A 72,089-nucleotide genomic window follows, 5' to 3' on the forward strand; every position below is an offset into this window, starting at 1 on the left:
CATCTGGACAGTAAGAGAGAGGCTACGGATCAATTATATTTTGCACTATTTATACTGGTTGATTTTTTCGCAAATGAGTACGAATAGTGCGTGAGGAAAACCGCGTGTCTTTCTGAAGTTCTGCCGCTGCAGTCACGATGCATGCACTGAGCTCAAAGTAGCGTGGAAAGTGTCAGATAGAGCAAATGGGTTTTCACACTGACTTAAAGAACAATACTGATATGTTACTATATCCCAAACTGAGCCTCATCCAGTTTCAACTCTCTTGACCTAGTTTCATCACTTTACCAGCTTGTCTAGGCATCTATTTGGGAGGTCGGCTTGTTGTGCGGTTGCTCTTAATTTGTGCATTAAGAGCGGCCTATTTTAGCTCTGAGCCAACGCGTGGAAGTTTTGGGTCTATGATAATGACAGTCTTAAATCGCAGAGTATGTAGATGTCACTGGAAATCTATAAACACATTTGATGCTGGTGCCCCCCCTGCCTCCCCACTTCTGGTTGCATGCTGACCACAGTCTTCAGTGGTTTTGGCTCAAGAAAAGCACCAGCTCCATTTCCAGTAAATGTCATTTCATAGTTACTGCATTTCCACAGGGCTGAGAAACAACATTTAATGTGTAAGAAAGACTGCAATTAGACAGTGTTTCTCGCAGACAGCCTGTCGACAGGGATAAGAGACGGGGGGAAAAAAAGCCCACTTTTGAATCTCCTCTGGCCATGTCTGATGCAATGGATCAGCCAGGGGAATGACAGCATTTGAGAAAAATCGTACTACAGCAGACACAGTAATGTCAGACATTGTTTGAAAACTTGAACAAAGAGCAACTGTTCATTTGAGCTTCAATCAAACTTTACATCACACCGAGGTTTTATGAGAAATAATTTGTGCAAAGTTCATGAACCGTTTTCACACCGTGAACATTTCAATATCAGATTTTCAAAATCAAAAGAGAGATTTGCATAGAATATTCTTTTTCTTGCCTTTGTTTCTGGTGCATGTCTTTGCATGGAGGCGATACACGTCTCTTTACACTGAATACTTCTTAGTGAACCTAATCCACTGTCCTGAACTTACGCGGACAGTGAAAAACGGCTCGTGACTCAGGCCATGCTTGAATTAATAATCTTCAACCACTTTCAAGTGTAACTCGACTCCACTTTCTTTCTGCTTTGCATTGCAGAAAATATTTGTCTTTTTCCCCCTCACTCATAAATTTCTTTCTTCCTTTCCTTGCAGGGACTGAAATGGCTACCAGATGTGGTTCCAATCTGTTCCTGTTGCCATAGAGACACAGGGACTGGAATAGGTTTTTTGAGTCCAGGGCTTTTGGCTGACTCATAGGCCTGAGTTTTAAAGCCTCGCTGTTTCTATAGACATGGCACATTGAGGGCGCCCCAGCTCCAAGTTATGTTTAGACTGGCAGCCGAAATGTCACTGAACCCCCTTCCCACACGCCTACCCCTGACTTTTTGACCAAGCTTGGCATTATCCAGTGTAGTAGCTCCTTTTTGTGCATTTATGTTGCAGTGCTACACGTAACCTTCAATGCCAAGTCAATAAATGAGTAAAAAATTACTTTAAGTTGATATGAAACAGGACAAGTTCTGTAATTGTAAACCTGTTCTATTCACGAGCAGCAGGCACAGAAATCCATCAAAAGTTGTACACATGCTTAATCAACACGGTTGATCCTGAGATTCTGTGCAATGGTGACATGCAATGCTCATTTCCAATCTGTGACTTTCCCACAACATGTCAAGGATGAAAAGACAGAGAACATGTTTTGGTATCCTCAGCTGAGAATCTTTTCCATCTGTGAGTTGCGGATGGGCAGATGGAGGCAGTTGTGTTAACATTCTTCTCTATTCTAACAGTAAATCTGACTTCAGGCCGTTGTCACATGAAAGATGGTATGACTTTTTTTTTTTGGGGGGGGTGCTCATCGTGAGAGTGTACATTTCAGTATGGTCAGCAGCTCTGTGAAGCTCTACACAGGGGTTCTTTAAGCCTAATGCCAATATCAGCAGTCTAACATCTGCTAATTAGCATTAATTAGGCGGATATTTGGTTATGAACCAAAAAACTAAAGTACTGAATTAATTTTGTTTTTAATTTGAATGGCTTTGCCAAATGAATGATCCAAATGGCTATTAAAACTCCACATGCATGCACCATATATGTCAACACCAAATGTCACTGGGTTTCATTCAATGCACAAAAATAAAGTAATACAAATAGAATAAAATAAAAGTATTTAATCTTCATCGTGACTAAAGTAGCATAATGTCTGAAAATACTGATGCAACAGAATCATCAAGGTTCATCCTCTTTGGACCATGAATTTAACTCGTTCATGGTTTAATTTGTTACAATTCATTCAAGTCCAAAGCAAAGTGGTGGCGTGACTGGCACTTTGCCACTTGTATGACAAATAAGGAAACCATCACCACAATGATTAAATTGTTTGCTCTGCTCTACAAAAGACATCTTTTTAGAGTGCTTTGCAAAGGTCACATCAACATTATTGCTGTCAGTGTCAGTAAAAAGCTTTATCACACTGCTATCTCCATAAAAAAGTATTGGAAACCAGGCTTATGTTTTATAGCTCTGAAAATGTAGCATACAACTTCTGTATGCATAACACATATGTACAGCTGTAAGTAGAACATCATGTCAAAAGAGCAGAAACCTAAACAAAGCCACTTCATCTTCTGGTTCCAATTACCCATCACATGACCTATCCATCCATCCTCATATACAACCATTCATCCTCCTTCATTGCCTTGTGGCCCAGTTTTGGCTATATCCCCTTTTCTCCCTTCCAAAAGACGACACATATGCAGCGCGTGATTAACTCCTTAACACAGAGTTTCCACTGTTTTTCCTTCATGAAAGAAGCGCTTGTCCCCCCTTCCTGAAGGAGCCAAACTGACAGTCCCCTGGTTCCCTCAGGGTCTTTGAAGAGCCGCTATGACCGAATGACTGTGAGAACATCCGCAGTACTGTGTAGCCTAACAGCTGAGACTTAAAAGAATGGATAAAATAAAAGTGGATCTGTTAAGGAGAATACAATACATGATGTATTACAAAATGTATACTTCTTTACCTTGTTGTTTTTCTAGTGGACTGTACACTGGAATCAGGCAATAGAAAAAGAAGCCAATAGGAGGTCATGATCCCATTAAAATGTCCAGGAGATGCAAAACGGTATACAATGATTGTCACAGGAAACTGATTCAATGAGGACTGTTTTTAAAGCTCTCTATAGCTACATGTATTGCTTTTTTATTCCAAAGAAGTAAATGAGGAAAAACCAACCAAATAACCATACACAAATGAAAAACAAATCAAAACTGCTATGAAAGAACCACAAAAGACAAAATACACCTTACAGTCAGTAATGTTTTCTGCAGCTTTTCAGGCCCTTTTCTACAAAAATGTTCTGTAAGCCAAAGAAAAAAAGCACAGACCAGTCAGATAAAAATGGTCATTTCCTAATTACACAACATTATGGTCAAAAGTATATGGAATTGCTTCAGGAGTGGTATTATAGTACGACTGTACAACCCTTTTTGTATGAGTTAGTTTTTTGCAGGCAATAATAACAAATGGAAGGAGCACAAAGGTTACAAGGTTCTTCTGCAGCTATCAATGCCATATAATTACACTCTGCGTCATGCAGTTAAGTTTCACATAAACATAACATCAACAGAGAACAATTACAAAGCCAATGTAAACTTGACCGGAGGAAAGCACTGATACTCCAAGTTTGGTTCAGAGCCCAAACTAAGCAACAAAAGAAAACAGAGAATGCAACATAAAAGTAAATTCAATGATGTCAAGGAAAACATATAGGCACTGAAAAGGTCATATAAGCACAGCTTACAAAGATAATAAAATTTACACAATGTATACAATGTTGAAAAAACAAATCACCGGAGAAATATGTTGTACCTTGATAAAAACACAAAACAGCAATATTTGGTTCACGAAATTAGCTGAGGGTGCGATGTGGACTTTTCAGACGGAAACACACCATGGCACGTTGGTATAACTTTCTGCTTATTTTAATTCATTATCCATTATTTATAGCTCATATTGTGACAGTTATTTTCACGTGTGTATCTTGAAGAAAAATTGAATTTTTCAAGATGGAGTATTTCACTGCAATACCATTTTTTTTGTGTATGTATTTTAGGATCAGCAGTTAAAATAGAGACTGGCAATAGCATTAGGCAAAAATAGCTTTTTTCACTTAAACCAATCCACAGTTGAGGCAAATTATAAGACCCGAGTACCATCTAGTCTTACAGTCTACACCTTTTTATTTTAGCATGGTTCTGATAGCTTAAGATAATCTGATCCTTTAAGGTAGAAAAGATCTTAGTCAAGATTTAGTTCCAGAAAGTACCCAGGTGGCATAACACAACATAATTTGAAATGAAAATACCTTTGACGCAATATCAACCTCACTTTTTGACTAAACTGAAAGTACACAGAGACACATGGCAGACTTCTTCTGTAGTCTGATCTGCAAAGAATGCCACTAGTGGTGAATATTTCAACAAAACTATATTTTACTTCTGATTAATAGGAGGATACCATATAATGGTATGCTTTTTTTTTTAAATAAAGCATACAAAACTTCATCACACAGAAAGTAAGTGAATTCAAAGTGAATAATAAGCATGAAATAAAATGAGGTGTGCTTTGGGGTTTCATTTTTGGTTTAGTGGTTTAGCTGATTGAATAAAACATACAGTAAGAGCACATTATGTTGGCTTGGGTTAAGCAGAAGCATGGAAAAGCCATGTACGTGAAATAGCTGGACAAAGGAGAGCAAAAGGCTGAAAATCCCTAAATACTTTATTTCCGTATGGAAAAAGAAGCAGTAATAACGCTCAAAGCGGAATTAAATCTGTCTCATAAGTACGGATAATTTCGTTAGATGATTCTAAATGTAGTATTTCACGTGTACCTGTATGTCAAAATTTCAAATTTAGATGTGAAGAATAACATCGTTAAAAGCTTGGAGAGTAAGATTTTTAAGATTTAAGATAAACTTTCTTTTGCTAGAGATGCTGTTCTGCAGCAAATACAGCATAAATTAAAGTGTTTCTTTTAAGAATCAACATCAAATAGACCCTTATCTAAAATACATAAAAGAGATGAGGATTATATCCTAAACTAATCCAGGTCAGATCTGTATTCCTGTGTGCTGGTACATCTAATTGGGGGGGAGTGGCTTGGTATACTCTGAGGACCAGTTTTTGGTTATTTTTAGTACCTTTAGTACCTGTGGAGAGCATATATAGAATAGCTATTTTTCTGACACCTGGATGGCAAATTAGTTTTCTAACCTCAACAGCAATTCATATTCAATTCGTGAATATATCTGCAGGCAAATATGAGGCGGTCAAACAGTAAAATAGGCCGGAGACATTATATCAATTTAATCCAATCATGCTAAGTCTGTGGCTGCAAGGTCACGTAGGAAAAATGTGTTTTTGCCTAATTCAGTACCCCAGTCATGAAATTATGCAAATTAAATTTTGGATAACCTGAAGTCCTAACACCAAGTTTTGTGTCACGCTATAGGTGTGTCCAGGTTCAGTGGCCATGTTCTTGGAAGGTTGTAAAACCTTATTTTTGGTTACGTTATGACTTCACTTCCTGTTTGAAAATTCTGATTGACTGCAATAAACAGGCACAGAAAAAATCTCACGACTTTTGGTGTATAGTTATCTCTACGCACTTTGCTGAAGGTAGGAAAAACTGAAAAAATATTAATAAAGCGCAGTTTTTCAAAAGGGGGTCTCAAGTCTATGGAACTTTTTTGGTTTTTAATAAATCAAATGAAAACTTATTGCCCTTAAATAAAAAAAATGCATGTAATAACTCATTTACTACTAAGTAAATTTTTTAGTGTCAATTTTAAAGCCTTTTTTAAAAAAAATACCACATGACAGATAATGATGACACCATGCTCTGAAGACAACCCAATCCCAAAACTTCAACTATACCTTTTTAAGAGAAAAAAATGGGGATGTACTTTAAAGGTTAAATCTTGCAGTTTGACCAGCTGGTGGTCCTAGAGTGTTTATTCACTGAGATGAAACTTTGAATAGGGACAATTCTCTGCCCCTTTGTACAGAATTCAATTTTTCAAAACTTTTTATGATACAGTGTAAGGGTTGCCATACAAGCCAGTGGTAGAACTGAAAGAAAAAAAAATCTAATGGATGTCTAAGCATATAAGCAAAGTATAGTGGTGGACATACTGCAGAGTAAAAGAAATGAATGAACTTTGGATTATGCTTTTGCACCACTGTTCTCACAGTTGTGTCCAGTTTAGGCACAGGTTGTGGTGTGAGGTTGATATATAGTTGTTACTTTAAAAAAAGGACTCCTGAAACGAATACAATGATGTATATAGGTTATTATAATACACCTTACCAATATGACTCAACTGTTCCTCTTGATCTAAAGCACTTCTTATTCTTGACTGGTCCTGGATTCGCCCTAAACTCTAACAGTAAAATTACAATTCCTTGACCGAAAAACTATGTTGTGGTTAAACTTCCAACAAATTTGAGTCTTTTGCAAATCCATCATAAACTTTGTGCAATTTGTAGTTCAAAACACTTATTTCACAACCTGTGGTGGCATAATAGCTGTCTTTTGCTGTGGTGTTTTACTTTCAGATGTATCCAAAGTACCTTCCTTTCCTTTCTTCCTGGGTGGTTTTTTTATGGGAGTCTTCTTTGGTGTAGGATCCAGTGGGTCCCCTGTCCTGGAGCCGTTCAAGTCCTGCTTTTCCGGGCTCTTGGCTTCAGGGGTCCCAAGGTTGGTTTTTACAGGTGCCACCATTTTCTGTAGGCTACTTGAGGTGGGCAGCTGGGGTTTGGTGGAGCCTTGCTCAATCTGGCTCAATCCAGTGGAGCCGGTTCTTTTGGCTTTCTGTGGAGGTGTGGGCTTCTCCCGGTTTGCCCTTGGTGTGGAGAGACCATTGGTCTTTGTCAGCCCTGTTCCCTCATTCCTGTTGATGCTTTGGGTTTTTTCCTTGAGCTGAGCGGCAAGCAGCGTAGCAGCCTCTGAGTTCATATGAGGATGGATGACCTTTGGGCTCTTGGGTGGCTCCTTAGGGGTCTGCTTTGAACTATCAACACTTTTCTTTTCAGGTGAGGAGCAGTGAAAATTACTTATCTTCTTGAGGGCACTCTGAACAACACCATTGATGTGCTCCATGTGACTGGGACTGCCGTGCTCATCCCCAGACTTTTTACCTCGCAGAGGTTTGTGTTTTTTAGGGGAGCCACTGGCATCTGCCTCCTGCCCCTCCTGTATCTTCTGTCGGTCATGATGCTTTTCCTTTATTCTTTGCCACTCTTCACTCTTAGATGAGCCATCACTTGAACTTCTCTTTTTCTCCTTTGACACTGCAAGTGCCTTAATTCCCCCCTGCTGCTCAGGCTGGGGAGACCCTGTGGTATTCCCGTGTATCCACGACACCTTGGGTTTAGTGGATGGGTCTGGTGGCCGGGGTTTGGGCTTGCCAGGTGAAGGCGGTGGCTTTCCATTGCGCTTGGCCTCTAATATAGGAGTGCCATCTCTATCCTTGCCACTGCTCTCATCCTCCTTCGACTGCTTGGAGAGGCGGGCGACCAAGGCATACTGTGGCTCACTACCTTCTGTTTTGGTTACACTTGTGTCTTTCAGGGAGGTGTATTCACCAGCGTCATCTTCATCAGGGACAGATTCTGGCTTCTCTGCTGCAGGGCTGGGGCTCCGCTTGTCGTTCATGGAGTCTGTGGATCATTGGCAGATCAAGAGATGCTACTCAAAAATGGTGTTTGTTTATTTCAATCCTGATTATACGTGCTGTTGCAGCATTACATTACTTGATATGATCACTACGTTTACTGCATGTTTGCTGTTGTTCAATTATACTGAAAATAACTGGGTCAATAACTGGGTCAATTCGGCAACTTGATGATCTTACTCAAAATCCATTTTTGTAAAGAGACTCACATCAAAGAGAAACAGACTAAAACTGGCTAAAGCATCATTTGCAATTTCATAGTTCAAGATTAGAAACTGACGGAATGGGTGTTTTCCACCAAACTTTAAGGATTTAGTCACTGTTTGGATGTGTGCAATATGCTGACTTGACCATTCCATTTCCTGTTTATGCTCTTCTTGTTCTCAAAGGAGAATCTAAATTTAAATGACATAAATGCCAACTATTATGTAGCTATTAGAGAAGTGAGTGAGTCACTGGATAGTCACATTGGGGAATATGATTATCTCGCATGTGTGTCCATACAAGATAGCTGAACTGTTTTTTTTTTTGTTTTTTTTTACATGATTACTCACCTTCATGCGGAACACAGTAAACTGGCCCCTCATCTCCGCTCTCAAAAGAAGAGAAGGACCCCTGGGATGACCAGGAGGAGGGGGAGTGCTGTTCAGCCACAGAGGGGGGCTCAATGAAGCTGCAGTTGAAGGTGTTCTCTGGGTCATGGTGGGCTACTGAGAACAAAAAACAAATGCAAAAGTCAAAAGGTCAGTCAGAGGGTTTTTTTTACTGTGTTACAGGACAAACAGTCTGCTCTTACTCAGTCTCACAGCAAAGTTGTAGAAAGCATTGGTTTAACTAACTCTGTAGAAAAATAGGTTTTACATGTGAGCTAACAAAGGCTCTGACACTATGAGTTTCTAAAAGCAAATGGTGATAGTTTCATACCCATTCATAATTTATTAGCTGGAGCTGAATTCCCACAGCTGACGATATTCAGATTTTCTTTAGAGTTTTCTTGGAAAATCTTAACCAACAAACAACACTCTTTATAATATACAGTATACTAATAAAGAGCTGAATGGTAAGATAAAACATTGCAATGTTATGTGGTTGCTTACTGTCTCTGCTGGGCTTTTCTAGTATTTTGTGGGTTCAGCAAAATGAACCACAAATGGGTTCTTCATCGTCATCTTCCACTGAGTCCTCTCCCTAACAATAAGTAGGTCAAGTCATGTTTCCCTCTCACAATCTCCCTTTCGCTCTCTCATTCTTCTGTCCTCAGACACTACAGCATTCTGCTAACCCTTCAGTCTCAGGACAGCTGCGCTTTCTGAAGGGTACTTAGGCTTAATCTTCCCATCTGGTGTGAACCGGACTAAACCATACTGGGTGTTAACTTGCATGACCGGCCACATCAGATGCTCCTGTTTATATTCCTGATGACACATGGGTCCATGCGTTTGTTTAGACCTTAGATAAACCATCTATGGAAGGAATCCCCTAACTACCAGGACACTGGCCAAGACTGGCCTAAAACGATTTGCTAGTTTAAGAGATCTACAGCTAGATTTTTGCAGCCTGACTTGCAAAATGTATCTCTCTATAGTCTTGCTGCATTTGTATTAGTGTTTGATATGGATGCACTTTTAAAATGTTACAAAAGAAGAAAATCCAGCAGATTATCTGCTTAGACGCTGTTTTTATATTCTCCCATTATAGCAAACAAGTCTGGTTTATCTGTCACCCTAAACCAGTCTGAAGTTTATTCTCTTGCCTCCCATGTGAATCAATGTGGCTCACACCATGTGACTTTCTGTTGAGCCTTTTGTGCTTTGAACTTTTTCTCCAAAAACAACATGATTGAGTCATGTTTTCCCCTTTAGTTTGCTGGGTTTTATCTGAATTTCTAGTTTCTAATTTAATTTTACGTTGCCCCTTTCAATCTGTTTTGAAAGTCAAGGTTTTGCCTTAGATATATGACTCACTTGGTTATTTTTACGTTGATCTAAAATGGTTCCTTAAAAGGTTTCCTTCTTTCATCAAAACAAGAAGTCTAACTCCCTGAACAAAATATTTGATTTTGGGGTTCTATTGTCTTGTTTTATGCACTGAGGGGTGAATGTCAAAACAGTTGCAACATGTCTGTCTCAACTACTTGTATATATAAAGAGGTCACAAGATAGTATTTTTAAACACAGAGGGCTTACATTTCCATTATCATTTTAAGATATCCCCATAACAATCTGCTATCTCTATATTTTATATTAATTTATTTATAAAAATAAATCTGAAGCCAGAATGGAACTTCAATGTAAGATCGAAAACTATTTATGCTTAAGTAAATATTTGAATTATACAGGAAAAAAGCTATTGTATATGTCTTTTCCACCACTTGTGCAGGGTCCTCATAGTGTAGCAAAAGGCAGACAGGCACAGACTGAAGGACAAAGGAATGTAGAACGGCAAAGATTTCAGTCATGTTAGTCAGCGATCTAACACATGGGCATTTTGCAAGTGATGTATGCAGCGATGAACAACTGCTGTCCTTAAAAATTGCTTGGTCCAGACTGTGAGTCTAGTAAGGAAGATCGCTATGCTGACTAGACGCCACTGTGATCCCTCTCTGCATGAAGGCCAACACACAACAGGGTATTATTGACCCATCTCCACAACAGAACTCCACCACCACAGCTGCTCAGTAGGGTGGTGGAAGTCTAGAGGATACAACAAGAAAGTTGATAGATCAAACACCTGGTCCATCTCTAGAAAACTGTGCACTGAATAATAATATGGTTCACCAGTAATAACAGTAAATAAAAATATACTTCAGCCTAAAACAGCATGGACATATGTTGCAACGTTGCATGTAAATTCTCATATACAGAGCCAGCGTACAGCCTACAGCCATTTGGACACTTCTGTTTTAAAAGAATGAATATATATAGCAGTATAACAGTAACTGGGTCATTCTAGTAAAAGCCAAAGTGTGACTTTGAGAAAATATTCTGACTTTTTGATTAGATAACTCCCAACTACACTGTGAGTATTGCAGCAAACACATTTGCAATACCAGCCAAACTTTGCCCGGATAAATAAAGAAGAAAAAAAGCAGCTGGTCTTAGCATCCGTCCATGAGGAAGCGTTTGGATATAGAGGAGGCAAGGAATGCCAGACAGACACGAATGTGCAGGGTGTGGAGTAAATATGCTTAGAAAGGAATGTTAAAATGCAAGCAAACAGCATTAGTTTCACCAAGAGGGAAATAGGTGACAGTGTGTTTATATAGGTTTTTTTTATTGAGTCTAATTTTGCTAGGACTAAATGCTGTCCTTTAATTCATCCCTGACTTCTAAAATGTAGTTCCCATGCTGATAAATATTGCATTTTTCAATTTCAGGAAAATAAAGACAAATTGATTTTCAAAAAGTCTTATATTTAAAAAAAAAAAAAAAGCAGGCATGTGGAGGCATAATGTAAAAGATTTTCATTTAGGGTACTGTGGTTCAACTTCCATGTGTTTCCAGATGTTTATTTAGCTTAATTTTCATTGATTGTTTATTATTGTTTATAAACATACCATTTCAAAACATTGACCACATTAGATATTTCTCCACCATGTTCTGCTTTATCAGACCATTACATTTGACTGATAGGACAGCAAGAACTCAAATGGCAAATATAGGCTGACTATAAACATTTTTAAATACTACAAACAAACTGAAAATTGAATTTAGTTTCATGGGAACTTAATTTTTAGTTGAGAGCCAACACCCCCCAGCCCCCATCTCCCCTACCCCTGTTTTATTATCATTTGGTCTTACCACATCTGTTGCCACTGACCCTGATGTGGATAAATCACACTTCTGACACTAGCTGGGGTAAATTTGACCACTTCCTGTTTCCAGCCCTATGGCCCCCCTCTGGAATGTGTGTGTGTTTGTGTGTTCTGTGTGCAGGACTGTGTGGCTTCAGTCAGAGCTGGAGTTTCTAAACGTTGGCAAACCATGCTTCTGTGAGTAGCACAAATGCAAGCAGGATAGCAAAGATTTATGCAGGACAAACGAAGGAGAAGATGAAGGTTGGTATGAGGGTCTGCCTTCAAGTCTGACTGCAACATTTTTCACATTTACTGTCTAAAACTGTTGAAACTTTAGTTTTTCAAGGCCTAAAAATAGATTTTTCTTTACTTGCATTCTTAAGAAATCCTTTTACCTACATGATTTGCACTTACTCACAAATAAGCATTAATGTCCCATAGGATGACACAGGCCACACAGTCCATGTGTTGTATTTTCAAATGAGGCATAATGTGGACAGATTGTAGCTTAAATAATCAGTTGGAAAAATGAGAAAGCACATGCTGCTCAGACTTGGAAAAGAAACCAGGTCATTATGATTTAACCCCTTATGCACTACACTGACTTCAAAAACACATTTTAAAGCATCTGTCTTTTTCAGAAAACACAAGTCAAAGTAAGGTTGGGAACATCTGTGTCACTGACCAGCCATATATGCTTTTAGTCTGCAAAATGTTACAAAATACAGAGAGATGATTGGATTGACAGATTAACTAATCATTTCAGAATCAGAAAATGTCAGGATAAGTCAGTGTCTTGAAAAAATTGGAAATTCCATTTAACAGCGCAGCAAATATTGCTTCTGCTGTCTGATATGATGCACAAATGAATGTATTTATTGCATAGGTAATGGGAAATGATTTGATAACAAACCTTAGTGTTTTAAAATTTAAAAAACTCTAAATCCAAAGCAAATAGCCATAATACGTTGACTAGTCTGACGTCTGTAGAAAAGCAAAACAAAAAACGAAAAAAAAACCCCAAAGCCTGGGGTCACAAACACATCTGTCACACACCACGAGACCTCCACATGGAGCAGCAGAACTACAGCGTCCACCCAAACAGTACAGCCTTTGATAGCTCGTCACTCACCACCACGTGGGGCCCCCAACAACCACTGGCTTTCTTTTTAATAACACAGCCTCCTCCTCAGCACAAGAAAAAAAAATCTTGCGAAGAAGATGATGGAAAAGAGTAAAGAAAATAGGGAGAAAAAAGCCCAAGTTTAGGGTCGTAATAATATGAACACATGGCATTTGGCAGTGCCAAGAATAATAATGGGCTCTAAAACCAGGGCATTCTTTTCAAATGAAACCTCATACTCGCCTGGCAGCCACCATACACTTTTCAACCCTATTCATCTTCTAGGCAGCAGCCTAAGGTAGCACTAAAAGAAAATGCTTACACTGATTGACAGACATTAGCGTCATTGTCTACATGACGTTAAAATTAAAAACATTTGAAAGCACTGATAGCCACTAAAACACAGCTTTTATACCATCTACGTATACTGCTTACACAGAATATCGTTACATTCACTGGCTTTTACTGGATCTAATAAAAATATACATTTTAGCAGACTGTGCAAGAATCAAAGACAAAGATTACAGAGAATACAGAAGCTTCTGGTAGCACTGTGGTGGTATATGAGAAATAGTTTTCGGGCTCACCGACTACTTTGGGCAGTTTCTGTCTCCTCAGTGGAATACGGGGAAGTTTAGTGCTGATTCTGCTGAATCGTCCACACAAGATCCGTTTGGCTTTTTTGCTGTTGAAAAGGGATGACGCCATGGAAATCCAAATGAATCATTCAAACTAGGCATTTTAAACCTGGCCCTCTGCCTCTTTTGAGGGCTCAGGGACTGCTCATATTGCTATTCACAATATAATGTCAATATATAAAAGCTCTTGAAATACAATTTATGTGCATTTATTAATTTAACAACCTGTGAGAAAATGTACAAAGAAAATATTTTTCTCTGTTTTTATAACCAGGGCAGGCCTCCTAATAGAAACTCAAGCCCCTAATGTGGACCGCTGAGGTGAAGGCACCTATCTGTCACTCACTTGTGGTTGTCTTTGTGCCGACAGAGGCAGCAGCAGCACAGCAGTGAGAGGAGGACAATCAGTAAAAAGGAGACCAAGGTCCCAGCTGCAATCACACCCATCCGCTGGTTGGGCTCTGAAAGACAAAATGCAGGGAATGGTGGGTGTGCCACAATGTGTTGGTGAAGTCTGAATACCAGTTTCAACAAATAGCTCTCTCAGTCATAGCTAAAACAAAAAAGCGTGGCATGTAGGACATTATTACGAATTAATATGAAATCGCATTGAAGATACCATAATATAGTGTTTAACTCGTGTATTTATTAATCTGGCAGATTTGACAATAACTGTAGATTATAGCGCTGCCCCCTTTAAAACCAATTGGGCTTTTATTGTTGATTTTCTGCAATTAGCTTCCTCCTCTCACACCCTCTTTGTTATAGACCCTTCATCATAACTCAAAGATTTATTAGCATTCCTCCCACTTGAAGTTCGATACACCCCAAAGACAATCAGTGGTGTATTGTACAGTTATGGGCACCATTTAGTATTGGGAAAGAGAGACAAGCACCAGAAGAGAAGTAACACATAGGAGTAAAAAAGCAATGAGCCTCGGGTTTTACGCTGTCACATACGTCTCTGGTTGTTGGGTGGTCTGTCCTTGACATGTTGTCACCCTCAATTTGGAATGGAGTTGAGGTAAAAGTAGCAAAGGGTTAGTTTATCACTGACCAACTTGCCACCACCCATCATGTTCACTAGCCAAAATTCATGCAGTCTTTGTGTGTGATATTCTCCACGTCTGCCTCCAATAATCTCTTTCCAAACAGTATTTTTTCTCTATTCTCTGTATCCATTCCAGTTTCTCATTTTTCTTTCCTTTCCTCTATCCCTTTCTTTTTTTCTTCCTTCCTTTCTCTCTTCTGCGGCTGGACAGGAACAGAGCCAACAAACACAGCCATAAAAAGGACACCGGTCTAGGTCTGGAAACACAATCAAGGCCCTTTGGTGTCCCACTACACACACTGACCTAAATAGATGTATTTGTTGCTACTCAGCATATACAGCCAACTATTAGAAATTTAATATGCAGGCAGTATTGCTGGCATGTAATTTACAAATAAACAGTTCAGAGCATTTGAATTCTTTTGGTGTGTACAGTATAAAGTAAGAAATATCTGTTCAAGTTAGGAGAATAAAAAAGCCCCACTAGTTTCTGACATACTCGCTAACCGCAACACATCAGTTAGCTCATAAAAAACTAAAAGTAAAAATAAAGGTTTTCTTACGGAGATAGCAGGCACCAGACACAGGATCACAGTTCTTGTCATGGCAAGAGCATGTCTGGTTACAGTTGATTCCATACTGGCCAGTTGGACAGGTCATATTGCAGCTTGACAACAGAGAAGAGACAGAAAACATCTGCTTAATGTTGTGTCTGAGTAACCAGTATGTTACATGGAACAAAAGAAGAAAGAAGGGGATAACTGGGATTAGCTCCATATCCCAATCGTTTCTGCTGTGTTTGAGAGAATTTTGCTTTTTTTTGTTCCTAAATTTTATTTCATTCGTTTAAACACATGCATCAAAACACAAACTCAACCTTTTAAGTCCCCAGATATATAAATGTGCTACAAACATCATATCACCACGTCCAACCCTTCGCCGCTGCATACTGTACAGCTGTCAAGGGTATAAACAAGGCTGTTTTTATCTTTGAGGTGTCGTTTAACTTACTATGTGCCATAAAACCCGGGGTCACAGAGGCACTCTCCGGTAACAACATGACAGATGCCATTAAAACAATGACTGCAGTTGTTTTCACAGTTCTCGCCATATGTGCCATTGGGGCAGCGCACCTCACACCTATCACACACAGAAAGAATGTCTTGATTACACATAATGTAATTTTAAAGCTTAGAAGTATGAGTCATGGTCCTTACCACAGTGCCAGAAATAGTCTCGTAATAGCTAGTAGTTAAATATTTAAAAGGAATACTAAACAACAAAACAGCATGCTCTTTTCTTTACACATTTGCATGTGCGCACGTGCGTGTGTGTGCGTTTTGTTTTTTTTACCTGTCCCCAATCCAGCCAGGGTTACAGTGCGAACACTTGCCATAGATGGGCTCACAGTGGTGACCATCTTTACACGTAGGACACACTTCCTGGCAGTTTTCACCAAAAAAGCCCTTGGCGCAGACCTGATCACACCGAGTCCCATTCCATCCTCTCTCACATGTAATACAGCTTCCTCCTGTCACTTTACAGGGCTGCTGGCCTTTGCAGTGCCCACACCTGGTGGCAGCCAATGAAACACAGAGTTTTTTTTTGTCTCCTCTTATCTAAATGTAATGAGACAGCTCAGTGATCAAAATCTTCATGAAACCAGCTGTATTAGTTTGCTTTAGATTCTTGCTCTAATCATTTGAAGGCGATAAACACTGAACCGTAGCAGTACTTGAAGCAATTGTACTGCACGTTTCTTGTGTTGTGACAATGATTGTTGGACAATGTGAATACCATTACCTCCTGAATACCAATTTCCATTGAATCTCGCTTGGGCATTGTTCCATTAAATTAGACATGTTTAGATTTAAGATTTTAGATATTAAATCATCTAAAACCCACAGACCTGCAATATCACATGGACCAGGCATGGAAACTCAACATTATGCATCTGAAAAGCTCAGAATTTCCTGTTTAAATAATGGTACACTGCTTTCTGCCTACTTTTTAAAAAAAAAAATATATAATCCCACCTGATCCTGCAGTTTTGACCATAAAATCCAGCAGGACATGGCTCCCTGCAGAACTTCCCACGGTACCCAGGCAGACAGGTACATGAACCATCAGCCTGGTTACACTTGCCATATAGGCACTGGCAGTTTCGCTCACAGCGTGGACCCCAAAGCCTCTCCCTGCACTGGCAGCGTCCCGAGAACTGGTCGCATGGTGAATTGTTACAGTTACACTGGAGTGCACAGTTCCTCCCAGTCCAGCCAGGGTTGCACAAGCATCGCCCTGTCATCACATCACAGATTGAATTGATGCTGCAGTAGCAGTTGTTGTTGCACTGAGGACCCCAGAAGCCAGGATAGCATGTGCATTTTCCTGTTTCTTGGTCACACTTGCCCTTCTGGCAAAGACAAACATTCTCGCATTTAGGTCCCCAGCGATTGTGGTTGCAGGTGCACTCGCCGGTCAAATCATCGCACTGGCCATTGGGGTAACAGTGACATTCTCCCTTGCAGTCTGGTCCCCAGTACTCTGCAGGGCATTCTGTTAAAAGACAATGCAATCAGGAAAAGTTCTTACAGAGTCTAAGACTACAAATACTAGTAAAACTGGAAGGTTGTACTTAGGTGCAGTAGTGCTTTGAGCTACAAACACTGACATTGGAACTTTGTGTAAAAGCATGTTATGATAACTAATTTGAGAGAAATATAAGAACTAGCTGATGCATAAAGAATGCCATTTATTATACATGTATTTGGTCATTTGGTCATCATCCAAAATCTTGAAGGTACATGAATTCTGAATACCTGTTTTTTTGGACTAGCCTTTGCCAACTTTTTAAGATATTTGTTGTGTCAATAAGCAATGTGTTGAAAAACTGACTGCCGAGAGTACTATACTGGAACATTTATATTTAACATGTAAAATGTATTTGCTTAATACCAGGAATGACACAAAATGAAAAATAAAGTGAGAAAAAAATTCTTACTGGTGTTACAGCTAGCTCCAAAGTATCCATGACGACAGCGGCATTCATTTGGCCTGACACACACCTCATTGTCCTTGCAGGTGAAGTTGCCTTCACAGAGGGCTGAGGTGAAAAGTATAGGCCATATTATTCTATTGGTGTGCACAATGAGCCATATGACATACTGCCAAATGTTAGCTCTAAGTGTGGTACATACGTGTCAGACATTCAGTTCCTAGCTGCCCCCATCCACTGCAGCACACTGGTGTTGATGATCTGGGGGGAAAAGGTACAGAATGAAAGGGGAGAAAGATGAAGCACTTGATTAAAATAAAGCAAAACAAATATATTTCAAGTGACAACATTCACACGAAGTTCCTGCTTCTTTGGCTTTGTGCTTCTTACTGATGCAGCTGTTGCCAAATTCTGCAAATGCAAGCAGAATGTGCTAAGCATATGCATTACACATATGCTTAGCACATTGTTGTATAATTACCTCAATATGGTTCATTCCAATTTCTACAAGACACATACACTCAAAAGCTACTAGCTCCTGAAGCTCTACAGGCTTTTCTGCCTCCCCCAGCCTGTGATGCAGTGTGAATATTCAGAGGCAAAGTTTTGCAGACAAGTATTGGGCCTAACAGGAAAGAACGGCTGCATGTCCTCTTCCTCCCATGCCGGTGACCTCTGTGGGGCCCCTGCAACACGTCAGCTTGCCCTAAATTGTTTGAAGATGGCAGTTTGTGTTCAGTTGATGGGAAGGGAGTAGCACAATTCTATTATCCTGCCAAAACCGGCACGTGTTCAAGATCATTGGTCAAACCTTTGAATTACTTGACTTGTATGAAAGGAAATTTTCCAAAGAATCTCTTTTTTTCTTTTTCATACAGTTTTGTTTAGATTTTTTTTTTGCTTGTTTGTTTTGTGTTTTGTTTTTTTCAAGTGTGCCACACCAAATTTGGACAAACTGTAATCAACCCTTTATAACTGACCCTTTGTTAACCATTAACATTAATCCAATCCATGCCAGAATGCAGAAGGAGAAATTACCTTCACTGTTTAATGGAATTAATTTGGTCTTTACATGCTGTGTGCTTTTCATTACCACAGAAAGAATGCACGGACTACTTTCACAGACGACCTCAATTGCTGCTTTTTCACTGATTTGAAAAGAAGATTTCTGCATTAGTGCTGAAAACACCACAAAGCCAGCAACTTTTTGCATTCTCAAAACACTGTTAGGAACACTTGAAGCTAGAAAACAATGACTATTGAGGGCACCGGCAAATGATTTTAGGATGTATTGCCATTAAAGCCAGATTCAGCAGTTGATTTTCCACTATGAGGAGACATATTGGAATGCTGACTAGTTGTGATAAATAATGAACTACTTCCCTCTGTTCATATGATTCAGGGCTATAAAAATAGAACAATAAATGAATAGTGGGGAAAAAAAAAGACAATTCAGTGGTGAGTTCAGTGTCATGAATGTTGAAAAGTGCAAAGAGGGGCACAATATCAACCTTGTAGAGCAATAGAGGTCATGTACAGCATGCTGAAAACTTCATAGAGCATAACAATACTCTGGAACAGAATTTCCTTTCTGGCAAATGACAACATTTTGCCCAGTGAGGCAAGATGACAGCACAACTTTAGCTTTTGAAGAGCAGCTGCTGATAACTTTCTTTCTGAGTGCACAGGAAAATACAGTGTGTGGCTTTTCAGATAAGCTATTTCCCCCCTCTCTCGCTCTCTTTTTTTCAAATAAGCTATTTTTGGTCTGATAACATTTTCAACATAAAAAAAGTAAGTGATAACTTTTAAGCTCATCCATCCTAAAGTAATCAGCTACAAGTACATGGTTACTTATCACACATTGTTTAGAACATACTGGAAAATGATCCCTGGATTACATTTGCTGTTTCTGGCCTACCACAATTTACAAAATTCAAAACATCAGTTCGAGCTTGGATACTGCAGTCAGCAATTATGGGCTTGGATGTTTTTCTTTTACACAAGTTACTGAAAGGCTCAGGAGATCACCAAGAAATGCCTTTAGGATCACTTACTTTTGCTTTTATGACAGGATTTTAACCTAAATCCTATCAGTTTTGCGTTTCATTAACTCTTCCAAAATCTGGTTCTTAAAAGTGCATTATCAACCACACTATTAAATAGTGCCACGAGTGCTGTAAGGGTCTGTAAGAGCGCCCTCTTCAGAGCAACAAAAACATTTCGGTTCCAGATGTAGCACACACATCTGTATAGCTATGCTTTTCTTCAGTGGACTCCTCCTCTTGCTATCTTGCTATGGCTACACTGAACAGGGAGCGCGTTATATGTAAGGGAGAGGGGGTGGTGGGTCGACGTGACATAATGCATAAAAAACAAAGTTTTTCTAAGATCTCCTGACCTAAAATACGTATCTTTTAAATGGTAAAGACGGCGGATGGCTTCACAAAATATTCGGCGACTTTGGAGGACCACTATTTACGCACAAGGCCACCAATGGAAACGTCAAATTTATAAAGTTACGCATTTTTCCACAAAACAAGAAATAAAAAACACTTTGAATAACTACTTATTTCCCAACTCTAGCGGAACTTTTTTGAAGGAAGTTCCCATCCCCCCGAAAATGGAGAATAAGAAGCAAAAAAATGTCATCTTATTGCAAATCTTATTGTACAAGCTGGTTTGCAGTAACAACAAATCGAATAGCTCCCATTTTCCCCCTGCATGCTTACCCGGGTACTTTGCACACATTCCTGCCTTTGGGGTTGAGTTCTTGGCTGAAACCGGAGCAGAAGAAAAGACAAACCAACGCAAGAAAAGTAAAAGAGTTCTTTACTTCCATTGTACAAGCAGCAGCATCCTTCTAGACGCCGTATTTACGCCGCATTACCCTCATCCAAAAGTTACGACGGCTGGGTTTCAGTGTTCTTTGCACACTCCAGTTTCTTTAATGCACATAAAACGAATGCGCATCCCTTTTAAATAGGCTAATAAATCCTTAAGGTGTTTTAAAAAGTCTCGCCACCACCTACGCCATCGAGAAACTTTCCAAAACTGACCAGCGACGGCAGCTCCAACCGCAAAGGAGAAAAAGTCATAAAGCCAAAGTTGCAATCGCAGTAGTCTTAGTGAACGTCTTTTCTCCTGTTGTGTTACTTATTCCTTGAAAGAGGTCATAAGCCACATGCCCCCAGACTCAAAATGAATCAAATATTTTTTTCTCTTGCCAAAATGTGTCCTCGGAGCTTCTGGGAATGTGTAGACTGTTGATAATCTTTACAAAAAAATAAAATTAAAATAAAACAGAGTGTCACTATGTCGCTTTTGTTCCTCTCGAATGAGACGCGCTTAATCCTTAACTTTGGTCCTCTCTTGCGCTCTCAGGAGTGGCAGAAGGGAAATTCCTGATTTGTTACTCTATCTTTGGCTCAGTGCGCCATGCGTGAGCCACCAAATTTACATAAGCCTGTGCGCAACAGGGTCTGATTGAAGAAAAAGGGTTAAAAAGAAATAAAGAAAAAAATGTATTGTGCTCCGTTCTTAGATTTTAACAAACAGTAGAGGTAATTACCTATATTGATGACATTTAGTGGAAATATTATATTTATTAACAAAAGTTATGTACATAGATCATCTTAGACGTTGACTTATCAGATTTATAAATATAATTTATAGAAGACTACGCATTTTAACCAAACCGTATTTTAAAGTAGTTTTTTTTTTTAAAATTATTATTACTGTGTGAGCCTTTGTGTGGCGGCTTCAGGGGGCAGCAGTGTATTACCCACAACTGAGACAATAGCTCCCCCATCTGTCAACATGAACGTAGTGATGCTGATAGACAGTACCCTGCATTAAATCCTCTAAGTGCGTCGCACGTAAGTTGAACATATCACTTTTGTATGAGTGATTTTGTATCCATGAATTCATTTTAACAAACTGCAGCATTTCACATTCTTGTCTATATAGCAGTGTCTTCTGTGAACCTAATTTTGACTAAGTTGTGTCCTACACATTTACAACATATTGCTTCGTCGAAAAATGGAAAACAACCACTACTGAAATGATGGAAACGCCCAAATGGATACTAATTTACAGGTGATAAAACAAAGTTTTATCCAAGAAAACTTGAGTAAAGGTCTGACATGATCATGATCATGCAATGTGCCCATTTCATAATAAAGCATAATTTTTTAATATAATTTGGATAATAACATATGGGTACTATTTATCTATGTATGCAGACGGTGTTGTTGCACGATGCTAGAAGACAGCGCATACATGCAACTACATAACCAAGTGGCTGACATAGTACATCTGCGCAGTGTATGGCCTTGAAAGTCCCGAGGTCAAAATGGGATACGCCCCCAAGGTTGGATAAGAATGACCTGTGGGACTTCCAGATACCGGACGTAGTAGTTGAGAACAAGCAGAGGAAGGAGGCCGAAGCGATATATGTAGCTATACCAAAGTGATGGCAAATTCAACTACAGAAGCTGAAGAAATACCAATATAGCTTATTTTAATGTTTTAAGTTATATCCTAAGAAATTGCCATTTAATCCATGAGTCTAACACAGTAAACAAAATGTTTATTAGGAAAATACCTAATGTGAAGTGGAATGTAATACAAGCATTTTTTTTTGTACCTCTACACGTCATGGTAATTCGTGTTTTCTGCGGAAGTTGACAGCGTTGCCAATTAAAAAAATACCCACAACAACGCAACGTGCTCACAAAAAAAAAGAAAAAAAAACGGGATGCGGGAAACTTCGGGAAGGAAGCCGTGAGTGCGTCACCGTCTCAAACCACCAACCAAGTGATGATAGTGTGCCCGTTCCGGCCCGAGTTTGTTTACAGTTGGGCACGCGCAACTAGCAAACACTATTGGTGTGCTAGCTTCACCTCAGCGCTGATACCCGGGCCAGCTATCCGCTGATGTCTTACGTCAAAACCGTGCCAGCCCTCAAACGGGCGAGGGCGGACATCCACTTTAAACGGTTAGTCTTAAACCGAGCATTACGTTGCACCGTGACCTCCAGTTCGACGGCCCAGACGGAGCATGACGGTGTCAGAAGCCGCGGCGGGTCAGAGTGTCCCGGACTGTCTGGGAGAGGAGGGAGAAGGAGAGAAGGCACCGCCGCCGCCGCTGCTAATGAGATCTCCGTAGACTTTGAGCAGACCCGGGAGGCTTACAAGAGCAAAGACTCATTAGAGCTGCTCAGAAGTTTGGTGGTTTTCAAACTTTGTTCATATGACTTCCTGGTTGATAAGAACAAAGAGGTAATGAGGCGCTATCTCACCGCGCAGCCCGGCAATTTAACATGAAGTCTGTTTGTTAATGTGCCTTTAGGTGTTCAGATCACTTTCTAATTACAGTTTTTTAAAAATAAAGTTGAGCATAAATACTGAATTCTATGTGAAATGTTCGCATAACAAGCAAATGAGATGTCACAATCAAAGAAAACAGGTGTAAGCAACTCACTGGACGATAAATTGTATAGTATAATACAATATTATATTATATACTATATAATACAATTTAATTGCTACTATGTTATTTTTTACTAATAGATATAGCATTGACAGTGATGTTGACAATTTCTTTTCAAACAATATGGGAATATTCCCATTTATGTCAGCCATAAGTAGCGTTGAAGGTAAACAAAAGTTCTGTCAGCTGATCAAATCTGAACCATAGGCTGTATGTAAAGTAATGTACTGTAGGCTATATATGTTCTCATATGAAGACGGGCCTAACAGTTTCCGCTCCAGCCTTAAATGCAATGCACACCTCTCAAGTTGCAACCTGTTTTTCAACTATCCAGTCCATGTTACATAACCTCAGCTGTCCTGTTATTGTAGTGTACTGTTAGCATACAGGCTGCTGTATAAATCTATCAGGGCACAAGGCAGTTTCCATTCATCTAAGACTTTTAAGCAAATGTGTTATATACATGGGAGTAGAGTGCATTAAAACACATCCAGCATGGCACACATATTTACATAATCAATGGGGACGATGTAAAAGACATGATGAAAGCCCAAAACATATTAGAATTACTAATCAGAAATGTAATGTATGTAATGTCCTTCCCTTTTTGCCCAGGTAATGGATCTGGCTAAGAAGATTCTAGGCCAGAAAACCTTTGACCAGTTCATGAAGATGACATTTTATGGTCAGTTTGTGGCTGGTGAGGACCACAATGACATCAAGCCACTGATTCAGAAGAACCACTCCTTCGGCGTCGGCTCTGTCCTGGACTATAGTGTTGAGGAAGACATCAGTCAGGAGGAAGCGGAGCGGAAAGAAATGGAGTATGAAAATTCTATTGCTTTACTTAATAATACAATAGACTCAACCCCGTTACAGTGATAACCATTGTTGCCTCACAGAAGGAAGGTTTTGGGTTTTGACATGCTTGTTGCCTAACGTGCACATCTTTGGGCTCAGGTTTTTATTTCCACTGTCCAAGGACATGCACCAGAGATGAATGTGTAATTCTAAATTGGTTGAAGGTTTGGAATGTGTTAGCATGGGTAATAGACTGGTGCCCTGTCCAGACTGTTCTTTGCTTCCTGCCCAATGTCAGCTGGAATAGGCTCCAGCCCCCCCACACCTCACCTTTGTAATGTGTAATACCTTTGACCTTATCCAACCACATCTGGTTGGATAAGGTCAAAGGTATTACACAGTGATGTACCAATATATTAGGCAGTATTTGCTTTGCCGACTGCCATCAGCTTATTAATTTTAAATGACCTTCAACTATTGCAGTGGCTGATATTTGCTGTGTCCTAATAATGTTCTAGTCTTGATTTCTTGGATCCCTTGTCCCCAATTTGTTTGTTTTCACACCTGTACTGCAGCCCTGAACGTTTATCAAAACAACCCAGTGGAGCTGTATGTGAGAAAACAAGTGGTTGACGCAGCTGAATTGCACATTTAACAGTTTTTACCCTGCCAGCGCCCTGGTAAAATGTCGGTGTAATGTCTAATGCACCCATCTGAGAATAGAACAGACAATTGCTTACCCATGCAGCAGCTCTCACCTAAACCAAAGTGAGTAATTTCAGTTTTATGAACACTTCTGATTGGTATTATCTCCTGTTATGCTGTACAGGATGCAGGGCAATTGTGGACAGTGCCCTGACTTAACTTAACCTGGAATTCATTTGTGAGAACAGCTATAATGTGGTGAAGGAGCAAATAACTCAAAAAATTTATTTCTTGATAATGATTTTTTCCCCTGTTGCACAAAATGGGGAATACAAAAAAAAATCATCTATACCCTTTTTTATTTACATATCAGTATTGACCTAGAATTTCACAATTGGTTCAGGCCCAAAATTGCATGCAATTACTGTCAAAGACACATTGAATTCAGGCTATGCTTGTCTGTATTACACATATTACAGATTAAAAAAACAAAACAACACAAAGCAAAAGCACATTTTTTGCATTTTCTTGTAGTTTAATACCAAATATAGATGTGTTTTTATTTTAGCCAGGAGGTCGATCTTCTTTACACCATGAATTGCTGGCATACTTGTGGCTTTCTAGTGTGGAATTGGCTGGCTGAAGAGAATTTCTCACTTGCTAGGTATTGCCTCGTGCAGCTCGTGTGACGGGATTCCTAAGTGATCTGTGAGATGATGTAAACTTGGACAACAGTGCAAACTTTTTGCAAGCAGTATCTCTGTGGGCAATAGCAGGACTTTTACTTTAGTTTCAGCTTTGGGCATTCATGCATTATGAGTAATGCATGAGTGCCATTTTGGTCCCCTTTGGAGATGTTCCAGAGACAAATCAGTAGAGAAAAGGGAATATTTTGATTCCTTTTTCTTTAAAGTAAAAATGACAAATGTACTTGTCAGATATACTTAGCAAAAAAGTTAATATTGAGGAAAAAAGACTGACCTTTTCTAACTCTCAGAATTTCTCTAGTTTTATAAAGCTCAGATGTGATGAATAAATGGGGCTACCTCTAGTCAGGTATCTTATGGTTAAGTCTGTTGACATAGAGTGACAGCTGACAGTGATAACATCTTGAGCCAGGCATAATTTTTTGTCATCCTATGACATTCTGAAAAGTGATAAAACTTCTAGGTAAGCTCTTTGCTATAAACTCCCTTTTATTTTAACCGCATATATTTTTTAGACCTCATCACTAGTAACAAGATGTCATGGCACAGCTTTGATATCCTTTTTGTTGGGGGATGCCTGCTTAGAAACATCAAGCGAGGTATCAAATCTGAGCCTAGAAAGATATTGTTTGCCAAACATACACCTTCAAACATTGAGACTGTAGGACAAGGCACATTAAGCCAGCTTGATCTGAGACAGCAGGTTTGACAAGCTCTCCAGTCATATGTCAAGATAGCAACAACATTAGTCAGTTTCTTCCAAAAGAAGGAAGATACTGTATAAGGAACAGAAGCAAATCCTAGCTTGATGTTGAACGCATGATATTTACAGTGACAGCCTTTGGATGTGTAGACCATCTATACTAAAAATACATTCCCAGTTTTACACTTTAGATTTGACAAATGCACGCTTTTGAAGGCTTGCATGCTTTTTAAAGCAGCTGGGTGCCAGTGTTTTGTGCTGGCGATAAAATATATCCCAAATGTGACACAGAGAGCGTAACACAAATGTTATTTGACACTGTCCACTGAAGCTGTTTAATTCAATTTAATTTTTGGAGATTTGGCGTCTTATTTTTTAGGGCTGAAAATCAATCAATAGTATCTGAACGATAGCAAAAAAATTTCTAGGAAATAGTAAATCTCTCTTATTTTTAAGCATAAGCAGATTGTATATAAAACACTATCATGCAAGGGAAGGACAAAAGAAAAACACAACATTTAAAATAGTACACTTTTAGACTAGTCAGATGGACTCCATTGTAGATTTTGCTTTTAAAAAGAGTCCCTGTCAAAAGCAAGCAAAGTTAAAAGAATATGGCTCCCTTTAGTTTTCCTGGCTTTGAAGCCTCTTGATGTCTCTGATGTCCAGGATGCTTACTGTTTAGTCATCTGTTTGGTTACATGAGCTCCCCTGTGCCTTATGATGAGGGGGGAATAGGTCAAGTGTGGAGCGATGCTGCAACTCCCCTCTGCAGAGGGTGAGCAGCAGCAATTCAGCAAAGCATCAGTAAACACAGTTGCAGCCTCGAGCATGCCACTGCCACAAGACCACAATGTTCACAGAAAATAGTGCAAGTTTTCACATTTTTGAAGTTGCCTAAATTCATGACCATGATCTTTTATCCTTTCATATAACTTCTGTTTTAGCTCATGTGTGTCTGCTGCAGAGAAAGAGAACATAGGTAAGCTGCCTTATTTTTTTCCCCCTCATTTGTGGACAAACTGTACTGTGAGATGTAATCAAAAGTAATGATATGCAAATGTGTTTTTCACTCACAGGCAAGGACCACAGAGAGAGAAAATATCAAGCGCACAAACAATTCAGCGACCGCCGTGGGGGAGTGACCGGAGCCCGCACATATTTCTATGCTGACGAGGCCAAATGTGACCAACATATGGAAACCTTTATCAAATGCATCAAAGCGTCTGGTAGGCAAACACAGGAGAAGCCACACTTGTATGTGTTTGTATTGAAGTTGTAGTCTATGACACCCGACATCATTCTATCGTACCATCACACTGTTATCTTTAGCTATTTGTCATTTCATTTATTTTAACGTTATGTGCCACTTGTAGGTGGGAGTTCAATGGATGGTTTTTCTGCCATCAAAATGACTGCACTAGGACGACCTCAGTTTCTGGTAGGCACTAAAGAGCGATGAAAAAGTCAGTGTAAGCTTTTAGTTTTGCTGAATGACACTACTTTCTTTCTACAAAAGCTCCAGTTCTCAGAGGTGCTGGTGAAATGGCGGCGGTTTTTCACCTTCCTAGCGTCACAGCAGGGTAAAGATGGCTTGGAGGCCTTAGAGCAGAGGCTGGAGCTTACACAACTGCAGGTAGTATCTTTTTTCTTTTTCCATGTTTTTCGCATTGATGAATTATGGTGGTACTTGTGTAATATGTGCTAAACATGTCAGATAGGTTTTACATTTCCATAAATGCACAACTGGGATAATGCAAGACATGTTTTTAGTGTGTGTTGTGCAGAACTTTAAATCTCTGTATTCTCATAGGAGTTCATGACCAAACTGGGTGCAAATGGTGACTTCTATGGCTGGTTTACAGGAAGGAAAGAGGACTCGACAGGGTAAGCGAGACTGGACTTCTCAAATAGTTATAAAAGACGTGTTGACACAGAGAAATATTTCATTAGTTGTGAAGCAGTTTTGCAGAAGAAGTAATTCATGAAAAAAAATTGTATGGAAATTTTAAACTAATATTAATTTCAAAAAGTAAATTAAACTAAAGAAGATATTCTTAGTTCATGCATTTGATAATTTATTTTATACAATGTTTAATACTATAAAATACGATCCCTTTAATATATGTTACTACTTCTAAAAAAATGGAAGAAATAATCATCACTTTCCTTTCTGCTAACCTGACAAAATTCGGCAAGTAATAAAAGTAATGATTAATAATAAAAAGGGGGTAGCTATAAATATGTCTTTGACTTTAAAAACATAATTATCCACAAAGTGGCCTGTAAGACAAAAAAACAAAACAAAACAAAAAATATTCTGGTAACAAAAAGATACTGGTAATAGTTTCACCAAAACCCTGTTCCTGTAATACTTTCCATCCTTTTTCCTGACAGATGCATTGACATGCTTGACTGGAACAGCCTAATAGATGACAGAACAAAGATATCGGATCTGCTTGTTGTTCCAAATGTAGAGGTCAGTAGCATAGAATCCTGAAAAAGAGAGAGATTTTTTTGTTGGGATACAATAGATTAAAGAAAACAGTTTTCAAAATTAAGAAACACTTTTAAAATATATTTCTACCATTACTCCTTGGAGACTACAATTGACTTAGATAATACTGCTCCAAGTTTGGCATGCTTTCAGGTTGTAGCAGGCAGGAGAGTTTTAAGTGTCAGCTGCGCCTGCTGAGCTAATTCTGACTTCTAAGCAATTCATTCAAATGTACTGTAGCTGCCATAGGCTGTTGTTATTGATCCAGTTATTTTTGTTCCCTGTTGTAATATGTTCATTTCAGAAGCAACTGGAAAAACTGAAGCAAAATTAGTAATTAATTGTGATGACATTTAAAATAAGGATTTCATTACTAAATGGTCATTTGCTCTCTGGCTGCTATAGTGAAAATAAAGGGCTTTTTGCAGTTTAAATGTTCTTATCTGAAGTTATTTTACTATAACCGGACCTTGAACACAATCAGCTCAATTACACTGCAAATAGTAAACAGCCATTTGGAGTTTTATTTACGTAAAAGTCTGCAACCTTTAACTGCAGATTTTCTGCATCAGTCATTGGAATTTCTAGGGTGAATGACTTAGCCCTGGGTTAAGAAGAAGCCATAAAGTGGGAAGACTAATAGGTGTCATGCTGTGTGATATTTGGTTTATTAGTATCTCACAGTGGATTCTCTCCTGGGTTGTTTTCATAGCTAGGTAAGCTGGAGCCTCTGCTGGGGAAGTTCACTGTAGAGGAGGATCAACAAATGAAGCGGATGTTACAGCGTGTAGATGTCTTGGCGAAGGTAATTACATACCAGCCACAAGGACTGATTACCATACATGAACATGCCCACACTTAGAGGCAATTTGCTGTTTAACTACTATGAATAAACACCTATAGATCAACTATATGCGATTAGTAAGATGTTTTTATGTGTATCGGTTAAATGAGATTTGTAAATCTTGCAAATACGATATAATTCCCATAAGTATATAGCTACTATAGTCTGTAAAAGCTGCACTGGAATAATTATAATAATAATTAAAAAAAATTACAGGGATTATTATTATTACTGTGTTTTAATGTCACAGTGTTAAGAATCACTGATTCTTTTGTTTCATTTATTTAATAAAAAAATGTTCATTAATTCAACCTTGAAAACTATTTTAATGAAACTCTAGGATATTAGATGATATTACACCAAATTAATGAGATCTTTCATGTTTCAGCATGCCCTAGAGAGTGGTGTTCGTTTGATGGTGGATGCAGAGCAAACCTATTTCCAGCCAGCCATTAGCAGACTAACACTGGAGATGCAGAGGACCTACAACGGAGAAAAGCCTGTCATTTTCAACACCTATCAATGCTACCTAAAGGTCGGGGCCTACAGCGGGCACAAAAACAGATCTTCAAAGCTGCAAACTTCTACTAATGTCTTGCTTATTCAAAATGTTTCTGTGGTGAATGGGAGGATTGTTATTGTCACTGAGTGATTAAATCCATGTTCTCAGCTCACAAGAAACCTCAAGTTTTGACAATGTGCTTCTTTAGGTTAGTAATATATTCAGTGTGTTTGAAATAGATCCAATGAACAGTTGTTGAAAATAGCTAAAAAAACCCCAAACAAATAAAACCAAAACAGATGGAGATTCCTCTCTTTATTAATGAGATCCATTGACACAGCCGTTGTAATTTTTATCGAAGAAAACATGCTGTGACAGGTCCAAATGCCAGCATGTAAACAGATTTCTATTAGTCAGCCAAGCTGGGCTCGAAAGAGTGACGCGACAAAGACGAGAAAACAATAGTGGTGGAAATATGGTGATTTATTTTTTGTGTGCTTTTTCTCAGCATTATTATTATCATTATGATATCAAAAGTGCATAGGTTCATAATAGGTTCATAATAGTTGTATTTTTAGAATATTATCTGTTGGTTACAACATAACTACAAGGTTTATTGTGAGTGTTTTATTTTTTATGTTGCTGGCATTTACAGTCATGAAAAAGAAAATTTTCACAGAGCTATGTGCAATCCTGTGAAAAACCAAATACTCCTCATAGTTCAATAGTTTATAGAACCGCCTACAGGAAAAACTTGAAGTCATTATTTTCTGTATGACTTCTGCAGTCTCTCAAATCATTTGGAGGAATTTTTAAACATTTCACTATGCGGTTGTTGCTTTGGTTCACTAGTGGGCATTTGTTTAGGCACAGGTCTCGAGTTGATTGAGAGGTTAATACCTTGATTCTTATAAAATATTTTCTTTTGTCCTTTGCATCCAAGCTAACTAATGAGCTCATATCTAAAATCCTTCCGCATACGTAGAATACAAGGTGTCCAGGTCCTGTGGCTGCAAACCAAGCCCAAATCATCACCCTCGGCCCTGCCATTGTGCTGATATGCTGTGGTGCTATACATCATCTCCACATTGGACAGTTGTTTTGTTTTACAGAGTTTGTCTTCCATAGTTCTTTTTTTGTTTTTTTACACGTCATTTTATTTATTATGTAAAGGTAGATAGGACAGGTAACCCAGATTAAGTTGACTAATCCTTCTGTAAAAATAAAGCAGGTATATCATTGCACATTTCTACTTGTAATAAACATGGAAATGCGGTCATCTCTGTATATAAAACACGTTTTAAAACTGGTACCTAAACTTAGAGGACTTGATTTTCATGAATTGGTGCTCCTCCTTTTTGTTCTGCAGGAGGCCTATGACAATGTAACTATGGATGTAGAATTGTCTCGACGTGAGGGTTGGCACTTTGCTGCCAAGATGGTGCGTGGGGCCTACATGTATCAGGAGCGAGAAAGGGCCAAAGAGATTGGATATGAAGACCCTATTAACCCTGACTATGAGTCAACCAATAGGATGTACCACAGGTAAGAGCCAAGGCTTGTCAGTCTGTTTGTTCTGCATAAATCTACACATGTAGAGTTTGATTGCTGTTAGCCAAGCTCTCATTTTTCATATTCAGAGAGGAACAGTCTGCTTACTGTAGGTTTTTTTTTTTTTTTTTAAATAACAGAATTAAACTGTCAACCTTTTAGGCACCGGTTAACACCACAGAGGACACAGTCTTTTATTTGGAGTTACTGCAGTCTTGTTCTTATGGCAACAAGCTTTCGTCTCAAGAGTTTGAGAAGATTTTGATGGAATAATGTAATCAATGAAGAAAAAACTCAGGATGCTTAATTGGATACAGTATAACATGAGGTGGATTCAGAACATGCAGATGGTGATTATGAATATGTGTATTAATATAGCCTTACTAACAGAGAAACAAATGAACAGGGCCAGATTTCTGTTTACATACTGTGAGTACTTGATGTTTATAGAGATTTTTTATGGAGTATAGGTTTGTAAAAGTAGTCCCACACCTTACAATAAATGTGATCTGCTGATGAAATTGATTTATTTCAATGTGCCATGAAACAGTGTAAGCACAATAGAATAAAAATGCATATTTTATAGTGAACAATATAAAAGAAGTTACTAATTCCTACTTGAAAGACAAACAAACCCATTATTATGACTACCTAAATTGTCCCTGTTGTGTGTCATGTATTTGTGCAAGGTGTTTGGACTATGTGTTGGATGAGATTGCACTCAACAGAAAAGCGAATGTAATGGTGGCTTCCCACAATGAAGACACAGTGAAACACACCTTAACAAGGCAAATTTTATGCTGTATCCAGTAACTTGAAACTTAAAACTATAATTCTTTCATACAAAATTGCATCTGTATAAACATGCTTATATTTTTATCTTCTCTCAATCAGAATGAATGAGCTGGGTCTCATTCCCACAGAAAACAAGGTATACTTTGGTCAGCTACTGGGCATGTGTGATCAAATCAGCTTCCCACTGGGTAAGAAAAGTACAGAAGCAGAAATACACAACCATGCAATGTCTAGGTACCAATCTGTCTTGTCATAAATAGTAAGAATAATTTTGACAGTGCCAGCCAGACAGGCCATACACCCTGTGATGCTTTCAACTCTGTCATAAGACCTTTAAGTTGCACAAACGTACCTCACAGGCCCCAAGGAGTGCACATGCAGAAGCCAGTCTGCATGACATATGAGCCAAGACACCTCAGTATTGAACAGTCCTCTTAACGAAGTGCCTCTGCTGGATCTCAGCGCTTTGTTTGTCAGTCAAAGCTAGACATAGTGGCGGCAGGCAGTTGTCTGTCAATGTGAGGCTGAAGCTGACATGGCCTTGACCAGTATTGATGTAAACAGACAGGCATGTGTTTCTTTGTTGCTTTTTTGAGGGATGGAGCTGCCAGCACTGCTTTTGAATCCTGGAACAATAAAGAAGTTGTTTCATAAAATAAAGCAGACTGGAGCTGAGACCCATATTATTTGTCCATCACTTACTGCACCAAATGTACCTTAGTTAGTTTTTATAATTCAGTTTTCAGATAAGCTGTTACTCAGGATGTGCTTGTCAGGACAGAGTTTATTGTATCATGTTATAATGTTTTGGATGGATTAGTTAAAACAACATTTATTTCGTCAGAGCTAAAGAGTTAAGCCCTGGAAAAGCAGTTTCACAGTGTGCGAGCCTAACTGACAGACGAGAGGAAATCTTCAAATAGAAATGCTGTAAACTGAGGATGTCAGTGCAAATACTGCAGTCTTGTCTGATTACACAGATCGTAGCAAACATTCAGTGAGAGAAACCAATCAAGATGATGCTCATGCTGTGGTTCTATAGAGTTTGTCCAATATAATCTGTAAAAAGTATACTCTCCTGTCATTTAAACTAGTCAGTCAAAATGATATTTTATGAAAAGGAATTTCATAATATTGAAATAGTTTTTGTCTACATTTATCAATCCCATTTTCTTTTGTTTCACTCCAGGCCAGGCAGGCTTCCCTGTCTATAAGTATGTTCCCTATGGACCAGTGAATGAGGTAATGCCCTACCTGTCTCGGAGAGCACAGGAGAACCGAGGCTTCATGAAGGGGGCCCAGAAGGAGAGGGAACTGCTTTGGAAAGAGCTGAAACGGAGACTTGCCTCTGGAGAGCTTCTTTACAAACCAGTGTACTGAAAAGAACAAAAGATTTAGTAAAGATTATTGAGGGTTTCTTTATCTGGTTCTTTGGTTAGTGTCCATCATCATAGCTGCCTGTGCTGTCTTTTTTAAGCACATCTCTTGTTTTAATCTATATTTTGAAGTTTTTATTTGTTTTTTTTTTACTGATGGACTATTTACATAGGTCACTAGTTTTTCTTTTTCCTACTAGTGTTTTTCAGCATTCTGCTCTTGCAGGATTTTATCCACCTTCACTCCATTCACTCCTTCTGTTCTGCACCTCTACATCCATAAGCATTTCTCATTTTGTTTTCCCACTGTCTGTAGAGCTCTAATATCCATCATATGGGCACCTTTACTGCTCCAGAAGGACTTCCTAAAATGTCTACAAGACTGGGCTGGGCATCTTTTTTTATTGCTCTATTTATTTTCAAGGAGAACGGGAATCATAAGAATAACATGCTTGATATAAATGTTAGCAAAGTAAACTATATAGGTATATCTACCGTATATGTGCTTCTCAGTACTGTATGTTTGTTTTTGAGGTTGCACTGACATTTTTAAAACAATACAAGTTTATGTGTCATGAAGAAGTATAACTGCCTCATCAAAGCACATCTCTCTTCTTCATCTTTGTTATTATATTCACTAGGAGAAGTTATATTTTTGCCCACAGTATGTGTTCTATACTCAGGCTGAAAGTTTCCCCAATTTTGGTCAATTCATGTCCAAATCTTGATTTTAAATCCAACTCTTAACTTAATTCAGATCAATCCCAGATCTCTTAACCATCTGTCTGCTCAGTCTCATAAGTAATTGTTATAGTTTTTAATTCTTGATCAATCTTTTTGATGATGAGCTTTGTAACTGTAAAGCAAATACAATAATATCAACAATAATTTCATCCTATTAGTCTTAAAAGGTTGATTAGGCATTTTCTTGGCTTTATCACTGAAGTGTATCTCCGTTATAGTGTCCTACCTATTAATAGTTTTCTTCCCTTCCTGTGATTGTGGTTCTGTTTCTATGGTTAATAGGCTGAGTACTGATGCCATGCTGGTGGAGAAGTGAACGTTTAAATCTGGGTCTCTGTTATAGTGGAATTGTTGAGGCTCTTTCTCGTTGTTTGTGGCTTGTTGATGTGGGCACTTTCTGTCTTGTTTCTCCATCTTGACTGATCTACAGCATGCCCTTATCCATATTGGGGTGTCTAGAAAGCAAGCTAAATCTGGTCTCAAGAGGCTGAAAGCCCCCTGAATCTGGCATTGATATCTGTTTTTCTGGTCTGTCTGACAGACTGGACCTCTTACAACAAAGATACCTCCTAGCATGTTGGAGCACTATCTATTACATTAGACAACTCTGTGCAATTCTGATTTTTGACCATGTAAATATGTTTAACTCAGATTGTATTTGTTGAATTTGAATCTTACCAAATATGCTTGTGAAATTGCTAAATATGTGAATATAAAGTATGTGAAGTCATGCTTATTTTTGATGTCCTTGACGGAAATGCTATAGCTTTGAACTGTTTGTACAGCTTGAGTTGTTTGAGGTTTTAATTTGGTGACATATTCTGCTTGGTTATTGATGCGCAATTAGTATTTGAGTCAGAGGGTAACCAAGCTTCATGATAATTATGGCCTTGTCATTTTATGAGAGCAGTCGGTGCTCTGTAGACCATCATTTAATTACCCATGATGCTACGCTCAATACAGATCACAGAAATTGGATGCATTAATCATTACTCAGAAGAAACTTTAGTGGCTGTTCAGTTTTACTGAGGCAGAGCACCGCAGAGGTGTCACTGTTGCTGTGTTCTATCAGTTTAATTAAGAATCAAGTCTACTTTTGATGTAAGATGTGCCGTTGAGTATACATTTGCCAATAAATCCCTTCTTATAGGGTAGTGGAGTTTTTCTGGTTAGTATGAGTAGATTCAGAGGACACATTAAGAAGTGAAAAATTCTACCCAAGTTCTAGGTCAGCAAAGCTCTAAGCACAGCAACAGTTCTCTCTACATCAAAAGCACACAAGAATGTAATAACATCAGCATAGACTAATTTACTTTATATAATGAATGTTGACATTGTATTATGCAAGATGTGATGTGTGGCATACATAACTGGCTTCTTTGGGCTCTTGTTTTTACCATTTTGGACCTAAGTTTGTGTCTTGGCTGTGGCCATTGGCTTGGAACACAACAGCCCAGGGTTTTTCAAATAATGACTACTTACACTGTGACAGGTTTTGTTTAAATACATACAGAACATCAATTTTCAGGGGTGTGACTTTGAAAAGTTTTGTTTTTCTGTAGAACAAAGGCTAGATTGGATTGTTGCCGCATTCTAGGCGTCACTTAAGCTCTAATCAGGATTTGTATGCCAATAGATAAAGTGACAGTATGGTGGCTTTGAGCCATCCAAGAGTATTATGTTTTGGTTTGTTTTTATCTTTTGAAAGCAAACTGAGAGATTAGTGGCTCACAGTGCACAAAATAGATAACTAGGCCAATGCACATTAACTTCAACATCTCTAATCATATCCTCAATTTTAAGATAATGTTAAAATTAAGAGGAAACTTCGGGGTAAGTGTGCAAAACTATATTGTAAATTATAAATAGTAAAAAAAGTCATTCTGAATGAGAAAGTAGGAAGAGTTTTTAATTTTTTTTATCTTTGTAAAATCCTTACATGCAGTTTGTCGTAACACCTGACACCTAACATTTACACAATTTTAATTGCCTGGGTCAGCCAAAAGTTGGCGAACCGGAAACGGTAAAATTAAGTTAGCTGTTTATAGGCTTAATTAGTTTGAAGGCCGATGAGTTGGCTGTGGTGTTTAAATTGTTTTCTTCTTCCATACAAATATTACTTAATAAAGTGGAAATAGAGAAAAGTGCAGAAAGAAGACTTCCAAGAATAGACAATAGACTCTATTTCCTGACATTGCACCATAATCACAAGATCATTTCTACATGGCCAGTCAGAATGACAAGCACAGTATAACTCAGCATCAGTGAAAATGCTGCATGACATCTTGTCAATATTTTATAACAACATCTGAGACAAAGTTGGCTCAAATGTCTAACAAGGAGGAAGGGCTGTTAACTTTCTGCAAGACACTGACATTTCCTGGTAAAATAATTGGCAATGCTTAACAAGAAGGTATGCATAAAATCCTAAGTAATTACAGAAACACAACAAACCAGAAACGTTGCTGCTTAGTCCTAATTAATGAATACCTCACACATGGTTCCTGAAAAATACTTAATAGGCTATGCTCTATAGTCTGCATCCATTTTACAAATGTACTTTGACATTGTATGCTTATTTGCTCTGTAGACGACCTTTAATAAATAGTTCAGTACATAACCCCTAGTGAAACAAACCAAAACTACCACACAGTGCAGTTAAAAAAGGACTTTATTACTGAGATACATACACACACAGGTGTCAGTCATCATAACAAACAAATGCTGCTGATAGTGTTTGTTTTTTTAAGATATTCATTATGATAACAGAACTATAGTAATAATAATAATACTACTAATAATAAATATATAAATAATAGGTCAGATGTTTTATGCAAAAGGATAATGAAAAAAACAAACATCAAGACTATAGTCAAACAGCCCCTGTTACGACTGTCTTAATGTCAGTTCCTGCGGACTGGCAACGTATTTGATGACACCGCCATGGACGGCCAGCCATTCGTCCTCGGCCCATCCCAACCCACAGACTTTGTTACCTGTCTAGTGATGTTTGTTTTACACAGGAGCATGTAGGACTGCCTTTTTGTTTAATTACAGTTTTCTTACGTTTTTGTTAGTTAGGGAGGTAAGTTGCTGTCGTTTGGTTTAATTCTTTTGAGTAGGCAAGTTTGATTTATCCTTGAGATAGGCTCCTTTTTGTTTGCTGTTCTGCTGTTAGGTCCACCCTAAAGTTATAGTCTGCTCCTTTCCCTGTTTTAAATCCACTCATTGTAAATAAGTCACCATCAAACTGTACTAATTGTGTGATGTGCTTCTTGGGGTCGGACGGGGATGGATCACCCTTATCTTATGGTCTGGCCACCCCTAGACGGTCCATAACAGCCCCCCAAAATTACCTTGCATGTCTTTTCCTAATCATTCATCATGTTATGCATTGATATAAAGGAGAATTCATAAGGACTTGAACCACACTGCTGTACTTACGCTACACTCTGTAGTAATGTTATTGACATGGGTCTGCTGTTGAAATGGCTCAAATGACCCAACTGGGTTGTGGAGGGTTAGTATCTTGCCCAAGGATATTTGGCAAGTAGACTGGGATTGAACCACCAGCCATATAATTAATAGGTGATCTGCTCCACCACCTGAGCTACAGTTCCCGCTGGCACGCCTTACATAGAAGAAGCAGAGCCTAGGGTCGAGGGGGATGATGTGCCCATCACTAGAGGTGAGGACACTGAGGTAGTTAAACAACTCCATAGGCCCTGGGGAAGATAAAATTCATAATTAGTTCCTTAAGGCCCTGGATTTTGTTGGGTTGTCTTGGAATTGGATTGGAATGGTTTTGCAACATCCATGGGATTGTGTTTCCCATGTTTAAGAAGTGAGAACAGAGGGTATGTTCCAGTTATAGGGTGCGCACTGGAGCTGGTCTATTTTGGTAAAGAGATTAGCATGAAAGCAAAACTGTCAATTTATCAATCAATCTACACCTGAACTCAGTTATGGTCATGAGCTTTGGGAAGGGAGTAATAATTGGACTAAAACCAATTAATAATAATACCAAAGTCTATTAACATACTAATACAGCAACGCTGCAGACATAACTAGTGTTAACTGAATTATGTTAAACCTTATATTCACTTTGAATATTCATGCATTTTAATATAGGTCATATTTATACAGAGCCTGTTTTTTAAGAATATTTTTTCACATGAGGCAACAACTTTATACTGAGCAGATTTTATTGTTGAAGCTTAATGTTTGTAATTCGTAGATTTTATAATAAAAGCTTAATGTTCATAGCTAACCTGCCACTGAAGGTTCAAAATATATCAGCTATTAATAGCATAAAATGAAAACCCCACTATTAACAAAATTTACATGATTTGTATGACTTGCTGGTGAAGTTGATTTTTAGTTTTCATGAAAAGTGCTTTGAATTGTGGAACAGTATTATCTTTTTTCCTTCCATAAAAGATGGTCCAGTGATAAGGAAGGCAACAAGGGAAGCACTGAAGGGAGTATTTCGTAAAAATGTAGAAGATTTGACCAGCTGTTCTTTCCAATGTCATGCAAATACTTCCATATCTTTTATTTGAGTTACATTCCTAAGCAAAATTAACTGTTCATCTGCAACCCATAAAAGAAGATACACAGAATAATGCCTGAAAAACTCTGGTGAGAACAAGACAAGCTGGGAAATGACACATGAAAAACTAGAGCTACATATAGAGGGAGGTTAACTGATTGGGATACCAAAAAACAAATCATTATTTTGTACCGATACGCTATACACAATACACTTTTGCATTTATTTCTGTGTAATAGTCTAAGATAGCTATTATGCCTGAAATTGAAAACATCTTTCGCTTTTGTATATATCATCACTGATAGCAAAGAACTGATATATGAAGATTGAATTACATAGCAAAATATATGGATAGCATGAGGTTTCTGTTATCCAGAATTAGTATAAGTGGGTATAAAAATGAATGAAGGGATGGATAGGCAAGCCTGGGGAAATCAGCTTAGACTAAGAGCTAATTCCCAGTCTGGCATATATTTAAAAGTGTTGGTGGACAACACTGAGTTTCAGCAAAGTTTTGATTGTGAATGTCTCCAGCTGCCTCTGCTGTCTTTGCTGCTCATCTGCATAATGTGAATTTATTGCAGTCTTACCTAACATCACCACCTGTTCTATCAACCCATGTTCATGCTCACAGCTATTTCCCCATGGGCAGCAAGCACCAACAAACCATTTTTTACCAAACTGCGTCCGGACGACGAGCACTTGTTTGTTTTTTCTTGAAAATTATCTAAATCTATGAGTAGTGAAATCGTTGGCTGACCTGACCAACCAACTGTTGGTTAGTTCTGTCTTTGTTCCGTTGGCTCTTTAGTGACATTTTTCCACTACTTTGCTTTTCATCACAGATGGAAATGAAAGGAATCTGTGTTCATCACAGCTACTTAGTGAGAAATATGATGAATCACTGAGCTCAGTTGACCCTAGAGCCCAGACCTTGTCCCACACTGAAGGAATCCCCCCTGGCCTCAGTAAGCTCTGATGTGAACCAGTGAGTAAACAAATGAGTCGTAAACACAACAGATGGGACCTTCGATGACTAATTTCACTGGCCCATATAAAGTGGCAGAAAGGGGCACATGATCAGAAACACTGAAAAGAAGGGAGCAATGGAAAGTTTGTGTTTTTCTGTCTTGCCTGCTGTCAAGTTTGGATCATGGAAAACACTTTTATTTCACACACCAAAGCATCGCGTCTTCCCGCTTCCATCGGTGTCATCGCTGCGCTATCAAATTGAAATCACAAAAAAAAAAAAAAATCATCTCCTGAGTGGATTTGTGTGGCAGAGTGTCGGCCTTTATCGCAGTTTTTATGACAGGGGGGGGATGAAAATTCATGCAGATAACATATCACACGCCTCACACATCGCTGAAATTAATTTTTTTTCTTTCAGTCACTCTGTCATCACTGACTGGCTTGTGTTTTCAGTAATCTCATTTGGAGGCGAGTAAAGCTGCCCAGGAAGAATTAAAAACACAATGGCTCTGACAGCAGCCTCCAAATTCTCTCCCATAAAGTCACCAGTTAAGGGGGTGACTTGATTTCTTAGAGTTTACTGTTGCTACCATCTCCTCTTTCTCCTTTTATTCTGTGCCAATGAATGGCACCCATACATTACAGATTATTAAACCACTTTCATCTTCTCCCTTTGAGATGTATGCTGGTTTCTCTTTGTAAGTGATAAGCACGGTGCAGCACGAATGACTGACGACTGCATAAAAAAAAAGGAAAATTGGAAAGAAGATGGGAAGCTCTCTGTGTGTGTTGAAGAGGAAACTGCTTAGAGAATACCAACAGTGTGGAAAAGGAGCAGAGCAAGTGATCTGTCACAGCCACTGGCTTCACAGCCTCATTCCAGTACTTACCCTGAAAGCACAGATATCCTACTATTGCCTCTAACACACACACGTGCAAACAGATGAACACACTTGGTATTACCACACCTGCACATGCAATTATGTATATACATATAGGTGTGGAAGCAGGTATGGAAACAAAGTCACGCAATCGTGTACCGGCTGTGGGTTCACACAAATACTTGCAGGCACCCACACTTTTCTTCCCATCAGTTCCCACATCTATCAGTGTGGGGTGAGAGATGATTTGGAGCGGCTCAGTGTTTTGATCATTAGTTTGGACTCATGGAGTGCAGCAGCAGTGAAAAATGAGACTGCTATCTCATGGCCACCTGTTCTTTTAATAAGAAAAAGAACAATTCCCAATCACAGGATGGATTGAACCTGATGTCTGGGGTGTGTGTGTGTGCGTGTGTGTGTGCTTCCATGCATTAGAATTTTGTTCTGTCAATCTATGTGAAATCTACAACAGAGGTGGGATAAGGGTATTGCATAAAGTAGAAAAATCATACAGCAGAAACTGCATGTGTGAATATGTCATGTGGTAGACTCCATTTCTTTCTTACGCATCACTCAGTTTTTACACAATTACAGTTTTTCTCTGTGAAAGGAAAGTTTTGATAGTTACGTTGTTTAATATTCTTGCTCTGCCATGACATTATTCTAAAGGAAGCACTGATATTACAAATTATACATAAAATTACATTTGCTTTATTTAAAATCTTTAAATTATTTATGTTTCTACTTTTCTGGCCTCTTGTTCTTTTGTGATTTCTGACCTCTTGTAGAAAGAAAAGGAGATGTAGTGTGATGTTAATAATTGATTCCCTAAACTGCTAAGGCTAGAGACACTAGAGGTGACTGAACTCGATTTTGTTACATTGGTTGAAAAAATTATTTGACCCCCTTCTGAATTTGTACATTTCCTCATTTACAAAGAAATGAACGGTTTCTAATTTTATGTTAGTTTAGTTTTCATGGAGAGAGACAGTGTATCAATCATTAATAAGCTCCTCCCATGTAGTTTTGGGGTGATCTGCCACCTACCTCATGATCATTCTTACCCCATGAGCCAAGCTCTTGCTTGAAGCTTCAGACTAAGTGTCACTAATGGTTATTTCTTCCATTTCTGAATAATCGGACCAACAGTTGTCACTTTCTCGCTGATGGTCTTGCAGACCATTCCAACTTTGTGCAGGTCTACAACTTTGTCTTTGTTGTCCTTCGACAGCTCTTTGGTCTTGCCTATGGTGGTGAAGAGGTTGCAATGGAAGGAATCAATTCTGTGGACAGGTGTGAGATCGGAAGTTTCTGTAACTGATTGATTGTAATCTGTCTGATGGGCACAAAGCCAGCACACAGTGTAAATTTGTTGCGGGTTGTACGAGATCAAATACTTGTTTCATTCCAGTAATTAATTTAACTTTAATGTAGTTTTTCTGGATTTTTAGCTGATATTTTCTCTCTCTATTAAAATGAAATTACCATAAAAAATATCAGATTGTTCATTTTTTGCAAGTGAGCAAATGTACAAATTCAGTAGGGAATTATTCCCCCCACTGTGTACAAAATTGTGTCCAAGATCTTTTTATAATTTGTACAGTGAGTGAGATATTTTTCATTCCCTATAAAATCCCCCACATACTTGTATGCAGGTTGTTTGATGATACATGTTTATATCTTTTTAGAGAAAGAAGCATCTTAACAAACAAACACAGCATGGTGGCTCTTGGTTTGGGGATCAAATTAAAGTGCCAAAACAGTAGGAGGAACTTTTACGTGACCAGTGATGCTGAGAGCAGAAGGAGTGCAGGGGATAGACTGGTTATCTTGCAGCTCTGCAGTGAACAGACAAGCAGCGATCAACCAGATTGGTGTTAGGATTCGGTGGTGATAACACCGAGTTGCTTTTTGCAAGCAGTAGTTTACCATGTTAAACTGAACTTTACGAGTCTGAGTCATTTCCAAAATGGGGCTATTTCTTCTCCCCGCCCCAATCAGCATGGCTAGATACCAGGGGAAATAAGACATATTGCCCACATTTAATTGATGAAACCAATCTTTTACCCTCAGAGCCAGATCAGCTCCAGTTCATTTAGTAATCCTGTCACCTCTGTCTCCTTAAAATTATTTCTCTCTGTTTTTCAGCCTTTTGGGGAAATACTCACAAAACTACTCAGAAACTTTGAGAATGAACTGCAAGTTGCCTTTAGACACTATATTGTTGCGTTGAAGAAAAAAAAAAAAGAAAAACTTCAAAGCTACTGTTGGACAAGTGACCTATAACATCAATCTTTTGATCATGAATGTTTCAGTTTCGCCAGAGAGCATAATAAGTGATTTTTATCCGTTTATCCTACATCTTTCAGAACATGAGACTGGAATGGGGATTATGAAGGAAGAATCATTTTAAAAGTTTGGTAAAATACTTCATTCTGTATGAATTGGCAGAAAGCCACTGCTGGGTTTCAACACAGTTGAGGATTGCTTAAGGCAAAATATTGTTTGCAGATTTCGATAACCTTTGCATGTATCTAAATGAAAGATTTCTTATCACAGCAGAGCAGGTGAGCATAGCGACATTAGCAAACATCTGGCTTGTGCTGGAGTTTCTTGCGGCTTTGAGCAACAGCTTCATGCTGTCATTATAATCCACTGTGAGTCTCTGCAACCTGCCTTTTTTTGTAGCTCCAGATTGGCAGCATATGGGTAGGTACAAAAATGCCTTCAAAGATGCTGTATAATATCTACATTTAAGACCTAGAATATTTGATTCTGTGTATATCATGTAGCATTGTCTATCCTCATTACTTGAAACATCACAGATCATTTATTTCCCTAAATATTTCGTGTCATTACCCCTTCTAAAATCAGGAAATACAGTTTTCACTCACTATGGGACTCAGAAGTCTCTAAACATATAAACATTGCATCATTTTTCATATAATAATAATCTAAAATGCACACAACATGTTCATATTTAAATCCCAACCAGCTATAGTTAGTCCCCAAGGTCTGCCTGGTTTAATAACATGCTCTTAATAAACAGATAAAACACAGTCTTGTAAAATCTTATGCACCAAAAATCCAGGGACGCAAATAGCTAGCAAGATAGCAAGTATTATTACGTGGTACTTAAAATATCAAGGACCTCTTGCGGTGGTAGGCACATGCTCCTTCTCTCCAATGTTCAAGATCTAATTTTGTTCATTTTTGGGTGAGAAGGAGCAGGAAATAAAATCTGAACAGAAAGCTAAAGGACACAATTATGGTCTACAATGCAATACAGAATTTTATTGTACAGAAAAGGCTCGGAATATGAGTTAAATAAATTAGTTTCTATGATAAGTAAAACAAGTTTTTATGGAACATTTTAAACCACAAGTCCAATCTTTCATTGTGAAGAAGCTGTTTTAAGGGATACGGCAGATTCGTTAAACGGAGTTGAACAGAAGAGCGATTGGAGGTGAGCTGAGAGCCTTGTCAGCAGTATTAACACACTTGATCCTAAAATATGAATAATTGCTTGGCTTATTTTGGGATGATGAGTCAGAGATTCCCTCCCTATTCTTATGCAACCACAGGCGGAACGTGAGGTGGCAGCTTATGAGAGCTCCAATTTTGTGGGTAAGTCTGGCACATCTTTATTGATTTCTTCTTCTCCCATGTGTTTATGTAGGCTCCACTACATAAAGAAGGCGTGTGAAGGGGAACAAATGGACATCTCATCCGTTCTCGTTCAGTGTTTAACACCCACACCTTGACTGAAGCCTCGGTGAGATGATTTCTATATGAGGAGACTGAACCCACACGTTTTTGCCTCTCCAAATGCTCAGTAGGGGTGAGCCTTTGGATGTTCGCCCAAGAAAAACACTCTACCACAGAGGCAAACACCAGGGGGCAGTAGTAATCTTCAAGCCCCCTCAGTGAACCTCGACCCAGCTGTGTGTACGCGTGTGAGAGAAAGGGATCCTCAGCAGCATCTTCTCCACAATCCTCAGTCCTAAAAAGCCTTTTAAAAGGCTGTATGAAAATTCATCGTGCTTTCAAACTGACCTATTTTAGGAGATTGGTTGCTTAGCTTCTCTGAAATTTTCCTCTTTTTTTCCCCCACTCATATTCTCTCTTATCATGATGAGGATTTTGAGAAGACAGAGGAAATATTGGCAAGTTGCTGGAGCAGATTTAAAAGCAACGGAAGCAGGAGCATGGTTTGAGATTGCCTGTGCTAAAAATAGAGCTGTAATACCCAACGTATCTCTTATTTTCCATGAATTGCCTAAAGAACATATGGCAGTTATGCACCCACACACAGCCAACATCCACACACACAGAAATATTACACATTATTCCTCTTCCGTTCATTTTTTTTTTTACTCTTTTATGCCTTTTCATAAAGCTTTTTGGACAAGCAAAAATGCCACCATCACTCTGTGGTAGCACTCCATTTCAGGAGAAACGCACGTAGTAAACAAAGTAATCCCCTCCTCCATATTTTAAGGATTAATATCATATTTATTCATAAGCTTAGCGGGAAGACTGCTGTCGTGCCTGTGAAGGGACACTTAAGCTACACACATTCACAGACGGACATGCGCAAACAGCCATTAAGTGTCATGCGGGCCGGCTCGAACACACGTGTCCTTGTCTTCTTTTCGTGATAACATGATGTGTGGGTGGCAGATTGATTTGGTCCAGCGAGGGAGCGAAACAATCAGATCAAAGAGGAAGTTAAAGTGAGAGAGAGAGAGAGCAAGAGAGGGAGAATGAGCAAAGGGGAAGGGAGGACGTTGCGTTGGGGAGGTGAGAGAGCGAGAGATGGAGCTCTTCCACTTTGACTTGATAGATTTAACTCTCATTCAAAGAGACAGTCTTATGACACATGGGAAAGAGATTCGCTTTTCTTTCCTTTTATCTGTGCCACTAGCATCTCTTCTATGTGCACAACCCACTCATGTACACATCCATTTTTGTAAAAAACACCTGAAACTCTGCTGTCCACACTCTCTGCTTTTCTGCACACAGAAACTCACAAACCTCTAGCACTCATCTTTCCTGCTTCCCATACTTCTCCCCTTCTTTTCTTTCAGAGGTGGCTCCAGCTAAAAACCTCAGGGCTCAAGGGTTGCATTAGGGAGGTCCACTGTCTACAGTCCCCAATCACTGAGCTGTACGAAGGGTTTCAGGACACCACTATCTATCTGATTGCCTGTGTGATAAAAGAATAAAGCTGTTAGAGGATGAGGATGAGAAGAAGAAGCAAGAGGGGGGTGTCACCATAACAGTCTTTGGGGTGCCATAAGTTTCCCTCCCTCAGGGGCAAGATTGTGCGCCTCCGATTTCCCTGCATGCTCAGTACCCAGACTGATAAGTCCAGGCAAAGTGTGGGGTGCTTCCAGATAAGTGCTTGTGCGGTATCTTGGTGACATTTTGTTCATGACTGTGTGAGAATGGTGTGTTTATTGTGTGTTTGCTTGTGGTCCCAGGCGAGGATTACCTTAGCACTCATTATCACTCATGGTGAAGATCATCATTACAGCCCTGCTGGCCTAGCATGGCTCCCCTACATCCCTCCAGTAGCTCACTGCTAATACCCACACTGCTCTGAGACACACTGTAGGCTGCGACTAGCAGCAAAGGGCATATACTGTACATAAAATGAGAGCGTCTGATGCTTTGCTTCCATCAGGAAAAAACACCAAATATTAGCCATAAGTGAAACACAAACATCCTCTGAAAGCACGTGCGTTGAAAGCCTGCAGATGTACGACTCTGTTGGTATTGTTTCATCTGAGTGAAAGCTGCTTACAAGCTGCTCCAGCGGTTTACAAATCTGTCTCTGGAAAACAATTTCACTTTCACAGACCTCCCTCTCCCTCACACCCATTGTTCTCAGTCTTCTGTTTCCCAAGTGGGCATTACAGCAAGCTCACCCCTTGATCTCACTTTCTGGATCAAATTCATTCTTCCGTGATAGCAGCTGCATAGCAGATTAACTGCTTTGTTATGCAAATTGTTAATGTGCTGAAGTTACTACATGTGCATGATATTGATCATATAACAAGTAAACTGCAAACTGAAACGTTTGAAGGCAGAAGGTCAGAAATATTGTGTGTCAAACTCCAGCTTTAATCGTTACAAATAAAATCCCAAGAATAATTTAGAATTCATGAGGCTATAGTTCACAGATCTTTCCAGTTTTTATTTAGACCTCTGAAGGTTTTTTTTTTCTCCTCTGCTCAGCTCATTACCAGCAAACTTTCAGGCTGATTGTTGCCTCTGTCCACCCACTCTGTCTTATTAAACCCCTCTTCTATGTGTTATGTGTCTTATTTGATTTGTCTTTTAATTTTGCTTCTTTGATTTGCTGGTGTGAAATTAGCTCTTACATCCTGAACCACCTTTCCACTGCTACGTTTTCTGTAGCTTTTCAGTTTGACTCAATTGTTCTTTCTCACAAAGATTTGTTTGTTGGTTTGTTTGTGGAAATTCACTGAACTCTGAGTTCACGTTCTTCATTTAAAAGGTGCTTTGAACAATAGGCCAATGATGCCAGAGCTAGACACTTCTCCGATCTCCAATAATAGATGAAATCTAAAAATTTTCCTTTGATACTAATAGTAGTTTTATTATTTCTGCATCACCTGCTGCAACTGTTTTCTCATGTGCAAATTGTAATATTTTCCTTTCATTGGAAATAAGATAATGAATAATCAAGACAATATTATCCCACGTAATTCCTACACTATGCATTTCAAATCTTCAGAAAATACTTACATTCATGAGTGAGATGGAATAAACAACTCTATGAAACCCCTAGTTTGCCCCATATGGCAATATGCCTTTGCATATTTTGCCTTTGCAGTCTCAAAACAACCCTTATCTCGAAGTCGTCTTCAAACTTCAAAACTATGCGAATCGCAGTATTCTGATCCACTAACAGCAAGCATCTCTGGTTCAGCCATCATTTTCCTTTTCTGTCTCTCTTTGTGTCACAGGCCAGAAGGCTAGTACGTGGGAGTGGAACCCAAAAGCAGACTCGATGGACAAAACAAGATGATATTTAACAAGGTTTTATCGTGCACAGGAAACATGTACAAAATGCGACAAGAGGAATGTAGCAAGGGTCTCTGACACAGAGGAGAGGGCGGTTAGATCCAGAGCTGTGGTGCGGATGGCCGAAGGTGAGTTTAATCGGTTCGGGCTTACTTGCAGGTGGGATGTGAGAGGCTTCGGGAGAGTAGCCGAGTGAGCGTCTGGCTGAATGAAGGGGTCTGTGAAAGGTGAGGTTCCAACCTTGTGACTCCAGGAATCCAGGAGCGATGGCAGGCGAGTCCAGTGAGTAGTGCTGTTTCCAGGAAAGGGGCTTCGAGCAGGTTTGGAGAGTGTTACCAGGTGTGGCCAGCACCCAGGACATTACACAGCAGGTGAGGTTAATCGGAGGCAAGAGATCTAGGGACACAAGGAGATGGGAGTAAGTACAAGGGACCCCCCCCAAACAAACCAAACCAAAACAAAACAAAACCCATGAGCTGTGGGAGACAAGGAGGCCTAGTTACCACCATGAGGTAGTTGACAAACTAGCAAAGAGTGCAGGATTGCACTGGCCTCAAGAGTCGCTGATTGCTGTCAATGGATTGCAGGTGAGGAACCAGAGCCTCATCCACATGGGCGGACACAGGAACTCACAGGACTCAAATGGAAGAATACCACACACTCATTCACATCATGACACTCTGATAGAACTTTTGCTGTTGGTAATCATTTGCAGTTGAGCATAAACTGAAAGGTATTTTTTATGAGTGGTATGTAAAAAATATTGTTACAAACCTTTAACCATTGTAATATGTCTGTCTAATTAGAAATGATTGTGTAAAATGTGATACAAAAATGATGAGGTTTTTATTTATGTCCGTGTGTGACACCAAGTAGCAGGGAAGTGTCAGTCAGAATTCTTGGGGTCTCACCACAGTGTAAGATTTGTTTGTTCTTTTTGCATGTGAAAGATATTTAGAAACTCAGGCTGTGACAAAGGTGATTATTCATGCTACTTTTTTCCCCATTTCATTTAGGCTGCTTTAATTAATTTTTCAGTTTGCAAACCATCCTGGGATTTTTAAGCAGTGATTCAGAATGAGTCTGCAAAAGCTTTGACCAAGAGGTCCTGTGAAACTCTTTCCTCCAAGTCAAATTCAGATTCTAGTTCGAAATAATTGTGATTACCTTATAGAATCACACACCTTTCTCCATTAAAGATCTAGTCTCACTGATCACTCAGAGAGCTTTACACTTTAAGCTAGGTATAACTTTTTCCCATATATTCACATATATATTGATGTGCACTAAATATTTATCTACCTTGCAGCCACACCTTAAACCACTCACCAATTTACCAAACATGTCTTTGGACTGTAAGAAGACCTGTAGGAAATCTATACAGGATTTACAGATACAGGAAAGAGAAAGGCCCAAGCTAACCAGAAAATGACACTATGCCAACACTCTTTCATTATCACTGTGACCCTTTGTGACATGTAGACCTTTCAAAACCTTTTGTAGGTAGTGGTGTAGACTTGAAATGTGTTGACTCTGTGAATAGCTTAAAAAACAGTTAACCTCCTAGGACCTGGCGTCTACATGTGGACATCACATTTTGGGTTATTTAGACCAAAATACTCAATTTTGCTCTACAAGGGCCTGATATCCACTTACGAGGAGATTATACTGCTTCTGTTCTATCGCAATTTTAAACAAATATCCTCATATGTGGCTTTCATTTTTCTTAGAACCAAAAATCAGGTAAAAAAAAAAAAAATCTGGTAATTCTTTGTTTTTACATTCATCAGGTCCCAATATGCCCAAATATCAAAGAGAAATTAAAAATGCATGCCGTGGAAGAGTTCGGGTCTTAGGAGGTTAGGTTCAAGACCCAAGTATTTTAGAAGTGCTGTTGAGAAGTAATCATTTCATTTATTTTATACCTTATTTCTAATTCCACTGCCTTTATTACTTTTCATTTTGATTCGTGTTGTCTAATGAAGAAAGATACTTAATAAATAAAATGGTTTACGTCCACAAAGGAGGGAAACTACAATGAGGTCTTGAAATATACGCCACAGAGCAGCAAAGAAAGGCTTTTGTCACACCAAAAGTGAAACTTTTCCTCCCTTTTTTACTATTTGTCAAAAAGTAATCTTGAAAACCTGAAAGCTGTCATCCAGTTCTTATTGCAAGTTGAAATATAGTCTTTAAAAGTACAGCTGTATTATTATTCATGAGTGACATCAAATCACATTTCACCTACATTTTAATGTTGACAGAAGAAAAGTGGTGGGTTGTGAATAATAATGTCATCTCAAGAGGTTCTGATTATCTTGCTGCATGCCTGGAGAATAAGAAGACTCAGCAGCCCCCATAACCAGACAGAAATACTACTAATGATTTTCATCTGCTTTCAACATAGTTTAGTGAGAACTTTAGCTGTTAAACATACTGTTTTTATAGCTTGGCCCAAAGCCAGTGAAACTTTTAGACTTCTTTATGCTGTAATGTACTGATTTCGATGGATGAACTTCAATCACTCATTCAATAACATCAGCGTAGAGGCACACACTCCAGGGAATATGTTCTTGGAGCTGATCCTCTTCTCTTTAAATGCAGAGAAACATAAAAGAAAAAAAGTCCATCTAAGGCTTTAAAAGCTGATTTGATGTGTGATGTTGCACATAAGAATAGAAAGGGAGCTAAAGGGCAGAGAGATGGCAGAATCGATGGTTATCTCTGTTCATTTGACAGTGACATATAGAGAAAATCATTCTGCAATATGCTTAAACATTTTTTCTGGTTGCTTCCCTCCCTTTTTGCGTCACCTTTGGTTTGAAATTTCTCCTTACACTGACATAGCTGCAGTGGAAAGGAGCAATGAGGTGTGGCTGAGGTGTACAAGACTATTTTTAAATGTAAACAGAGGCATTCACAACCATCGAGTCACATCTGTCTCTGTCTGCAGATCTGCCTCCTCCTTTCTTTTTTCCACACATGGCCCAAAATATTCACCCCCACGCACACTCAAATACTCGGTGTCGTTCTCTATCCCATCATCCCAATTCACACTCCCTTTCAGATGTTTAATCACTGCAGAGGATTGTGGGATACAGTGCTGATAGGAAGAAAAAAAAAAAGTAACAAAGCTGAGCAGATATTGGTTGTGCAGTAGACGACTCAGATTCCAGCCTCAGCAGTTCTAACCTCAGCTGACCTTGAGGTGTTGTTAGAGGGAGATGTGGAAAGCTGTCTGCCTGTCTGGCTCAGCACGGGGCCTTCCTCCTTGTTTCACAAATAAACACGTATGCACTCATCGCGTAACCTACTTGCTTTTCAATTTCTTTCTCTCAACTCAAGCTCGTGTAAAAATATACAGTGTTTTCTCTAATCCACCAATTATACTGTCTCCCTCTCTCCCTCCTTCTGTCACACACACTCGTACACACATCAGACTAATCTCATCACTTGTAACACGTAGCGGAAATGAGTCTCTCTCTGCCATTACCAGCTGCCACTTCTACCACAATCTATTGCTCATACATCGATCAGCCACAACATTAAAACCATGCGTGGCTCCACCACGTGACTGAAGAATCTCTGACCCTTTGAATAATGGAAATGAAACATCTAAGAGCTTTGGTTATCCGGTACCAGATCCACTGGGTCTTGTGGGGTAAACTCTCCATGAATTGGACTTATTCAGGTACATTCCTAGATGGTAGAATTTAGGGACGGAATCCTGCAGGGGTCTTGTTTCTTGACCATGTGTCCTCGATCCAACACAGCTGATTTAAATTGCTAAATTACTTCCTCAACATGTCTTGAAGTTCTCCAGGCTTGGTAATCAACTAATTATTTGATTCAGGTGTGCTGACCCTGTGATATCTAAAACCTGCAGGACACCGGCCCTTGAGGTTTGGAGTTCCCCACCCCTGTCGTAAAGGGTGTGTTTGATCTACACCCACTTTATGCACAGCGTTGTTGGTACATGTTGAGATAGCAGCATGTATGTTTCTGGAGTTTTCCAGAAACGCATTGTACCAAGATGATCAGTGATGTTCATGTCACTTGCTAGTGATAATAATCAGCGATCAGCGTACAGCACATGCTGTTGCTGCAGGTCCCTGTCTGAAGGTACCAGAGCATGTAATTGTGCAGCCTATTGTCACCAGGACGCAGTGTCAAAACAACACCTGATAATAAGGGCTGCTCTTGTTTATGCTTGGGCTGGTGTTGGTCCTTGTTAGCCTCAACCACAGAGGAGACAGAAGTCATAATAGTCAAGGAAATGACAGAAAAAAACTGTACACTGCAGTCAGTGGTTGTATTGTGCATGCATGCCTGTTGATCTTTGATTTACATGTTTTTTTTAAACACTTCTTTCTCTTTATAACGAACTCCACTGTCACCTGTCCTGTTCATGCTAACTTTTCAACCAGTCAGCATTCTACCTTAACATAGCCTCATCACATCAATGTTGGAAATGATCCCCAGAGATTTTAATCCATATTGAGATGCTGGAGATTTGTTGGCTGCACATCCATGTTATGAATTTCTCATTCCACCACATTCCAAAGGAGCACAACTGGACTGAGATCTGGTGACAGAAAACTATTATTATTGTCATGGTCAAGAAACGAGACCTTTGTGACATGGCGCATTGTCCTGTTTGACACAGTCATAAAAAGATGGCTATGCTGTAGTCATAAACGAATGGACATGGTCATCAATAATACTCAGTAGGCTGCTGCATTTATACTGAAGAGCCTAAAGTGTGCCAAGAAAATATCCCCCACAGCATTACACCACCCACAGTAGCCCAAAATGTTGATACAAGGCAAGATGGATTCATGTCTGTGACTCAGTTTCATTTTCTCTGCTGACAGGAGTGGCACCCGTGTGATCTTCTGCTGTCGTAGCCCATCTGTTTCAAGGTTTGACATGTTGTGTGTTCAATAGATCGTCAGTTTCTGATCCACCAGGACCAAGAACCATGCCATGTTGAAAGTCACTTAAATCACTTTTCTTCCCCATTCTGATGCTCAGTTTGAACTTCAACAAGTGGTCTATTTGTAGTCCTTAAAAATGTGGTTGGTAAATGTATATTAAATCTATTACAGGCCCTGTGGTCTTCAAGTGCTTACCTGCCTTACCATCTCTCAATGTATCCTTACCTGTGCGCCCTGCACCTGCAGTCATTTGTTATTCGCCTCCTGCACTTAAGCGCCAGTGCATCCTCCTGTTCTTCGCCATATTGTTCTGTCTTCTTTTTTTAACTCATTTCAAATAATCAAAAATCTTATGTGAAAACAGTGCAAAGTGTGATTAATTGCCTCAAGTGATGTTACCTGAGTGGTTAGTATCCACTGTTGGGAATGTAAGTAACAGATTCTTGCAAGGTAGAACGTGACAAGGAACATCTGGTATAAAAAATGATGATGATGATAATAATAATAATAAAGATTGCTTCTTTGCAATAAATTGCATTTTTGTATTTCCCACTATAGACAATCTCACATATTTTTTAAAAATAATTTTAACCTTAATCACCCAAATAAAATAGATCAGCAATTTAAACTGTTTTATTTGTTGTTTTTGTTGTTTATTAAGGATTTAAAAAAAAATGCCCTGAGCAAGTCTAACATAAGTAAGATCATAACAATGTGTCGAAAAGGGATAACTCAGCTGTGGCACGTAGGAGTAACCCGACAAAAAGTTTTATGGATTAAAAGGTCATCTTTTGCCTCATGAAGTGAAGTAGAAGCTAAAGTGTGAGCGAGAAAGGGATTAACCCTGTCCCCTACGACAGCAGGATATTGTACGTGTCTGTTTCCACAAGTGGGTGTGTATGTCTGTGTGTGTTCAGGAATAGCATATCTGTATTCCTCTCCCTTCGTCTGTGCATGTGGGATGCACTAGGTAGGTGGAAGGTCGTCTGGCATTTAAGTGTTTGACAGTATCACAGGCGTGTGTGAGTGGGAGTCGGGAGTGCGTGGGTGTATAAGCGTGGGCGAGGGGAAGATGATATGGTGGGGGTGGGGTGGGGTGGGTGGAGAAAAAGGGTGTGTTTTTGTGTGTGCGTGCTTGTGATAGGAGGGATATCCACTGAGTCACAAAGCAGATACTGCAGATGTGAGTGGGTGTTCTCAGTCTCAGCAAGGCCAGGTTTATCCAGCAGCCCAGTGGAAGCCCAGGGATACATTCCCATCTCACTCTCCACTGAGGACTCCACAGCCTACCAGCTCATTACCAGCCTCAGGCTAAGCTGTGAACGTTTGTATATATACAGCCTAACTGGTACGATGCCAGGCCACATATTGTAGCTTGGTGAAAGCACTGGCATTGAAGTCTGTGATATGTCAAAGCAATGCATCATCATCATCATCTTGAATTGCTCATCACACAGTGGAGGAGAGGGGTTAGGTGTAGGATGATGAAAGGTTTGCCTGATTGTAGCTATTTCTAAAAGAGTGTGATGAGAGGTGTGATGCTTTTGAAGGAACACAAACTGTGTTTTTTATCTTACAAATGCACGTACAGTAGCGCTATCTGAAAGTTATTCTTTTGTGGGTGAACATTTCAATAACGTTTGTGACTCCTGGGCAATAGAACCCCCCCCATTAATAAATGCACAAACCAATTACTCTTCAAATCAGTTATTCAATTTTCCCATTAATTACCCATCCAAGCAATCAGTTAACAGAATCAGCCAATTACTGTTGATCCAAAAACAATAATCAAGCTCCTTTCTCCTGACACTGTTCTGCCCTCCTTCCATCTCAATAGATAAATGTGATGGGAGAAATACTGTAGCTACAGCATCTGATGTTTCTGACTACAGGGTAGCCTGGGGCCAGTTTTCATCATTACTTCCATGTTCTTTAAGTATTCTACTGTGGCTTGCTTTTGACACATTGGTGGTATTTTCAGTATGTCAGGTATCTGCATGTAATCAGCTTTAACAGTCAGAAGCACCGTAGCATCAAGAAGTCAGGACATAAAGTCTGTACTGGTTCACCTGGCTCTAACATAGATCAAACAGCAACAGGCTGACGGTTTATAATGAGCTTATTTGAGGTGGCATTTAGAAGTATGTGACAGGTTAACCTTTATTGACCAAAATGAAAAACAGAAATAGCTGTAGAACTTTTTAAATGAAGTTTGGAGTGTGTGCCCAGTAGAATAACATTTCACTATTTAACTTTAATAAATTAAAGCAAAAAAGGACACATTTAAAAGGTTTGTCATTTGTTAATGTTAATGTCACTTGGTGTAATTTCCATGCTTTTTCACTATAAACATTTGGAAGCAGGAACTAATTATAAAAAATGCAGTGTGCGTGTATATATATATATATATATATATATGTATATATATATATATGTATGTATGTATATATATATATGTATGTGTATGTATGTATGTATGTATGTATGTATGTATGTATATATATATATATATATATATATATATATATATATATATATATATATATATATATATATATATATATATATATATATATATATAAAACCACAAAAGGCTGAAACCAAAACCACTGAGTTTGCTAAGTAAACTTAGTGTCAGTCTAAACTGGTGATATCACTATGAGTGTAACACCATCTATGCAGGCACACATGAGACACCCAAAATTAACCACTGCTCATCCAAATAAATTCAAACTCAACACTTACTAGGGTCCCCAGCAGCATAATGCCACACTGTAGACTGATTTAGTTATCTACTTAGATTCTTAATGATCTTCCTAATGATAAGTGAAGAACACATCTCATTAAAAACCTTCTTCCCAGTCACCATAGGGCAAAAGGAAGGTACAACCTGGACACATCACAAGACCATTAGAATCACCAGTTAAACTAACCAATGCAAAATGTCTAAAATAAAATAATAATAGACAATTTCAGATGGAATATGTACATGAGAATCTAATCTCTTAGTTAGTAGCTGTTGTGTGATCAATAAATAACAGTGTGTCACACTGTGTCCCCTAGTTTGTACTTGTCTGCACAAATTAGTGGAATTACAAAATTATGTAATAAGCCTGAACAATAAAGTCATGTTTTAACATCAAAGGTATGCCTCTGAATGAATGTTTTACCTAGAGATCAGTCTGCTGCCTAATTAGGACAAAGATACAACAAAAACATATCATAAAGAGTTCTAGTGTTTTCTGGCTTGCGAACAAAGCTTGCACAGCTGCAAGGTGGAGTTTTTTGGGGGGGGGTTTAAGGAACACTAGGCTGCAAAAGTGACTTTTTAAAAGCTGAAAATATTATAACAAAGAGTCTCTGTATTGGATCAAACCTCCCCTCTAGAAGAAAAAAAATCCTCTTTTTGTGATAAGGCAGGGAAAATTATGTCTCTTAATTGACCCAAAAATGTGAACAAATCTATCTATATTACACCCACATAATAACCAAAATGATTAACCCACTACATTGCATTATACCACCATCTGATATTCGTCGCTTGTATGTGTGGCCACTGTTGCAATATGTCATGCTCTGTCAAAATTGCTCCCTGTGGTCATTGCCTGTTTCCTCTATTTCATCATCTTGGTCTCATTATAAGTACCATCCTCTTTCTTGCATGTCTTTTTTATTTATTTTTCATCTCTCTCTCGCTCTCTCTCCTTTATATTCCACCACCCATGACACCATCGGCATGCAGTATAATCACATCCTTCCCTTTCTCCTCTCTTTCTCATACTAGCTCCCACAGTTTCTCTTGTTCTTTCTCTCTCTCTCCCTCTTTCCATCTAATGAGAAACAGTAAAACCAAGCACAAGGGGTATCCCTTATGGTCTATGGGACGGTGGTAGAGGCCTGTTTATTTCAGAGTGATTAACACACAGTGCCACAGTTCCACATGCACCACCAGTGGCTGGCAAATGAAGTATCTGACAAATGAATGGCAGTGGAAGAAGAAACTGAACACAGAGGAAGACTTAATGGATGTCCATATAACTGCTTGCCCTTGTGTACCACAGAGCTAAAGATGTTTTGTGGATGTGTTCAACATTTCAAACTGGTCTACCACATATTACTTTTTACATTTTCCATTTTACAATATCTAGATCAATAAATTACAGCTATTCATTTTTTCCCCTTAATATTACACTTGCATACTTCTTAACTACCTTGTCAAATACATTGAGATGTAAAGTAGTCCATGAAGTGTATCATTGCTATACTGCAGTGATGTTATTGGGATGAAGTCAAGGTGGATGGCTTGGGGGTATGAAGTAAAAGTTGAAGCAACAAATGTGTTCAGCTGTGTTTTTAGATTTAAGCTACAGAAAAAAAAAACCCCGCTTGTTAAAAGTATGGTTGATTTAACAAACCCAGAAAGAATGATTACATCACAGGTCTCTTCAGCTGTACAAATCATTTTAGCACTTCTTGCTACCACCAAATTTACCATGTTGCTCCACTATCACCACATATTTCCAGCAGCCACATATGTTATCATAAAGTTTGCACAGTGCATGCTGTCACAGTCATGTAGAAATCTGAAATATTATGATCACAATCATTAGAGGTTTCCTTAGAAATTAGTTAATTTAAACTTGCACTAGACAGCCAAAAAATTTAATAGACTGGACAAGCAGTTTTTGAGCATGCACACACAGTGTGCAGATTTCCACGTAGTGCAAATCGTGCTCTCCGTGGGCTGCGCAGCAATAAATAAAGGACAAATAAAAGTAATGACTGAAGCTGGTTAATGTAACGTCAAATACCTCATGCAACTAGTGGCTTCATAAAAAGATCTGCTTATTGTTTTTACACTAGTATATTTAGGTTAAAAATTGACACGTCGATAAAGAAAAAAATATATAACTGATTTAAAGACTCTGACATAATGATGCCATCAAACTATTTGATTGGCTTTATGATAAAGTACATGCATTTTACTCCGAAGTTCCATTGTTTTTCTCTGCCTTTGCTTTGTGATCTTCTTCTGGTTGTCTTTCTGTGTCACTTTTCAACAAAGAACATCTGCAGTATTATTTTGAGTGCCTCTTCATGCAAGGGGCTTTGAGGGTATGATCAAGATGAAGGGCCTTAGCCATTTGAAAGACAATGCATTTCTTTATATTTTTTCCCAGGCAAAATGCAAGTGAGCTCCCTACATCTTTATTTAATTTAGACCTTTTTAATTCAAAATCACTTCCCTTCACAAAGCAAAGGGTTGATCCAGTTCATTTAAAGCATCTGAGACAGCTTTGAGCTGCTATGGCAACCAAGAAAGATAAGGAATAAGCAATCAAGTAATGTGACACTTTTTGACAGTCATTATTGCTAGCCCAAAGCTCTTGGGCAACAGGAGCAAATTTAATGCATTATAATAATAAGCAATTGTGCGTGCGTGTGTGTATAACAAGTACGCTATGAAAAGCGAAAGTTAGATTGGTACATCTGCTCATGATGATTCAGCATCATGTGATATTCCTGCGATAATTTCTTCATCAGTAGCACCCTTTTGTAACCTCTGATTTGCCTATTCATTATTGCCCTTCAATCACCTTTTTATTGTCTGTTGTAAACTCTTCATTGAGAGTGACGCTTGTGGCTGTTACTTCTTATGTGCTTAACATTACAGGCAACCTTTTAAAATTGACATTTTGCAAGCATTCTTGCTATTTTTGATTTAATATGCATGCAAATAGGGATTATAGCAAGCTGTAAACGAGTGCCAGAACTAAAAGGGATGGGTTATATGGGAGGGAGGGTTGTGGGGAAAGAGCTGGGCAAAATATGTGATAGCTTTATTAGTTGAACAATGCATTTAAATCCCTTGTCATTGGGGGCCAACAATTGTTTTCAAATCCAGAGGTAGCAACAGCAAAGTGACACTTAAGAATAAAAGTGCAAGCAATTTTCATAACCAAGGTCATACATTGTCTTTTAAATTAATTATACTGGAGTTGTAAATTTTATAATATTTTAAGAATATACAGAACAACATAAGCCCATGAAAATAGGCATGCATAGCATCTGTATCAAAAGCATTCAATGTAATGCAATGTTATATCAAAAGCATGCCAAACTACAGCTATATACAGTATAACCTAAGCATTGCATTGTGTTGGCTACTCATCTTTTTTACCTGCAAAGCTGCTGTGAAGTTAAAGATGGCTGTCCTGACTGAAGTTGGCTTTGGCTGATTGCTTCTGTAAGGCCAAAAGAGATCTAGTCAGGAACACAAATTAAAGCATCCTACAAAACATCCCCTAAATTCTTCACTGGCTCTCTAGGGGTGTTAAGCTCCTGCGGAGTCCCCCAAGTCCAAATCTATTCTCATAACTGGGGTTCCTAAACAAGCTAACTGTTATGTTTTGGCTAATTCTGTTAGCTACCTACTAAATATCTTAAATATTTAAAGCCTAACATTTTAACAGAAAAGTTTTTTTTTATCAGATTTGTACATTATATTGCTTTATCTATGCTTTGGGATAGATCTGCATTGCCTCTGGAACAAGGGAGATTGATATCTGTGCTCCATGAACTATCTGCCTATTGGCAAGGTTGCACCAATCACTGAAACTAGTTGCTGCTTACGTACATGTTCTTGAAGGATGTGATTTTGCTACACAATGAGATGTGGAGCACAAGATCAACAAGCAGTTCTTTATGTTTATTGATAGGCTCAAAAATGTGCAACTATGATTCAAGGCAAGTCGCACAAGTGGAGTAAGTCTGAGTGAGGAACAGTGAAGAGTAGACAGGCAGGTTATCTAAACTTAAAGAGGTTGCTGATGCAAGAGTGATGATTTGGATCATGGGGGAGAAGTAAGGTAAAACTGGTGGGAAGACACACTTCAAAAAGTCTGCATTTCTAGATTGACTAGAAACAAAGCACAATAGAGGTGATACTATGGCAAAGCTGGCAGAATAATGTGGCAACGAGTAGTTGTAAGGGCTGTTGTTTAAATCCAGCAAGTGATGAGTTGAATGTGAGCAGGTGTATCATCCAGGGAGCCAGTGTAAGACCATATCTCTAGGGAGGCAATACAACAGAGAGAGAGAGCAAGAGAGTGGAGGGAAAGATAGAGCCAAGCAGAAGAGAAAGAGGCAGGTCAGCACTGGAGGCAAACGGGATCAGAGCAAAGACTGCACCCTGACTTACCAAACTCTGACAGATCTCATGTACCTCAGATCTTCAGGCAGATTCATACTTCAAAAGTTCAGGCCTTCATCTGATGTAAGCTCCACTTAGCTCCTTAGTGGGTAACACTAAGCGAAGGTAACACAGTTAAATTTAACACTTTATTGCTTACAATTTCACAAAATGAAAAGAAAAGAAAGCGGGGGAAAAAAAGAAAATGACAAATGGTTTACAATCACAGCCAAAATTCACAGGTGAAGCTCTAACACAATTTAAGCAGGTAGGGTAGACTGAAGTTGGTTGCCACACTTCTTAGTTTATCAATCAACACTTAAGGTGGTGGCCCCAAATGGGTATTAATTGTAACAAAAAGCAATTAACCACCAACAACAACAACACTCTGGCACAAGGTGTGGGGTTGGGTGTCCCAACAGTTATCAATGGGGTTTCTGTTAAAAAATACTAACTTTAGTAAATAACACAACATAACTGTTATTAAAGCAGCAGAAATAAGTGAGAGCAGATTCACATCCAATGGCTGCTTTTTGAACTGACCTATCATTGATATCATTAAAAAGGAAAATAGGGAATATGGTGTCATTGCACATTTGTAAGCAAGTAAAATTCTGGATGTTGAAATAAGCTCATCCTGTTTCTGTTCCTGCTAACAGGTGGTGGGATCTCAGCATGAAATCAGTTTTCTTTCAATATGAATAGGTGGTCATGTACAGCTGAGATAGTGCCATCATAGTAGACTTTGGTAATTATAATCTACTTACAATGAACATCATCTTACATTCTAATAGCAGAACAGGAAGTGTATGGGTACCAAGTGTTGCAAGAAAAGGGACAGTTTGCGAGAGATGAACAAAGAGGATGCAAAGGCTCCATCTGCTGAGAGCATATGTTGGAATTTATATTTTTGGAATTTATATCTTCTCAGTTTTGGCACCATGATCATCATCAACTACACGGACATGAGCTTAAAGTGTAAATAGTATGAATCACATTTTTCACATTAATATTCAAGTCATATCCCAAACATGTTAGTATCCAATGCTACTATGACTGATCCCCAATTTGAGAAGCTTAGTTGAGTCAGTCAATGGAGAAGAACCGTAATGTTTATATCCATAGATGTAGATTGTCCATATTTATGGATATTTATACATGTCAGGGCCTGAGACAGAGGTAGACAGATGTATTCAGGACTATGTGGAAATGTCAAGTATGTCTCTAAACAGTTGTGACACGCTAAGTGATGATTAAATGACATTTATAATATTCCAGGCTGCCAAATCTTCCCCATAGCAGCCAAGCAGACAGAGGTTAGTGCAATTTAACCTCTGCTCATTCTCTTATCCTTCGGACCACATACAGCATTGGAGAGGGTGATTATACTCAGAAAAATGCATAAACCAGTTTATTATGTATTGAACCCTACTTGGCTGAGCCACTATATTGATGCACAGTGGGTCTCTTTACCCTCAATATTGTCCCTGTAGGTGCAATTTTTGAAACGTAATGCTTGTCTAGTTAATGCAATGTGTGTGTCTGTGTACATGTACCTCTGTTTGCAATTCCTAGTGCATGAATCATACAGAATCAGTCAATTCCAACTGTTTTTTCAGTCTTCCAACTCAAATACATCACTTTAAACATCAAACTAATGTTACAATACAGCTCTGTACTCTCCTCCCACACATACAACTCCTCCTCTGGAGAGGACCAACAAGAAATGAGATTCCACATTGAGCCAATTAAGCTGATGGGTAGCTGCTGTGCTGGCACGAGCATATGTTTACGATCTCATTATAAACACTCTTCCTTGTTCTGATAGGGACCGCCTCATCATTATTCTGGGCCGAGAGTAATTCCCAGGCCTTTAATTTGGCAAGGCAATAAAAAGAGCCAGCCCTCCAGAAGTGGGAACTTGTACTGAGATTGTCAGAAGGCCACCTGCGATTCAGGTGGTGGTAGCAGGTCATGCTGCTGGCAGTGTGGAAAGAAGATGAAGGGTTAAAGTGCTGCAGCAGTTTGGGAGATGTTTCACCATTGTTAATTGAACATGCTTAAAGGTGTGAAATACAGGGATTCCCTTGCAAAAATGTGATGTCATCGTTGCAAATAGTGATGGAGTAGCATGGTAGAATAAAATCTATCCTTCCAGTGGAAATTAAACATAAGCTAAACTAAACAACTAAACAATCTTTAGAGAAAAGCAGACTATGGTGAAGATTTCATTTGAGAAGTTAAACTGGAATTAAACTGGATAAATTCAAATGAATACAGTTGTAGTGTGTGAACACCCATAGCTTAAAGATTGCAGAGATGGCAATTCGGACATGCATGGTCACATTGTGACAATGGTGACAATGGTGAAGTGTATTACTGGAGTTGTTTCAATGTGGGGTGGAATTACATCAGGTTACATCAGGGATCAGCTTTGAGCCCCTTCTTGTGGTAATGGACAACTTAACAGATGAAGTCAGGCAGGAGTCTTTTTGGAGTATGATGTTTGCTGACAAAAGCCACCAACAACACTGATGGTGTTTGCACACAAAGATGAACTCAAAGTGATAGAAATGTTTGGTGCACACATAGGGCACTGTACTTTGAATTAAAATGGTTAATAAAGGATTTAAAGGGTTAAAGATCAAATATAGAACGTTTCATGAACATTCATGAATCTTGGGTCTTGAGCATAACACAAGCAGCAGCATACATCCACGTGATTTACGCACACTTTCCCAGTATGGATTGACTCTCTTATAGCTGCCTCGAGGAAAAGGCAAACTTGAAATACTTGGAGGTAAAAAATAAAACGAATATCATAGTGGAAAGTTTGAAGGTAAAAGTTTCCCTGCACAATAGAAATGTAGACTTAACCTTAAAATGAGCCATGTCCACTACTGTGATAGTCACTTCACCTTGGAGTGGCAATAGTTTAATCTTGACACTTTGCTCAAATTCATTGCTTTGAAGTGTGGGGGATTTGAGTGGGGTTGAACCAGATCAAATTTTACTCAAGACTCTGCAAAGATTTTGGTGGCACTCAACATGAGGTATTCATACTGTCACCTTGATTGACTCAATAGGCTGTGAAAACCAGCCGTTGGCAGTTCACATGGAGTCCTCTCTTTCTAAGCATCAGCAGTCAGCCAGGCAGCCAGGCAGCCATCCGGTTGTTAAGTGAAAGTGAATCTCCATCAATAATGATTAGTTGGTGCCAAGCACTCTGTCTCACCCTTTATCTCCAACTGTATGGATATAGATGGTTGTTTCTTTTTCACCAATATACAACCTAATTGCTTCTTGTGACCAGTCAAGAATAGAAAAGAACGTTTACACACTGCCTTGCGTACCAGTTTCTGGAAGGAGCAGGATCATACATTATATCAAGTGTCTGCAGTTTCTGGAATGAATGAGATAGCAGCTAATTATTTGTAGCCATGTTTTCTGTTACCCTATGCTCTGGATGTAAAATGCAGCTTTATTTTCCAGTGTGTTTTTGTCACGCTTGTTGGCCAAATTTTGCAGAACTCTTGAGAATACAATTGTTAATTCTACTAGCCTTTTCTCACAATTAAACCCCACCTTCACTAGCCTTCAAGTCAAGGAATTCTCCAAAGGGTTTCTTGCAAGTAAACAAATATCAGCCTGTGTGTCCTCAGCTCAATGGACACCCAAAGCTAAGCAGGCCATGCATACATAGTTTACAACGTGTAGGCTGCAAACAACATGCTATGCTGAGCCCATTGGCTGTTATGTCAAGGTGAGTGGACAGGAGAAAATTAGATTTTTTTTCGACCTACTGAGTTAGTTATACACATCCTATTACAGATGCAGCAAGGTTTAATTCATAGACTGAAAATAAACAAAATTTGCAATAGCTTCAAAAATGCAATCTAAGGTAATCTGTAAACAGGCAGAGAGGCAATAGCCTTGTGAGAGCATTTGATTGGCACATTCATTTTTCTTATTTAGCTGCAGAACTACTTCCCTCACCCTTTTACTTTGAACAAATCATATTTGTGTTTTGCTAGGTTATACGTATGTATATACACACTAAAATTCAACTGTAAAGGAAACCACTTTCTCTATATTGCACCATAACTAAAAGCATTTGTAGAAAATAGAAAATGGATTACTTTAATGTGCAGTGCAAACTGCATGGCAGAATAGATATTGACTCGTTCCTGTGGACCCCCCACAAGTGCAGAGAGACAGAGAGAAAAAATAAAAGCAGTCAAGTAGTAAGTGTAATAACACCCATGAGAGGTACCTCAAAAAACATATCTGCAAGTCCCATCCAAGACCCCTGAAACATTGCTGCGGTCAGTGGTGGGGAATCAGATGTGATGATCCTTTAAAGATCAGTGATGGGTTTTTATCTCTTTTTCTCCCATTTAGGTCTTGCTCTGTCTAACTATTTCTGAGTGTTTACTGAGTGCAATTTCTGATATAGGACCCTTCTGGTGAGTCGGAGGGCAGAGGTCTCTGGAGAGAGTGCATCCTGTAATTCCTCTAAACAAATAGATAGCGGGTTAGCCAAAGAGCATCTGTCGTGGCACAAGACCAACAACACACAGCTGCCTGGCTGGATGCAGCCAATCTGCCTCCAAGACATGCTCAGGAGGATAGAGATCAGAGAGAGAAACAGAAAGAGACAGACAGAGAATTTGTGTGAGAGAACACTGTGAGTGCTGAATAGGGAGAGGGAGAAAAATGTATGTGAGAAAGACGAGGTAGCAGCGCTGCAGAGAGAAAAGCAAGTAAACCTGAAGGACACAGTGATAAAATGATTCAGAGTGGGAACGTGGTATGTGTGAGGGAGACAGAAATCCTGCAGATATATGCCAATCCCTGAGTCTAGAATTGAAATGTATCCAAGGCATAATGCAAGATGCATCACATTTCTATTCTTGATAGTTGCAAGCGTAAACACATCATAAAAGTCCAACACAATGTTAGTATCTTCTATAACCATGCTCTAAATCCTCACAGTGCATATTTTACACCATATAAATCAATTTTCCATTAGCGATTCAGAAAAAAAGTACTTTTAAGTACTCGACATTTGTGTAGTTTTGATAAATAAAACAAAAGTTATCTTTCTTTTTGCATTCTCCAAGCCTTTAGTGATTTAAAAAAAATACAGTTTAAGAATTTATGACATTAAAGATCTAAGCAGCTGAAAAAACTAGATACTGACCATGTTTTTAGAGACTTATTTAAATACTATTGACATGAATTATTTGAAGTTTTGAAAGTGACGGGAATCGGTGTTAATAGTGGCCACATGACATGTTCTGATTCACTTAAGGTCTCATTACAATAGTCCAAGAAAGATCTATAGAGTGCAGCAAATCTTCCACCATTACATACTGCAGTATTTTTACAGTAAAACTCCCACTGGCAGTATGACCCAGGGGGTCAACTTCACAGTGCACAACCCCTTTAATGTGTGAAAACCAAAACAACACAAACAAAAAAAATAAGCACAGTCTTATGCTGCTGTTGCAGGCTGTTCCACAGTTAGATTTTTTGATTTTAAAGACGCTGGAGATCCAGTTTTTTAGAAACATCCAAAGCCAAAAAGGTGAAAAGCTTCATCGTGAACAATTTTATTAACTAATTTTATGTTTGTTTGGAAAAATCTTTATCTAAGAATCAGCCAGTGTTAGCAAAAATAATCTAGTGAAGCTAAAAATAAATGGGCATAACATGGAAATACTGTTATGCCCATTTAATGCAACTAGCTCAAATTTGTACTTGTGAAAATTATTTCTCACCAATGAAAAAAGTGTCTGTGCCAACACATCAGTATTTATAATATAATATTAATTTATTTTAGTCGTGTACACTAAACAAACAAACAGACAAAACAAACGACAGTTGTACATATTGATTGCTTTTAAATTCAATATCCGGTGCATTTTATCCACAACTGTTAATCCATACTGATCACACTATACAGGGGCAATGCCTCACTGCAGGATGTAAATCAAAGAGTACAGGCAGGAGTACAATCCTGCCTGTATTTACTGTACATCAGTGTATTGAATCTACTCATTGATTGTGGGCTACAGCTTTATCATTGCTTAAACGATCAAGCTGACATCATTCTGTATCTTGCTGTGTGGGTCACCAAGCTCACAAAAACAGTTTTAATTAACCCAGATCTCTGTGGGGTGAGTTTTTCCTAATCCTTATGTGATCACGGCTGGACACCACCACCCGCTTGTGTTGATGTTACGCAACTCTTCCTGCTAGCCAAGAGACATTATGCAAACACACACACACACACACCTAATATGCCCTCCCCTCTTTTAAGAATCAATGTGCTGTGAAAGAGTTTATTGCTGATAAATACAGCTGTTGGCAATGTAGCTTGCAGTTCTCTTCTCTGTTTCATTTGCTTTCTGTTGGCATGCTTTATCCAGCATTGGGAATAACCAATTATAAAGCAATATGATGTCAAAAATGTGTCATCTTATCTGGAGTACAGTGTATTGGAAATATGAGTAGTAAATGTCAGGCTTTGGTGTCATTTCACCAGAATCAAAGGGTAAAGTCTTTTTTTTCTCCAGTCACACATGGTTGCATTGATGTTTAACTGTCACAAAGTTGGGTTTTTTGGGTTTTTTTTTTAAAAAAAAAAAAAGCACCACAGAGAAAGCAGAGGCATGTCTCCTTCAAGGGCAACGCAGCCTCAAAAGCCCAGAATGCAATGCAAGAAATGTTGTCCTTTAGGAAAAACACACTGTCACTTTTAAAATAAACAAGCTTATATTTTATCTTGGACCATAATATTTAAACAGATGTAGATGAGAAATAAGAAAATAGATAAACAAAAGGTCATCATGTAATATATTTGGTATAGGGCAGATTGTGATACTGGGTTACCTATTTTATAGATTTAGAGAATTACATGTTATATGCCAATTGCTCTACAAGCATGCCTAAAATAATTGCATTATCTTCATGTAAAATTTTAACTTTGAATAATAACAAATACAAAAAAGAATCACCTCAGAGCTGAAATTGAAAAAGAGCTCACTTAGTTTTAATATCTGTTTTGAGTAGTCTCCATTATCGTCTCATAACTGAGCATGCTCACTAGGAGCTCTACCATAGACACTAATGCTTTCCAGCATGCCCTGTAGGGTGCCTGTATCCACCTTAGTGAACTGTGTTTTTCTTATTAAGGACAAGATTTCTCTTCCCAGTCACACTTGGTGCAGGTCAACCTATAGATTGTAGTAAAAACTATTTGTATTCTGAAGTGTTCTTCACTGCAAAGTGAATCAACTGAGTTAGCATTAGTGGAAGGACTTCTGAGTATCAGTTTCCTGCAATTCTATCTTAAAATGCTTTTCATGCTGCAGGGATTTTCATGTCTTAGGAAGAAATGCAGGGCTAATAGTGTTAATAATGGCTTTATTTCAGCAAGTTGAACCATTTAACCATGCCAGTGAACTATTATAAACAGGGATACGTCATACTGAGATATCCTTGTTTATGTAGCCCATACTTCCAGAGCTCTGAGTGCTCCAGGAGTATGGTGTGTTTGACCCATTGCTACAGGCCATTCGATCTTTATACAACCATTGCAAGAGCTTGGTCCGCATAGCCGGCAATAAGTCGGACTCATTCCTGGTGGGTGATAGGCTCCACCAGGGCTGCCCTTTGTCACCGATTCTGTTCATAATTTTTATGGACAGAATTTCTAGGTGTAGCCAAGGCTTTCACTTGGGTGTTCTCAGGATCTCATTTCTGCTTTTTGCGGATGATGTGGTTTTGTTGCCCTAATCAGGTGTTGGCCTCCAGCTCGCTTTGGAATGGTTCGCAACCGAGTGTGAAACGGTGGGAATGAGAATCAGCAGATTGACAGACAGATTGGTGCTGCAGCTGCAGTGATGCTCACGCTGATAGGGTGAGCAGTTCGGCCATCCGGGAGGGGCTCAGAGTAGAGCCGCTGCTCCTCCACATCGAAAGGAGCCAGATGAGGTGGTTCGGGCATCTGACAAGGATGCCTCCTGGGTGAGGTGTTCCAGGCATGTCCCACCAGGAGTAGGCCCTGGGGCAGACCCAGGACACACTGGAAAGATTATATCTCTCGGCTGGCCTGGGAATGCGTTGGTGTTCCCCCGGACAAGCTGGAGGAGGTGGCTGGGGGAGAGGGAGGTGTAGGCTTCTCTGCTTAGGCTGCTGAACCCGTGACCCGGCTCAGGATAAGTGGAAGAAGATGGATGGATGGATGGATACGTCATAATGCAGTGCAGTTTGTTCTCTGTATATAATGTAGCTCCTATTAGATAGACATGGCATAATTCTAATAACAGTTGAGTTAAAAGACAGGACTGAATTTTAAAACTCCTATCTAAAATGATCTAAATTCATTCAAACAACTAGATCGAATTTTTAGCCATGAAGAATGCCCTGTGTTCTGCATCCAGTAACCTTTAATGTGTTACATTCATAGCAGGTGGTGGTATATTGTGATAATATGAATGAGGAGACAGTACAGGTGGATAGATGCTTTGCTATGAATCAGTTCAGCAATATTGATAAAGTGATGTTCATATTGTGAACCATGGATGACCTTATTATTACAGTGTGGATGTATAGTAGATGCCTTGTAAATAAACTCTGAAAAGGCAAAGCAAATATCTTACTGTTTGTTATAGCACCACATTTCTTTATTTATCTTCTTGTAAACTTCCAATATGCAAATATCTAAAAATCACGGCATCGTCAGCTGTTTTTGTTGTTACAGTCAAAATTGCAGGAACATTAAAACTGTTATTTTCACCACTTTGCTCAGGCTCATTGCTCATCCGCATGCACAGGAGATTTTATTGTCGCAATGAGAAAACCTGAAAGTGACATAGCAGCTTAATTCACTCTGATTTGCCATATTCAGTATGTCTCAGCACGTTCAAGCACAACATGAAGCGATTTGCAAGTGTTGAACACTGACAGCCGATGTATATACCTTATGGGCTTTGCAAAAGCAACAAACACATCAATCCCTCAAGGACGCCATTTTTGTTAATCCTACTTCTTTAGACTGTCATAGGGGGGAGGGGTTTAAAAATTAATTTCATCACTTTAAAGCTCCCTATTGCTACAATCCCCTAGTTCCTTTTCAAACTAAAACATCTTCCCTGAAACCATTAATCTCTATATTGTACATATCTGATGGTAAGTCAGAGGGCTTGAAACATATTAGTCTCTCCCTTTAAAAAGAGAAGCCATCACATTTCTTCATTAAACCTCAGCTATAGCTAGTATGGCAGTCTTTTAATCTGGTGGTTTGGTACTTTAATCTGCCTCACATATGGCCTTCGAGATAAATCAGACAAGCTTCACTCTTCCCTGTACAGCACTGCTCCACTGGGGTTATCAACATGTTTTTCCCTCAGCAGTAATAATAACTATAGCTGCAATAAGCCAAAGTCAAGTCTCATTTACGCTTTCTGCACTGTAGGGTCTCCTCACACTTAGACAGCTTCTTCTGTCACCTATTACTGTAGAAAGAGAGAGCGAATCTACTTCTCACTTAGCTTGAGGCAGGTGTTTCTATGGAATATTGTGCACTTATTTGTATGTGCTGCAAAATGAAGTTGTAAATAGACGTGACAAGTGCTCGTCTATGCTGTCAGAATAATTTACAATTTTTAGCTCACTACTTCCGGGCTCGGTTTTAATGTTTTGCAAAATTGATATGTCCACCTTCTCAAGCTTAACTTCAACATAGATGATTTAAACTGTAATGAGGATTTGCCAAACTGTTTTTTGTTTTTTTTTACCAGAAATATAGATAACTATGTAACAGCCACATTTCTAGCAGTTTGTGTGACTAGGCTTTAACCTCAAATTCACATATATGAGTAGGCATATACACTGGATGTCTGATTAGCTGATCGAAGTTAACCAGAAAAGTTGTGGGTAAAAGGAAAAAGAGAGGAAGTAGAAGTATCTAAAGCATAACATAGCATTTAAAAAGTGAAACAGTGGAAAGCTGAAGGTAGAAGAAACCAGGATTAGTCTGCTGATGCTCAAGGCAATTCTTCTTGTGCCATTCTTTTTTGTGAACCTATTATATTGACATGCAAATGTATAATGCTCATGTATGTTTCCAAATCTGCATTTTCATGTTTCTCTGGGAGATTTGTCCTTCCAAGTATAATCATATGACTAGCTTGTGATGTGTCTATGAAATCCTGTTCAAGAACCCACGACTTTTATGCAGTTACTTGTAATGCAATTTGAAAAAGTGAAAAATTAACCCTATCATGGGATTACACATGATAGTGCTGCATATACATCTGTGAAACCTTATCTGGAAGTGCCGCTTTAGCTCACATAATCCTTGGCAGTGCTTGCCTCCATATGACACCAGCCAACACCATTAATTTAAATATCTTCCTCAAAGATGTCTTCATTTCCCCAGATACTTTCAAAGAAAACATCATCAATCATGTGGTCCTCTTGAGCTCTTTCAGTTTGACCTGCCTCGTTGTTTGTGGGCACTCTAATTCAAAAGTTCCCCAGTGAAATGATTATAGTTCAGTGTCTACTAATGTCCTCAGTAATTTGTATATGTAGAGATGGCATTCATTCAAATGTCTAAATGCCATCATTATTAGCTTAGATGCATAATGCCTTATAATACAAAGCTGAGAATTAAAATATTAAGTACTTGTTTGGTTGCTTAACCAAAGACAAATCTCAAAAGATCATTCAGTCAAAGAGCAACTGATCAGTCTAGTTCATGATGATTTTGAAATATTTCAGAAATATCTAACAATGCTTCAAAGTGACTATTATAAAAGAAAAAATGGTTTCATAATCACTGCAATCACCAGAAAGTGAAATGCTGTGACACAGAGGCTGAGACCTCTAACTGGATGTTGTTAGGATTAAATTGCAGAATGAGGGTTAAGAGGTGGGTTGGATTTTATCCTCTCTGTTGGCACATATTTTCAGACACGATAGATTCGGTAGGTACACTGAGCGTCACAGAGGGTTTTTTTTTTTTTTTTTTCAAAATCAGGGATTAACCTCCATTGGTTGTAATTAGATGGAGCAGGCACTTCCACTCCACTACAATGGATTTGTGTGTCTAACACTCTGGTGCTCCATTTTCTCTGTGATTCATTTGTCATTTGTCTGCACTGAGCGCCTGCCTTGGACAAAGAGCTCAAGGAGGTAAATGGGCTGTGCTCCAGGAAGTTTAGAATTTGGCAAGGATGTGCCACTAGACCACAACTTCCCAAAAGAAGAAAAACATACACACATACACACACACTTACATATATGCTGTTAGCACTTCTTGGGAAAGCACTGCCTGTTTTTCTTCACCAGTGTGAAAAATAGTGCCATTTTGTCAAGGATGTAATATCTCAGAGACCCCTTAAATATCCTTTGAAAAAGTTGACCAAATTGACAAAGTACCCATTTTCTTACAGCTCATACATAAACCAAAAATAAAACCCTATTCACAGAAAAGTGCAGCAACGTAATCTTTGATTTTGTGTAGTGTCCGTCACTCAGAAACATACCACCAGAACAAGTGTAATAAAAAGCCTCCTTTCCTATTTTTGATGTCCAACATTTGATGGAGTGTATGTGTCAAAGTAATGCAATCAAAGTCTTACCGTTATCTGTGACACCAGCGGTTTATGATAAAAAAAAAAGCCATATTTTTAATCCCCTGTAATGGGGGCAAGTTAGAAAGCAAGCATATATCTTGATTCATTTGTGCATCATTAAACATTTACCCTGCCAGCTCATGTGTTTTAATTTTTGGGAACCGAATTCTAATTAGTTGTGATCGGTAAATATCTTAGATCTTTAATCGTAGATTAAAGTACAGCATGCATAAAAGTGATCTACACTGCCCCTGTTGTGTTTGATTTCTTTGTCTATTAACTTGCTCTGATTGGAGGATTATAATTATTACTCTACAAAGTCTCTTTACTACAATTTGAGTTGATTCACTGAGCATAAGAGAGAAAAATCTATTCATAAAAGCCACCAAAATCAATTTATTCTGCTAAATTTGAGATATGAGCAGTAATTTAGACAACTAGAACCTGATTAGGAGAGATGAGTCTTGCCTGCAGCAGGCTGACCTGTTTACATCACTGTTTGATTGTCACGGTTAACTTTCCTTCCACCATCTGCCTTCCCATTTTTCCTCACAACCGTCTGCTACATGTAATCACGCACTTAAACAGTTAACTTTTTATTTCTCACTATCTGTTGTATATGCTTGTTAAACTTCAGTAAACTTGTCTCTAAAAAAAGAAAAATGCACTGAGGGTGTAGTTTTGGTACTTTAAACAGATGTCACTGAGCTACAGATGCTATGTTTATCATTAAAGAGAGACCTGTGTACAAAAAGTCTATCTTA

General features: G+C 38.9%; 2 protein-coding genes across 6 annotated transcripts; one reads left to right on the plus strand and one right to left on the minus strand.

The window, feature by feature from the left end:
• Positions 1 to 2,241: 2,241 nt before the first annotated feature.
• Positions 2,242 to 20,863, minus strand: scarf2 (scavenger receptor class F, member 2). The gene is made up of 11 exons (XM_040050657.1): positions 20,159 to 20,863; positions 17,629 to 17,687; positions 17,433 to 17,534; positions 16,468 to 16,987; positions 15,785 to 16,003; positions 15,443 to 15,571; positions 14,995 to 15,098; positions 13,727 to 13,841; positions 13,330 to 13,427; positions 8,378 to 8,533; positions 2,242 to 7,809 (listed from the first exon to the last, which is right to left on the minus strand). The coding sequence occupies exons 1-11, from the start codon at positions 20,266 to 20,268 to the stop codon at positions 6,647 to 6,649; spliced, it is 2,775 nt and encodes a 924-aa protein (XP_039906591.1). The 5' UTR covers positions 20,269 to 20,863; the 3' UTR covers positions 2,242 to 6,646.
• A 1,148-nt stretch (positions 20,864 to 22,011) lies between these two features.
• On the plus strand, positions 22,012 to 35,760 carry prodhb (proline dehydrogenase (oxidase) 1b). Of its 5 annotated transcripts, none has more exons than XM_040050658.1 (14): positions 22,022 to 22,708; positions 23,535 to 23,743; positions 26,723 to 26,757; positions 26,855 to 27,004; positions 27,152 to 27,216; positions 27,295 to 27,411; positions 27,589 to 27,662; positions 28,173 to 28,254; positions 28,985 to 29,077; positions 29,505 to 29,651; positions 30,988 to 31,163; positions 31,859 to 31,957; positions 32,064 to 32,152; positions 33,154 to 35,760. In XM_040050658.1, exons 1-14 carry the CDS (start codon positions 22,364 to 22,366, stop codon positions 33,342 to 33,344), a joined length of 1,872 nt encoding a protein of 623 aa, XP_039906592.1. In that variant the 5' UTR covers positions 22,022 to 22,363; the 3' UTR covers positions 33,345 to 35,760. The 5 variants fall into 5 exon arrangements, 4 of the variants coding, with proteins under 4 accessions (XP_039906595.1, XP_039906593.1, XP_039906592.1 ...); XM_040050660.1 differs by having other exon boundaries at positions 22,026 to 22,425; XR_005698678.1 differs by lacking the exons at positions 32,064 to 32,152; positions 33,154 to 35,760 and adding an exon at positions 31,332 to 31,519 and having other exon boundaries at positions 22,012 to 22,708; positions 31,859 to 31,959.
• Positions 35,761 to 72,089: the final 36,329 nt, after the last annotated feature.

The sequence above is a fragment of the Simochromis diagramma genome, unplaced genomic scaffold (genome assembly GCF_900408965.1).
Source record: "Simochromis diagramma unplaced genomic scaffold, fSimDia1.1 OVJJ01000131.1, whole genome shotgun sequence".
Taxonomy (NCBI): Eukaryota; Metazoa; Chordata; class Actinopteri; order Cichliformes; family Cichlidae; genus Simochromis; species Simochromis diagramma.

Excerpts from the sequence above, each read along its gene's own strand:
- scarf2 (XM_040050657.1), bottom strand. The coding sequence starts at position 20,268 with ATGGAAGTAAAGAACTCTTTTACTTTTCTTGCGTTGGTTTGTCTTTTC. Across the intron at positions 16,004-16,467 it reads GGTCAAAACTGCAGGATCAG|GTGTGGGCACTGCAAAGGCC; the intron begins GTGGGATTATAT and ends GGCTGCCACCAG. Across the intron at positions 15,099-15,442 it reads CCCGGGTTTTATGGCACATA|CTGCAATATGACCTGTCCAA; the intron begins GTAAGTTAAACG and ends TCTGTTGTCAAG.
- prodhb (XM_040050658.1), top strand. The coding sequence starts at position 22,364 with ATGTCTTACGTCAAAACCGTGCCAGCCCTCAAACGGGCGAGGGCGGAC. Across the intron at positions 26,758-26,854 it reads TGCAGAGAAAGAGAACATAG|GCAAGGACCACAGAGAGAGA; the intron begins GTAAGCTGCCTT and ends TTTCACTCACAG. Across the intron at positions 31,164-31,858 it reads ACCAATAGGATGTACCACAG|GTGTTTGGACTATGTGTTGG; the intron begins GTAAGAGCCAAG and ends TATTTGTGCAAG.